Source organism: Macaca thibetana, chromosome 4, assembly GCF_024542745.1.
Source record: "Macaca thibetana thibetana isolate TM-01 chromosome 4, ASM2454274v1, whole genome shotgun sequence".
NCBI lineage: Eukaryota > Metazoa > Chordata > Mammalia > Primates > Cercopithecidae > Macaca > Macaca thibetana.
This window is the reverse complement of record NC_065581.1, coordinates 158,003,504-158,072,362: the sequence shown is the minus strand read 5'-3', so window position 1 is coordinate 158,072,362 and position 68,859 is coordinate 158,003,504. Positions and strand designations below refer to the sequence as shown.

At 46.2% G+C, this 68,859-nt stretch overlaps 4 protein-coding genes and 2 non-coding genes across 9 annotated transcripts; 3 read left to right on the top strand and 3 right to left on the bottom strand.

Moving 5' to 3' along the window:
• Positions 1-13,418: 13,418 nt before the first annotated feature.
• On the bottom strand, positions 13,419-34,408 carry PNLDC1 (PARN like ribonuclease domain containing exonuclease 1). Of its 3 annotated transcripts, XM_050789217.1 has the most exons (20): positions 34,277-34,408; positions 33,816-33,873; positions 33,464-33,537; positions 31,277-31,316; positions 30,497-30,620; positions 29,947-30,035; positions 28,501-28,601; positions 25,760-25,836; positions 25,419-25,562; positions 24,480-24,549; positions 22,442-22,527; positions 20,467-20,522; positions 18,107-18,171; positions 17,588-17,641; positions 17,076-17,118; positions 16,245-16,358; positions 15,447-15,546; positions 14,980-15,155; positions 14,749-14,847; positions 13,419-13,666 (listed from the first exon to the last, which is right to left on the bottom strand). In XM_050789217.1, exons 1-20 carry the CDS (start codon positions 34,350-34,352, stop codon positions 13,603-13,605), a joined length of 1,710 nt encoding a protein of 569 aa, XP_050645174.1. In that variant the 5' UTR covers positions 34,353-34,408; the 3' UTR covers positions 13,419-13,602. The 3 variants fall into 3 exon arrangements, with proteins under 3 accessions (XP_050645174.1, XP_050645175.1, XP_050645176.1); XM_050789218.1 differs by lacking the exon at positions 16,245-16,358 and having other exon boundaries at positions 34,277-34,387; XM_050789219.1 differs by lacking the exons at positions 33,464-33,537; positions 33,816-33,873; positions 34,277-34,408 and having other exon boundaries at positions 31,198-31,310.
• Positions 34,409-36,221: 1,813 nt separating this feature from the next.
• Positions 36,222-41,362, bottom strand: MRPL18 (mitochondrial ribosomal protein L18). 2 transcript variants are annotated; one of them, XM_050789239.1, is made up of 4 exons: positions 41,238-41,362; positions 40,750-40,936; positions 37,145-37,376; positions 36,222-36,607 (listed from the first exon to the last, which is right to left on the bottom strand). In XM_050789239.1, the coding sequence occupies exons 1-4, from the start codon at positions 41,284-41,286 to the stop codon at positions 36,536-36,538; spliced, it is 540 nt and encodes a 179-aa protein (XP_050645196.1). In that variant the 5' UTR covers positions 41,287-41,362; the 3' UTR covers positions 36,222-36,535. The 2 variants fall into 2 exon arrangements, with proteins under 2 accessions (XP_050645196.1, XP_050645197.1); XM_050789240.1 differs by having other exon boundaries at positions 36,540-36,607; positions 37,294-37,376.
• Positions 41,363-42,198: 836 nt separating this feature from the next.
• On the top strand, positions 42,199-52,960 carry TCP1 (t-complex 1). Its single transcript, XM_050789220.1, has 12 exons — positions 42,199-42,463; positions 43,700-43,785; positions 43,973-44,101; positions 45,857-45,954; positions 46,356-46,466; positions 46,989-47,170; positions 47,756-47,882; positions 50,784-50,959; positions 51,332-51,455; positions 51,809-52,001; positions 52,104-52,267; positions 52,658-52,960. Exons 1-12 carry the CDS (start codon positions 42,400-42,402, stop codon positions 52,872-52,874), a joined length of 1,671 nt encoding a protein of 556 aa, XP_050645177.1. The 5' UTR covers positions 42,199-42,399; the 3' UTR covers positions 52,875-52,960.
• Positions 46,122-46,261, top strand: LOC126954072 (small nucleolar RNA SNORA29). The gene has a single exon (XR_007725521.1). It is a non-coding gene; the product is annotated as a small nucleolar RNA SNORA29 (small nucleolar RNA).
• LOC126954067 (small nucleolar RNA SNORA20) lies at positions 51,517-51,648 on the top strand. The gene has a single exon (XR_007725516.1). It is a non-coding gene; the product is annotated as a small nucleolar RNA SNORA20 (small nucleolar RNA).
• ACAT2 (acetyl-CoA acetyltransferase 2) lies at positions 52,868-67,059 on the bottom strand. The gene is made up of 9 exons (XM_050789228.1): positions 66,818-67,059; positions 65,907-66,041; positions 62,293-62,474; positions 60,925-61,042; positions 56,637-56,780; positions 55,677-55,799; positions 54,458-54,612; positions 53,625-53,735; positions 52,868-53,253 (listed from the first exon to the last, which is right to left on the bottom strand). Exons 1-9 carry the CDS (start codon positions 66,870-66,872, stop codon positions 53,083-53,085), a joined length of 1,194 nt encoding a protein of 397 aa, XP_050645185.1. The 5' UTR covers positions 66,873-67,059; the 3' UTR covers positions 52,868-53,082.
• Between the last annotated feature and the right edge of the window lie 1,800 nt (positions 67,060-68,859).

Sequence of the window (68,859 nt, the reverse complement as noted above, 5' to 3'; positions counted from 1 at the left end):
AGTAATGGCATTTAACCAAGGCTCCCAGGAACACTCAGACACTCCTTGCCTGTGACCCTTCTTCATAGGCTGCCGTGGGAGCCACACAGAGCAGGAAAGGAGCCCTGGATGAGCTGTGCAGAGCTGTCCTCTGCTGGGAAGGCCTTGGTCACAGCCTCCCACAAACTATACAGTCCTTTGTGTGGATTAGGAAGCGGTTTCTCTTCCTCCAGAGGGATGCAGCCCCACATCGGGGTGCTGGATTCTGGGCCCACTCTTTCCTGCCAGGCAGTCCCGTGCAGAGCACAATATGCAGAGCCTTTCTTGCAAGGACCTGGCCTCAGGAACCTGGACCTAAGTGGCCAGGGAACCTGGCTTTATTTCCAAGCCCAGAGCCCAAGCTGATGTTGATGCTGTGACCAACAGCTATTCCCATCAGTGCCAGAAGAGAAGCAGAGACTGTTCATGTGAAATGGCCTCAGCGCTGTGTGGCTTTGCTGCTCATACCACTCTCCAAAGACATGAAGCCCAGCCAGTGGGCTGCAGTCACACCCATCCAGAGTCTCCTAGAGGCAGGCAGGGCATGAGACATTTCTTCCCCTAAGGACAACAGCCTTTTGCTTTTCTTCCCCTGAAACCCTCTTGAAGCTAAACCATTTCTTGGATGACATGCTAACCACATAATAACCTGTACATGGTGGGAGGAGTGTGCATTGTTAGGGAACCCAGGCACCCTGACCCTCAGCCTGGCCCTGCGGCTCTGGATGAGGCTCTCATCTCCTTCTTCCACCTTTCTGCTTTCCCTAATCCCCAATAAAGGAGAAACAACAGCATTGTGTCATTCACAGGCACAGAGATAAAACAATTTAGACACAACCAGATGGCAACTCTGATGTAGGACAGGTGAAGCCCAAAACTGGGGCTTAGCCCGGGAGGGTTCTTGGCTTCCCCCAGCAAAGAATTCAAGAGCTCCCCAGTGGTGTTCAACAGCAACTTGTATTGAAGCCACAGTGTCCAGGAGCAGCAGAGGCACTGCTCTGTGCGGTACAGGGCACTCTCCAGGAAGTGTGTCCAGAGGAGCAGCTCAGATTTAGGGCTGCACTCATATTTATACCCACTTTTAATTATATGTGAATTAAGGGGCAGTTTATGCAGAAATTTCTAGAATGAGGGTGGTAACTTCCTGATCACTGGGTCATTGCCATGGAAAGGGGCAATAATTTTTGGGTGTCACCATGGCAATGGTAAACTGACATGGCACACTGATGGGTGTGTCTTCTGGAAAACTGCTTCCCCTATAACCTATTTTAGCTAGTCCTCAGTTTGGCCCAGTGTCTGAGCCCTGCCTCCAGAGTTAAGTCCCACCTCCTACCTCAACTTCACACCTTGGTTCAGGCCAAAACTTTATCATTCTTGACCCCTCTTTCTCTTAACTCCACATTCACTCTGTTAGGACATCATAGCGGCTCCACTGTCAAAATACACCCAGATCTAGAGCCCCCGCATGCCTCCCTGCTAGGCCACAGCCACCTCCTCTGCCTTCCTCCTTCCCTAGTCAGCCAGACCCTGTCACTCCGAGCTGGCAGCCCCTCAGTGGCTCATACCTCTGTTGAGAAGTCAAAGCAATCACCAGTGCCTTCTGTGCCCCACCTGACCAGCCCTCCACTTCTTCCCTGGTCTTGGCTCCTGCCTCACCCACCTGAGTTCTCTCAGCCATCCTGGTGGCTGGAACCTCTTTGCAGGGCCAGGTGCTCCCACTGGGCCCTGGGCCAGGCAGTGCCGGGAGCTCTGTCCACAGCTGCACAGGTGTCTCTGCCAGGTCTCTGCTCAGGCAGTCCCTTCTCTGTGTGCCCTGCCTGAGCACTGGAAGGCAGCACCCAACCTCTCCTCCAAGTTTCTCCGTAACCAGCACTTGATCACCTCACAGGCACTCTCATCTCATTTCTTGTCTAACGACTCCACACGAATGCAAATTCTTGAATCTTTGCTTTAGTTGGCTGCAGCCGGGGCATCCGGAACAGTGCCTGGTGTAGAGCAGGTGCATTTGCATGGAATGAAAGCCTGCTCTCCAGGGTATTCCAGTGTAAAACATATGCAGATTTTAGAGACAGGAACAAGCCCAAATTGATCAATAAGGGAATGAGAGAATGAGTGCTTCCCTTCCTTTTCTGTTTTACACAATACAATATTCCTCTTTTAATCTTTAAAAAACTGTAACCTCTGGCTTCCAAGAGTTCAGAACATCCCATCTAACCACGAGCACAGGTCTCAGCAGGGTCATGCAGGCAGTGGCCACTGCTGCTGCTCCACTGGGCTGAGAACAGGGCGTCGGCAGCCAGGAGCGGTCAGGCAGCTCCCTGGGATAGGAAAGAAAGCATCTTTACAAGTTCACATGTCAAAACCTCCATGCCCTCCACAGGCCAGCCAGAGCCAACTTGAGAACAACTTTATTTGGCTTGTGCTGCCCAGAGAATACTTATTTTTGGATCTCCCCTTTCTCACAATCTTTGGCAGAGCCACAGCACACACTGGAGAAGCTCTTCTGAGGATTGGGACTAAGTCTACACCGGGGATTCTCTCCCAGGGGAGAGTAGGGACATAGTGGGCAGCTGTGTGTGAGAGAGCTCTCCTACCATCTTGTGCTCAGAGCACACATGGCCTGCGGTTCCCCTCGCAGTATCCTCCTCAAAAATGCTATTACCAGCAGGCAAATGTTTTAATCTGGTTCTTCTTGTAGGGAAAAGGGATAAAGACAAACAACAGCAAGAGCTGGGGCAGGGATGGGGAAGAATGAGGGACCTCTGGGGGAGCTTCCAAGTGCTGAAATCGGGCTGAAGCCATCCAGCACCACGGCAGAGCTTCCAGAACAGTGTTGCAGGAGATTGTGTGGATGGTGGGTGCTGGGTCACTGCGGTGGCCGTGCAGTCTGCAAGGACTGTAACCAGCTCAGCCACATCAGACCTTGCTTCCTGGGCAGGGCTAACCCTACTCACTGGGGAGTATGAGGTAGGCATAGCACTTACCTGGGCAGGTGCTTCATCATGTGTCACTGGAGAACGTGGCAGGCAGAATAATGCCTCCCCAAAGACGCCCAATGCCCACAGCCTAACCCCAGAACCTGTGAATATGGCACCTGATGTGGCAAGAGGGACTCTGCAGACATAATTAAGGGCTTTGAGACGGGGAGATTATCCAGGGTCATCCCGGGAGGAGGATCCACTTAATCACATGGGTCCTAAAGCATGGCAAAGCATTCCCTGCTGTGGTCAGAGGAGATGAAGCTACAGAAAGATTGATCAGAGAGATTCCACATCGCTGCTGCTGAAGATGGAGGAATAGGGCCACAATCCTGGGAATGTAGGTGACTTCTAGGAGCCAGAAAAGGGGATGAAGCAGCTTCTCCCTGAGGCCTCTGGAAAGGCGCCAGCCCTTCACCCCAACATCTTGATTTTAGCCCTGAGACCTGTGTTGGACTTCTAACCTCCAGAAATGCAAAATGGTAATTTTGTGCTATTTTAAGCCACTACATTTGTGATGACTTGTTACAGCAGGAAATAGGAAACTAATGTAAAGAAGTAGGCATGACTAAAATGCACTTAAATAAAAACTAAAAATATTTCATAGGGCTGTCCCTGCAAGCAGGACAAGACAGCTCTCTTCTTTTTTTTTTTTTTTGAGACGGAGTCTCGCTCTGTCCCCCAGGCTGGAGTGCAGTGGCTGGATCTCAGCTCACTGCAAGCTCTGCCTCCTGGGTTCACACCATTCTCCTGCCTCAGCCTCCCAAGTAGCTGGGACTACAGGAGCCCGCCACCTCGCCCGGCTAGTTTTTTGTATTTTTAGTAGAGATGGGGTTTCACCATGTTAGCCAGGATGGTCTTGATCTCCTGACCTCGTGATCCGCCCGTCTCGGCCTCCCAAAGTGCTGGGATTACAGGCTTGAGCCACCATGTCCGGCCGAGAGTTCTATTTTCAACAGAAAAATTTTAATGCATTTTCATGATTAACATGATAGAAATACATGCTTATTGTAAAAAAATAAATAAATAAAAAATAAAAAGGTAAAAAGGTCCGTAAAACTACAGAAAATAAAACCATATGGTCCACCTGTTCTGGGGCAGCCCCCACCGAGACTTCTGTGCATTTTCTTTCAGTTTTAAGTTCACTTTTTTTTGAGATAGGGTCTCTGTCAGGTTAGAGTAGAGTTGTGCACGATCTCAGCTCACTGCAACCTCTACCTCCCAGGCTCAAGTAATCCTCCCATCTCATCCTCCCGAGTAGCTGGGACCACAGGTAGGCACCATGCCTGGCTAACTTTTTGTATTTTTGGTAGAGACGAGGTTTTGCCATGTTGCCCAGCCTGGGGTGGAACTCCTGAGCTCAGGCAATCCACCTGCCTCAGCCTCCCTAAGTGCTGGGATTACATGTGTGAGCCACTGCGCCCAGCCTTTAAGTTCACTTTCATTTTTTTTTTTTTGAGATGGAGTTTTGCTCATCGCACAGGTTGGAGTGCAGTGGCGCGATCTCGGTTCACTACAGCCTCCACCTCCTGAATTCAGGTGATTCTCCTGCTTCAGCCTCCCGAGTAGCTGGGATGACAGGTACCCACCACCATACCCAGCTAATTTTTGTTTTTTTGGTTTTTTTAGTAGAGATGGGGTTTCACCATGTTGGCCAAGCTGGTCTTGAACTCCTGACCTCAGGGGATCTACCCACCACGGCCTCCCAAAGTGCTGAGATTACAGGCGAGAGCTACCATGCATGGCTGAGTTCACTTTTAAAATATAACTGTCATCACTCAGATGCTAAGTTATACGTACTAATTTTTTAAAAATAGCACATTTCTGGTTTTGAAGGGATGCACACTCACGAAAATTTTTAGAGTACAGAAAAATACATGCCAGAGAAATGAGAAACCACCAGGAGCCCCTCGAGAGATAACACTTTAACATATTTTATTAGTCTTTTTAAAGGATAACGGAGAATAGCTTATACAGTATACCTTTTCTTGCCTACACAGGAATAATCACAGGTGTTAGAAGAGGGAGGAGATGATTGATGATAGGTTATTAGTGTTTCCTGCCAACCACCACTATCCCCCCCAGATTCCATCACAAAACAACAGTCCAAGTTATTTAAAGGTCAGCGATCCAAAGATTCAGATCACTCAAGTTCTTTGGCCATAGAAACAGGCAGCAGATGACCGACCCTTGATATGGTTTGGCTCTGTGCCCCGCCCAAATCTCATGTGGAATTGGAATCCCCAGTGTTGGGGGAGGGGCCAGGTGGGAGGTGACTGGATCCTGGGGGTGAACGTCCCCCATGCTGTTCTCGTGATAGTGAGTTCTCTGGTTGTTTAAAAGCGTGTAGCGGCCGGGCGCAGTGGCTCACGCCTGTAATCCCAGCACTTTGGGAGGCCGAGGCGGGCGGATCATGAGGTCAGGAGATGGAGACCATCCTGGCTAACACGGTGAAACCCCGTCTCTACTAAAAATACAAAAAATGAGCCAGGCGTGGTGGTGGGCGCCTGTAGTCCCAGCTACTCGGGAGGCTGAGGCAGGAGAATGGTGTAAACCTGGGAGGTGGAGCTTGCAGTGAGCCGAGATCTCGCCACTGCACTCCAGCCTGGGCGACAGAGACTTGTCTCAAAAAAAAAAAAAAAGTGTGTAGCACCTCCCCCTTCTCTCTTCCTCCAGCTCTAGCCATGTAGGATGTGCTGGCTTCCCTTTTGCCTTCTGCCATGATTTTGTTTCCTGAGTCCTCCCCAGCCATGTTACCTGTACAGTCTGTGGAACAATGAGTCAATTAAACCTCTTTTCTTTAGAAATTACCCAATCTCGGCTGGGCGCGGTGGCTCAAGCCTGTAATCCCAGCACTTTGGGAGGCCGAGACGGGCGGATCACGAGGTCAGGAGATCGAGACCATCCTGGCTAACACGGTGAAACCCCGTCTCTACTAAAAAATACAAAAAATTAGCCGGGCGAGGTGGCGGGCGCCTGTAGTCCCAGCTACTCGGGAGGCTGAGGCAGGAGAATGGCCTAAACCCGGGAGGCGGAGCTTGCAGTGAGCTGAGATCCGGCCACTGCACTCCAGCCTGGGGACAGAGCAAGACTCCGTCTCAAAAAAAAAAAAAAAAAAAAAAAAAAGAAATTACCCAATCTCAGATTTTTTTTTTTTTTTTTTGAGACAGAATCTTGCTCTGTTACCCAGACTGGAGTATAGTGGCGTGATCACAGCTCACTGCAACCTCTGCCTCCTGGGTTCAAGTGATTCTCCTGCCTCAGCCTCCCGAGTAGCTGGGATTACAGGCACATGCCACCATACCTGGATAATTTTTATATTTTTAGTAGAGACAGGGTTTCACCATGTTGGCCAGGCTGGTCTCGAACTCCTGACTTCAAGTGATCTGCATGCCTCAGCCTCCCAAAGTGCTGGGATTACAGGTGCGAGCCACTGCGCCCAGCAGGCATTTCTTGATAGCAGGACAAGAATGGACAAATACTCTATAGCTCTGTTCCTATGGAGAAGAGAAGCAGTCTTGAGAACCACTTCTCCCTCCATACCTGGACTGAGTGCTGGAGCAGCTCAGCACCAACGGTGGTTTCAAGAGCTGGATTGAGTCTCAAGATGACAGGTAGGACACAAGAGCCATATGGCTGCAGCTGGAACAGAAGCTGCAGTCGAAGAGCAGCCCGGGAGAGCCCCAGGGCCACACTCTGCCAGGAGGCGCCGGGGCTGAGCTTGAGCCTGAGCCTGAGGCGTGAGCTGCAATCCTGTGGATGCTGCCTGACTTGCCTTGTTTTTTTAAACCAGTTTGAAATTACACCATATATATTCACGATAGACAACTCCAATATAAAACAACAACAAAAAAAATAAGGAAATTGAAATAACTCACGACCCCGCAGGCAGTGTGGCACCAAGAGAAGCTGCCCACCTCCGGCCGGGGCATGCCGAGGCCAAGCACCCGCCCTGTGGGTGTCAAGTGTCTCCGTCCTATGCGGGCACAGTGACAGTACTTACTTGGAAGGTCACTGGGCAGTTACCGTATTTACTTGGAAGGTTACTGTGAGGAACACATGAATTAATAACCACAGAGTACTTTATTCAGCATCTGGTGTGCAGTGATTGCTCAGCAATGTCATCCCCTAACGTTTTGGGGTGAACCTTCTCAGGTTTTTCCAGTGTACTCATGATCACACTGTATATGGTTGATACAGTTTGAATATTTGTCCCCCCTCAAATTTCACGTTGAACTGTAATCCCCAATGCTGAAGGAAGGTGGGGTCTAGTGGGAGGTGTCCGGCTCATGGGGCAGAGTTCTCATGAACGGCCTGGGCCATCCCCTGGATGATGAGTGAGCTCTGGCTCCGAGTTCACCCAAGATCTGGTTGTTTAGAAGTAATATGGCGCTTTCCCCTCCCCACCCTTTCTTGCTCCTGCATCCACCATGTGAAGCCTGTTCCTGCTTCCCCTTCCGTCATGAGTAAAAGCTTCCTGAGGCCTCCCCAGCAGCAGATGCTGGCACCACACTTCCTGTACAGCCTGCAGAACTGTGAGCCAATCAAATCTCTTTTCCTACAAATTACCCAGTCTTGGGTATTTCTTTATAGCAGTGGGAGAACAGACTAATACAGTGGTTTTCCTGCGCTAATGACAAAAACACCCTCCCCGTCACTCATCCTTAGGAACTGTTCTGGATTAGACCCTTGGCAGGGACGCCCCAGCCCCTCCCTAGCCAGGATGTGCTGACTTTTATAGCCATTGCTTGTGCACTGTCGCCCCACTAGACAGTAGGCAGGGACTGGACCAGCCCCAGGCCCTCAATGATGCTGCCAGCCCACATGAGCAGGAGGCGCCCTGCTCTGGAGCGAAGCTGCATTGTAGAGAAGACACACAGTGTGGAGTTAGGGACACAAACCTACCACTCTGTGTTATAAGCACTCGAAAGTACAAGAGGACAGAGGAGAGCCGATTGGCTCTAACCGACGTGAGGAGGCACAGGAGAGGACAAGAGTCTGCAGACTGCCTGGCCCTGGCGCGGGCTCCTGCTTCTCGTCCATCACCACCAGCATCGTCCCCGCAACCCCCTCCTCAGGGTAAACCGCCAAAAACTAGACTAAGAGTTGCAGTGGCAGCAGAAAGGACACCCCAGTTTTGCCAAAACTGTCCTGCAACTTAACCCACCGTGACAATGCTTGCTTCCCATGTTCAAGTAGTTTTGGGTGGTTTTTAGTTTTTTAGTTGTAAGTAAGCTTATTTTTCTGTATTTCACCCATTCCAAGACGTACTTTCCCTCCATTTCAACATCTTTGAGATCAGGGTGTATCTTAGGATCAGGCAAAAATCTCCCCAGCAGCATTTTTCCCTTAGTGGAACACAAAACAGTGGTCCCTCTCCAGATATCTCAGACAACATGAGATTCGGTTGCACCAAATCAATCAACTATTTCATTACCACTTGAGGCTTTTGTTTTCTGCTTAGAAAGTGTTTCTTCATCCCAAGATTAAATCGTTTCATTTCATTTTATATGATTTGCCTTTTTTAACCTTAAGTATATGACATGTCTAATTTATTCTGGTGTAAGGACTAAAGAATTGGCTTTTTTTCTAAATGCCTCTTTGTCCCAGATTTCATGTCACCTTTATCACAGCAAAATTCCCAGACACAGTCTATTTCTTACCTATATTCTATTACTATGCCAATCTCACAATGTATTAATTATAACTTTCTGCCAGTTTCATCAACATGTAATCACAGAGGCACCAGTTTGTGCACATTAAGAAAACACCAATTAAATTAACACACACCATTGACTGTAAGAAATAACCCAATTCAGTGATGTGAAAATGGTAGAAAATGCACAGCTTTGATCAATGTACTGCCATACGGCAGGTGGGACAAGTCATCTTCATCACTTTTCTTTTTCAGAAGTTTCCCGATTGTTATGTTTATTTTTCCCAAATAATTTTTTTTTTTTAAATGGAGTCTCACTCTGTTGCCCAGGCTGGAATGCAGTGGCATGATCTCAGCTCACTGCAACCTTTGCCTCCCGGGTTCAAGCGATTCTCTGGCCTCAGCCTCCCGAGTAGCTGGGAGCACAGGCATGCACACGTCTGGGTAATTTTTATTTTTATATTTATTTTTGAGACGGAGTTTCCCTCTTGTTGCCCAGGCTGGAGTGGAATGGCGTGATCTCGGCTCACTGCAAGCCCTGCCTCTTGGGTTCACGTGATTCTCCTGCCTCGGCTCCCTGAGTAGTTGGGATTACAGGTGCCCGCCACCATGCCTGGCTAATTTTTTGTATTTTTGTAGAGATAGGGTTTTACCATGTTGCCCAGGCTGGTTTCAAACTCCTGACCTCAGGTGATCCACCCGCCTCAGCTTCCCAAAGTGCTGGGATTACAGGTGTGAGCCACTCTACCTTGCTTCCAGCTAATTTTTGTAGTTTTTGGCAGTGACAGGGGTTCAACATGTTGCCCAGGCTGGTCTCAAACTCCTGACCTCATGTGATCCACCTGCCTTGGCCTACCAGAGTGCTGGGATTACAAACGTGAGCCACCATGCCTGGCCCCAGATAATTTTTAATTTGGCAAGTCACCACCACACAAAAAAATGAGGTTTTAATTAGTATTACCGTGGATTTTCAGACAAACTTATAGAAAATTACACCAAGGATTTTCGTGGTTAGAAAGTAACAGCCTTTTTTCCCCCTTAGTCAGAAAGTATCTCAAAATTTACAACCTCTACCACATATTTCATGCCAAGAAAATTAGTATTGCTGTCTCATGAGCTAAAAAGACCACAGAGAAAGAGAAAAGGTTTCTGTAGTAACAATAAGTGGCATGAACCTCTGTATCTTTCAGAGAAAAGGAAAGATACTTGCTATGGACTGAATGTTTGTGTTTTCCCCAAATTCCTAGGTTGAAATCCTAACCCCTAAGGGGATGGCCTTAGGACGTGAGGCCTTTGGGAGGTGATGAGGTGATGAGGGTGGGGCCCTCTTATTGGATTAGTGCCCTTATAAGAAGAGACGTGAGACAGATGTTTGCTGTCTCTGCCACGTCAGGACGCAGCAAGAAGGCCACCCTCTGCAAGCCCAGGAAGAGAGCTCTCTCCAGGAGCCGGATCAGCTGGTGCCGGATCTCAGAGTTCCCAGCCTCCAGAACTGTGAGAAATAAGATTCTGTTTTTAAAGCCACCCTGTCTATGGTTATTTTTGTTACAGCAGCCCGAACTTAGTACTTGAAGGATGTAAAGAGAAAGATTAGCTAATTTTAAGATCATTTAAGGCTATTTCTAGTCACTTCTTTCTCATACCAAAAAACCTCATGGAAATAATTTAAACCACAAACAAGAACTAAAATTATAAGAACAAGGACATGAAATCACATCACTTCTAAGTGATCAGGCTGTGTGGGTCAGTGAGAACACCGTGGGCTGGGGAGATTTGGAGGCTGTCATTTGTCTTTTCCCTCTGCCGCAGAAGCAGAAGCACATCAGTTACTCAATGCCATTTTCAAAGCACCTCACCTGAGCAGCAGCAACAAACTCAAATCCCTGTCGAAAAACGCAGCAGAGGCTCCAGCCACGGGGAGCACTGTTTTGTGAGGATACTGAGAGCCCCTGCAGGTTCCAGGACTCCAGTGCCCGCCTGTGCAGGGCCAGGCCAGGGGACATTGCCACACAGCACCAAGTGCTCCAGCAGGGACAGGCAAGAGGCGCTCAGAGGCAGGGTGAGCCCCCAACACCTGACAGGTACAGCAGGCGACAGTGGCCTAGAACCTAGAGGAGATGTCTGCTGAGCTGGGTCTTGAGCAGTGGGTGACTCAGGGAAGAGGAAGAGAAATAAACAGTGAGCCCAAGGACAGACACTCGTGGGGGACCAGAGAGACAGCAGGACCCCAAATGCAGACAGAAAGGGCTTGTGGACTTGGTGCAGAATCCACAGAAGGACCTTGGGCAGGAGAGATGACCAGATTTGCCTTCCAGAGCCCACTTATGTCCGTGAGGGCCACAGCAGGAAAGGGAGACGAGGAGCCAGGCAGGGCTCTCCCAGAGAGGACAGCCCTGAAACTGTCTAGGTAATGTGAAGGGGGTCTGGACAGCCAGGAGGACTGCAGGAAGACAGAAGCTGCCAGTGAGTGGCTGCTTAGAGGAGGGGCGGGGATGGGGGGAGAGTCTAGGAGCTACAGGTGGGTGGCTGCTCAGAAGCGGGGCAGGGAGGTGGGGAGAATTTAGGAGCTGGAGGCTACAGCTGGGGAGATGCTCACAACCTCCATCAAGGCAGGTGACTTGGAAGGACAGTGATCCATCCTGCCTGTGTGGAGCTTGGCATGTCTGGGAAAATCCAGAGGCTCAGTAGGTGAACTGGGACCCAGGAGACAGACGTTAGCTGAGAACAAACTTCAGAGTCATGCTAGGGCCTGGCACTGTCACGGCAGACAGTGCCAGTTCCTTGAATATCAACATCTAAAGGGCCGGGGAAGAGCTGAGGGCAACCGAGAAGAGAGTGACCAGAGACTCGGGGAGAACGTCCAGAGCAGCTGCACCACCCAGGGCCGTAGAGGAGTGAGAAGGAAGCCAGGGGGTCCTAATGACTGGCATGGGCCACCGGGCACGCAGGGGCGGGAAAGATGGAAAGCACATGCTCAAAAGCCTGAACGGAAAGGGAAGAGCAGCTGGGCCACAGGGAGAGGGGACAGAGTTAGGGAAGGAGAGAAGAACGGCTGGCTTTTTGCCTTGTTTTGGTTTTATTCATTTAATGATGGGAGAGAGACCTGCAGGTAAAACACAGCCTTGAAGAGCTACGGGAGCAGGGAGAACACCTTGGGAGAGATTCAGAGCCTGCCTTGTCCCCCTACCACCACCTAGGCAAGGCAAGAGCTGCTAAGGGCAGGAGGCCCCAAACCACTCAGCAATTCTGAGCAGTGCCCTGGTCAGCAGTAAACTCAGAAAGTAAACTTGATCAACAAAGCCTGGCTGTGGCACAGCTTCCAGCTCTTCCAGCTCAGGGGTGTCCTAGGGAGGGGAGCAGCAGGTGCGATGCAGGGCTGTGGGGTCAGCCAGGTCACCACAGACATGAGGACCCTGCCCACAGTGTGGTGCACGGAAGGGCATGCAACAGGTGTCCAGTGAAGACACGCTGGACAGAGAAGAGGTGAATGAACAAGGCCTTACAAAAGTGCTGAGTGCCTCCAACTCCAGAGCTCAGTGGAAAAGCTTAACGTGCCCAACCCTGCTCCACCGCTGGGATGCCAAACAGCCCTCAAGCCAGGCCTCTGAGAGGGACTTGCAAGATTACTTAATGCAGGGCTTACCCAAACAGTCAAGCCCAAAGTCCATGAAAGAAAAGTGGAATTATCTTCAGCAAAGCTACATTCAATCAGCCTGGCGTGGTGGCTCGCGCCTGTAATCCCAGCACTTTGGGAGGCTGAGGCGGGAGGATGGCTTGAAGCCAGAAGTTCAAGATCAGCCCGGGCAACATAGGGAGACCCCATCACTACGAAAACAATTGTTTTAGATGAGTCATGTGTGGTGGCATGTACCTGTGGTCCCAGCTACTCTGGAGGCTGAGGTGGGAGGACTGCTTGAGCCCTGGAGGTAGAAGCTGCAGTGAGCCACAATCGTGCCACTGCACTGCAACCTGGGTGACAGAGACCCTGTCTCAAAACAAGCTACATTCAGTGAAAAAAAAACCCAAAAAACAAAAACACCAACACCCTGACACTGCCCCGACGATTCGGGTTGAGCAGGTGAGGAAACAGCTGCTGTTTGGGGTGTGGCATGGCTGGTTGGACAATGAGCTGCAGAGGATCCTGTGGGGCCACTGGGCCCTTCATCCCTCAGGAAAGGGGTGTGAACTCTGGAAAAGCAGTTCCCACACCCTCCTGTGGACAGCTACTACCACTAATGCTTGTTTTTCTAGAGGAAAAATGTCTCCCAGGCTGAATTTAAATCAGCTTTGCAGAGCCCTCAAAAGTGAAGCTCCAGGTTGAGCAAAGAGCCCAGCCGAGTGTAGATCCCCACAGAGAAAAGCTACCGAGAAAGCTGAGTGTAGTGCAGACCGCTGCGGAGGAGACACAGCGTCCGACGGTGCCGGCATCGAAGGCGCACACTGGGGCTGCCTGCGGGTCACTGTTTCTAAATGCATGTGAACGTTTTACAGTTTATAACGCTTATCAAAAATGTCCCCACTGCACACGACTTTCCCTCTTCCAAGCTTCACCTCCTTCCTTTACTAAACTTAGGAAGGCCCATTTCTCAGAACTAGGTCAACAACAGCCAGTAATAAGCCATTAGTTTTTCTCCCAGAAATAATGTCGCCTTTTCTTCATCTCCTAGCACAATGACCTGCTTGTGAGACATGAGCTTAAATCCCAAGGTGCTGACCGCTCTGCCTGCATTTACAGAAAGAAAAGTTCTAGCCACACATACAGGTATGATACCCAACGGCTGATTTATCATTGAGAGTGCTGACAGAATTTCGTGTTCAGGACACAACAGAATTTCTAGAAACGACCAAACAGATCCATCTGCAAACAGAATCTGATTTACACAAACACACCCAGCACACCTTCCAGAGAGCACGGGGACCTGAGGGTGGCCGCAGGAGGCCTCGCTGCGCTCAGGGACCAGATCTTCCGAAGATGAACGCGAGAAGGGCCCAGGCAGTCACTATGCCACAGACTCTGCAAGACAACGACACGTATCAGTGGCTGGGGCACCCAGCAGGGCCAAGAGGCACCGACGCAGGCTCGCCCCTCTTCCTTCCCAGCCCTGTGCACTCAGATGTTCTTCCTCTTCGTCACTCTCCCGGTGCCAACGCTGAACTTCTGCCTCTCGAGGTTAGGCTGGCTCTGGGATGCAAACCGCAGGTTGAAAGAAAAAGGGTTTGCAGTGGAGCTCAGTGTGTTTCTTCAGCAATGTTGTTTTCTAACGGATGTGGCCCCTAACCCACGAGCCAGAACCTCACCAAGTTCAACTGACAGCAACTCTGCCTTTCCAGTTGTTCAGGACCCGAACCCTGGATTCCCACTTGATCCTTCTCTGGTCTGTCGCTGACTCCGCCCCGCTGCCCCCGGCTGCACTGAGCCGTGACCCAGCTGAAGCATCTCCTTCCTGACCGCTCTCACGGCGTTGCCTCTACGGTCTACCCCACACGGGAGACAACCTGAGTCGGGTCATCGACCTTCTTGCCGTAACTTCCGCAATTCCCTCTCTCCTGAGAGAAGCCCAGTCCTCCCTGGGTGGCCCCCACCTGGGGGGCCCCGGTTCCTTCTCCCGTGTCCCCTCCTTGCTGTTCTGCTCACAGCGGCCTCTCCCTGTGACTCTCCTGGCGCCTCCTGACTGGAAGGCCCCGCCCTGCTGTCCCCTCTGTCTGGCTCACTCCAAGTCTCTAATGGGGACCCCCATCAGCTCCTCTGAACTGCAGCCTGCCACCCACCCCTGACCCTTCTCTCATTTTTAATAAACACTTGTCACCCAATACGTTACAGGGTACACTTGTTTATCCTGTTTATCTCCCCCAGCACGTAAACTCCATGAGAGCGGGGATCTTCTGTTTCACTGACGAGGCCCCAGAACTACGATGGTGCCCAGCACACCGGTGCTCCACAGACAAGCGGTGAGTATCACTGAATGACGCTCAGGGCACCACACTCGTCAACAACCCCCTTGGCAACACACACCAGTGAGCGAGCTGTGCTTGAGTCAGACCACGCTGGGATGCTGGGACCCCGGGACAGGCAGGCGGCCTCAGCCCAGCACTTACTGGAGCACGCAGTTGACGTCTGGGGAGTGCCTCCAGTAGCGGTACAGGGAGATGCACAGGGTCGGGTGGCCCCGGTACTCCTTCAGGACGTTCCGCGCGCTGCCAAAACAAGTTTGCCGTGGTCAGCCAGGCAACAGGATCACGCCGCCTGCTGTGATCAGGCGGGTGGAGTCAGAGACATACAGGGATGAATGCAGGAGGCATGGGGGACGCGGACTTAGAGGCACCTACTCCTTAAACTTATTGGTCAGGAGTAAGAACTGGCTTCTTGTGAGTCGCCTGACATCAAACTTGCAGAGATTCTGAAACTTATGGTAGACTTGCTGCTCGCTGACCCCGGGCCACCTTTTGATGCTGAGGATGAGGATGGGAGGTCGGATACTGGGATAATCTGGACCAGAAAAATTCTAGAAAACATGCAGAACACAAGAGATTTTCCACAGTGCTTCCTGACTTCTTATCCAGTCCGAAGATCTCAAGAGAAACTAGGAAAGGCTCTGCTTGGGGTGGGGAGGGGAAGAGAAGGGAGGATGAGTCCATGTTGGCCTTGGTGGAGAAACATGAGAGGAAAGGAAAAGCCAGCTCTTATTTCTTCAACCACTGAAATCCCTCTCACGAGTACCAGAGAGCACTGGCCGCTTCTCAGCGAAGGCTCTGAACTCTGAACAGGGCAAGGGGGCTAAATGAGACCAACTCACGATCTTTGGGACCCCCGCGCGGATGAGGTTCACTTGGTTCACGTAAGGAGCCAGCACGTCGAGGTACTGAGGAAAGGACGACTCAGGCACAGGGTCGATGCTGCAAGGACAGAAAACCCCAAAGCTGTTGGGCACATGGAAGTTCATCCATTTCCTCGGTCACAGCCAAGAATCCGGTGACAGAACAGGAGAAGGACACTGCCTCGGACGGCTCCCTGCCCCTCCCGCCCTCACAAGTCTTGGGGCTCTGGTTGGGTGCTTCCCCAGCTGGCCGACCTTAAAGCATTCTCAGTGGCCCACACGGAAACAGAGCTTCCGGACAGTCACCATCTGCTGGTGATGGCTTGGTGAGGGTCCCACTGCTGACAAACAGCAACAGGCTCAGAGAATCAGCGCGAGACCACGATTCAGAGAAAGCCCCATGCTGTCCCCACTTGGCATGACATCAACCTTGATTTCAAAAGGGCATCCCTCATCCCACAGCCTCCTCCCACTGCCAGCGCCCCCTCTGTTCAGGCAGCACACACACCCGAGCCCAGGCCCCAGCAAAACCACGGGCCACGCAGTGTCCAGGGAGCACACATACCCAAGCACAGGCCCTAGCAAAACCACGGGCCATGCAGTGTCCAGGGAGCACACACACCCGAGCACAGGCCCCAGCAAAACCACGGGCCACACAGACAGGCAGGGAGGGCTTTTAGGCCACGGGGATTAAAATAAATAGAAGATGTGTGACCCGGGGCACTGAGGTGCTCCACTACTGCCAGCGCCTTCCCTGTCCAGCACACACATACTCACCAGGGGCCCATAAACAGCCAAACCACAAGAAAGAGGGTGAGGCTGGTGCATTTCTTATTTAAGAAATAAGCTTCCCATCCATGTGTCACAGAACGTTTGTATTTATAACATCCACTGCCAAAATGGACAAATATAGGCAAGACCCAAGTTAATAGATTATAATCCAAAAAGATGTTTCTACATCAATCCCAAAGCACACATTAGAATTCTGACTGGCTCCTTCACCTGGCCGGCTAAGTCCTACATAAAAAATGTGCATGCCAAGGACGGTGCTGTAGCGTGTACACTGCAAATGTGTTTCTGGTGCCTATGTGCCCAGGGCTGCAGGCATCAAGGATGGTATTGCCATGGGGAAATGCACAGAAGATTCCAATGTGGGGTTCCATTCATCTCTCCCCAGCCTATGTGCCCCCCAACAATGGATATGTCATTCATTGACCTGAACACTTTCTCCTCGTACCTCATTGTTGCTTACGTGGCTATAAGAAAACAAGTCAGAAACAGATAAAGCACACACACCAGGCTGGGAAGGACTGAGACAGGTGTCAGAACCTAAGCCTAACCCCACTGCCTTGGCCTCCTGACATCTGTGGGGATGAGGGGCCACGACTCATACAGGCAGGTGCAGGGGTGATAGGAAGGGCTACTCCTGTGGCACAGGGCCATTTGTGGGCTGTTGCCCAGTCAGGGACAAGATTTCTATACCAGCGACACTTCACATTCTCCATTCTTTGGCAGGACCCTGGGACTGGGGAGGTGCTGGCTTCCAGCAAAGGCTCAATAAATCCTGACCACTGATTGAATAGCAGGATGAAAAGAAAGAACACTTACCCATGTATCTTCTGTAGAAGCAAGTGTGCCACTTTCAAAAGAACTAGGACGGAAAAAAGAAGTGCAACAGAGCTTATCAAAATGTGCATGCTCATGCTTTCTCTCATTATGTGCAAGCCAATCTGAAATAAACGCAGAATCTAGGGACAGCAGGGGTATAGTGCCAACAAAAAGTAAGTTTCCAGCTGGGTGTAGTGGCTCATGTCTGTAACCCCAGGACATTGGGAGGCCGAGGCAGGCAGATTGCTCAAACCCGGGAGTCTGAGACCAGCCTGGGCAGCATGGTGAAACCATCTCTACAAAAAATACAAAAATTAGCCAGGTGTAGTGGCATGCACCTGTAGTCCCAGCTACTCGGGAGGATCACTTGAGCCCAGGAGGTAGAGGCTGCAGTGAGCCGAGATCCTCATCACAGAACTCTAGCCTGGGCAACAAAGTGAGACCGCCTCACAAAAAAAAAAAAAAAAAAAAAAAAAAAGACAGTTTCCTTTTAAAGGAACCACAATCCTTACCTGACCCACAGAGGAAGGCATCGTACGCAGCTTCGTGGGGGCACTTTGTCTTAACTGAGGCATTTTCCACCAGGAGGAGAGAGAGTTGAGCAGTCATGAGAAACCCGCCCCATCCTAGCTCACTATCCACGGCAGCAGCAGCTCATACAACCTCCCCATGGTCCTGCACACCCTTCTGCGGGCCCACACACTAAATTCACCTTGGTCCTCCCCGTGGTGGAGAAAGCCCCAAGCTCAGAGTTGCCTTATAGACTAAAGACCATGTTAAGGAGGAAACGGACAACTCCCAGGGCTCTTGGATGCGTTCTGGGCTCGCTCATTTGGGGCAGGAGTTACGTGGAGTAAGCAAAGGAAAACCCCACACAAACCTCCCGCTCCATTGCTGTCCGGGCCGGGGATGGGGTGGGGGTGGGGGGCAAGGGGGTGGGTGGGGCGGGGGAACCAGGGTCAAGGACAAGCTCAGCTGAGCACCTCAGCACTCTGCCGACTGTGCAAGGAGTGTGGCTCATGGGAACGTACCGTATTTCTCACACCTGCTTGCGTGAACAATCTCTGGTCCAGAATTCTTGGTGGGATTCAAGTCACTATTAGAAAAGAAAAATAGAATAAAAAACAATTTGCTGAAAGTAATCCCTTGTTTTCTCCTCAGTCCCTTAAGTTAATAAAAATTTTTTTCAATGTACTGGGGACATATCTTCAAGGTGCGCATCTAGGCATGGACAGGTAACGTCTTGGTAACTGGGCAACAGGACAGGGGAAAGAACAATGGTGCAGGAGGGGCATTTATCAAATGCTTCCCTTGAGCCCAGGCACCAAGACAGACAAGACACGGTCCCTGTCCTCCGGAGCTGTCCAGTGGCCTGTCCAGTGGCAACTACAGAGACAATTACGCCTGTCTCTTGTAAACGCCAGGCCTGAGGTATGACAGCCATGCCAGGACCCTGCAGGCTTCTGGAAGCAGACAGCACTCATGGAGAGTCCCAAACCACAGGAACCAACGGGGTTCAAGGAATGGGAAGATGGCAGGCATTTCGAGCAGGCAAAGGCAGTGAGGAAAAGAAGGACGTCTGACCCCAGGAGCTATGAGGTGAGAAGTGGGGCTGAAGCTTGTGTGTGAAGGGAGGGCCAGAGGGTAGGGAAGAGCCCCTACCACAGACAGGGACTTCAGAAGCCACAGAAAGACTCTGACCAGAAAAAACAGCTCATTCAAATTCACATTCTAGGTCATCATTCAAGAGTGGTGTGGGGTATGAAGAGGGCAGGCCACAAGGCTGGGACACCACTCCGGGGCTGCTACCACAGTTCCATGGTTGGAATGAAAAGATAATAATCCTGAGAATGCAGAGAAAGGAGAGGTTTGAGAGATTTACGGGGTCCAGTCCATAAAGCTCGACTCAATAGACGTGAGCAACTCAGCTCTGTGACCCCTTCTAGGTCTTGGCTCCGGGACCTGGGTGAATGGAGATGGCGTATGACAAGCAAACCTTCATTTCACTGGTTTTCAATAAGATGTTCTGGAACCTCATGTGCTTAGCCTCCCTGAGCCCTAATGTCCCCATCTGTCAAACAGGCATTGTCGCCGTGGGTGTGGCCTGAGCTGTCCGTTAGGATCGGGATAGTTGTCAACAGCGGTAGCTAAGATTCAACAGACCTGGACTCCATGCCAGGGGCTAAGTCCTTCCACATCTACGAACTCATTTAATCCTCACGACAACCTTGGAGTGACACACGATTTTCTCATCTCACAGATGGTTAAACTGAGGCACGGAGAGATTGAGTAATTCTCTCAAGGTCACTCACAAAACCAGTGAGTGGCAAAGCTGTGATTTAAACCTAGGAAGTCTGGAATCAGAGCCTGTGCATTTACAACAAAACTCCCTCTGCCCTTCACCCTCTCATGCACACACAGCCCCCAGTATCACGCCTGGTACCATCAAGACTTCCAAGTTTCCAGGCACTGGAGTGTGCCTGAGGGACAGACAGGAGTGTCAGGTTGAAGATGCCTGTAAGTCATGCAGGGTGGGAACATCAACAAGACACTGTAAACGCAGCGTCCTAGATGCTGAGGTCTGGACTGCAGCCACACACAGGTGCTGGGAGTTGAAGCCCAGCGGGTGGACGAGGCCACACGGGAGCCTGGGAATGAGCAGGAAGAGGGCTGAGGAGGGGCCCTTGAGGGAAAACTTAGGAGACAGGTAGAGAACACGAACCACAAGGAATGGGTTTTAAAAAATCGCACACGCACATCCAGAACAGGGTGCCACCCCTGTTCCAAACGCCTCTTGTGCCGCGTCCTGCTGAGTGGGGACAGACCCGTGGCTCTGGGTGCCCCTGCAGAGAGCAGAAGTGAAGGAGACAAGGCCCTGCCTGCCACAGGCCGTGGGGAAGAAGAGCACGAAGAGTTCAAGGCATTTTGTTGTTAAGTTAGGAGAACACTTGTTGATGTGGAAGGAAATGAGAGGGAGACAAAAAGAGGTGGAGACACCCCAGGAAGGGGCAGGTAGGTGTGGGGAGCCACCCAGCAAGGGTGAAGGTGACGAGTAGGTGGCAGCTCCTCCTGCCTGGCCTCAGACAGGGAAGGTGCCCCACTTGCTGGTGACAGGGGCGAGACAATGAAACAGGGGCGCGTACAACTGTTTGAGAGGCAGGGGTTGAGAGATTTCCTGTCTCTGGCTTCTCTCTCTTTGGAAACTGAGGCAAGAGGGTCATCGGAGGAAGAGGGCCACGAAGCAGGAGGAGCTGGAGGAGACCAAGTCCCAACCAGGCATCACTGTGAAGGGTGAGCGTGCCTAGAGAGCCCAAAGCCCTGCGGGGCACAGGGAGGCCGCCACAGCTGCAGACCCTGCTCCAGCAGCAGCTCCAGGAATGGCTGTCCTCACCTGTTCAGGACTTCATAGACTTCGGAAAGATTCGACACCCTCGGGAAATTCATCTCCTACAATGATGGAAAACAAACCAGAGGAAAACATCTGCGCTTTTGTTATTCTCTATTTCAGGCAGGACCAAATGGTCATTAAAACAGCCTGGAAAATGCTCGCTCCTACAACCTCCTCTTTCTCTTCAAATAGTGCAATTATCCTTATTCCTTAGTTAAGAGGTCCGGGTACCCCAGTATCCCTGGGTTTCCTAGAAGGGCTCCCAAAAACCCAGGCTAGGAAAAAACTCTACACACACCATCTCCCTCAGAAGATGTGTTCAAGAGATTATCTATAAACAAAGGAAAGCAAGGCACTAGGACAAAGGCCAGGGACATACATGTAGAATACAGTCATTCTAAGGCCTCGAGGGCCTAGGGGCAATGTCTAGTTACTAAACCCTAAAAGTTCATAGTAGCTGGAAATATGCCAAGTACAAATAATAACAGCCTCTGGGCAGACACAGACTACATACCCCACTCCCATCTGTGTGGCTCCCTTCCTGGATAATTCACTCTAAGGGATCACCCTAAGGCTTCACAACATTGATCTGATGCTCCCTTCTCTGTTCCTCAGTTGTTGTTTTTTTTTCCCCCTTGAAACAGGGTCTCCCTGTTGCCCAGGCTGGAGGACAGTGGTGCAATCTCAGCTCACTGCAACCTCCGCCTCCCGGGCTTTAAGCGATCCTCCCACTTACGCCTCCCAAGTAGCCAGGACTACAGGCGTGCACCGACATGCCCCGCTAATTTTTGTACTTTTTGTAGAGATGGAGTTTCATCCACATTGCTCAGACTGGTCTCAAAACTCCTGGGCTCAAGCCACTCACCCACCTCCGCCTCCCAAAATGCTGGGATTACAGGTGTGAGCCACTGTGCCTGGCTATTCTGTTTCATTTCTAAGCAGTATGTAAACCAGTTGGGTCTATTTTCTCTACACATGGTGCATAGCCTCAACCCCACAACAGAATCACTGGGGGAGCTTTAGAAATATCACCTGGCCTCACTCTAGGTCAGACAAGAAGCTGCCAGTGCAGCCTGGCCATCAGCATTTTCAACTTCCCATGTGATTCTAACATGTCGTTGGGGCTGAGAACCCGTGGCTGGGGGGCTCAAGAAAGAAGAGGTTTTCTCAAGATTCTTCAGGAGGGAACCTCCTCCCCCTGTGCTCTGTACACATGTTGCAAATATTCCCAAGGCATGCATCAGGTTCTAAAATAAGTTGTTCTGTTGTCTGATCTAAACACAGAAACTCTATACAAATAAGTCAAAATGTTTCCACATTCCACAAAATGTTTCCACTGGAATGAGAGGAAGGGAATAAAAGTCATACATAAGCTAATACAATGACCCACAGGTGCCAAAATACAAAAGGCAACTGATACTGGTTTGAAGACAGAAAAGCATCAAGGAACAACTTTAAAAAACACAAGTGGCTGGCCGGGCGCGGTGGCTCACCCCTGTAATCCCAGCACTGTGAGAGGACAGGCGCGGTGGCTCACCCCTGTAATCCCAGCACTGTGGGAGGCCGGGCGTGGTGGCTCACCCCTGTAATCCCTGCACTGTGGGAGGCCAAGGCGGGCAGATCATGAGGTCAGGAGATCGAGACCATCCTGGCTAACACGGTGAAACCCCGTCTTTACTAAAAATACAAAAAATTAGCAGGGCATGGTGGTGCGCACCTGTAATCCCAGCTACTCAGGAGGCTGAGGCAGGAGAATCGCTTGAACAAGGGAGGCGGAGGTTGCAGTGAGCCAAGATCGCACCATTGCACTCCAGCCTGGGTGACAGAGAAAGACTCCCTCTCAAAAAAAAAAAAAAAAAAAAAAAAAAACCAGGAAACAAAATAAAACAAAAACAAGAAAAAAAAACCCAAAAGAGAAAGCCAAGTGTCACTGGTATGGAAAAAACAGTCCTTAACCCGAAGCAATTCTATTCATTACCTTCCAGATATCCTTTGTTACATTCTTGGTATCAATGAGAACAGGAAATAGGCTGTGGATATTCTGCTTAAATTGATCGTAGCTTTCTGAGGGGAAAAACCCAGGTAGTCAACAGTGAATTTGTTTGTTGGCAAAAATGGGAAGGAACGTCTTGAACCTAGCTTGCCACCGGCACTGATTAATAAAGCAAACTGAAACAAAACAGGAATTGAAAACACCATTAATCCTAGCCACTAAGGATTTCTAAACTCAGATCAACCTGCCATCACCACTTTTATAGTAAAGGCCGAATGGTTTTCTTTTAAATTCAGGATGCATTCTATTGCCAACCTTAGTTAACGTAGTTTGTGAAGTTCTAGCCGATGGGGTAAGACTTAAAAATAGAAGTATTATCAGAAAGACAGACATGAAATCCTTTATAAATAACTGCTCAGAGAAAAATCCAAGAAAAAAAATCAACTAAAAATTATAACTAGCAAAGTGTCCTGGTAAAAGAAAATTTATGTAAGAACTCAGTTGGTAAAATTATACCTGCATCTAAAGAGGGTTATTGCAAAACACACACTAAAAAACAAAACCCTGTGTTCTCTTCCCACTACTCTCCCATTTCCTACTCCCCAAAGGCAACCACTTGCCGTTCCTTTTTTTGGTATTTACTCTCATCTCTCTAGCACATGCGCGGTGCAGTGTTAGACACCTCACTCCTGACCTCCCACCAGCTGACAGGGTAATGACCCCTCTCATTCCACCTCCAACCACGTGCTCATCTCTGTCGCCCCCACGCACGTCATTCACAAAAGGCTCTGTGGTGGCTACAATGACTTCTCCTTTCTTGCACAGCTTTTGTTCTCCAGCGATTATTTTGTCATACTTAGTTTTTTGGTGAATACATATTATTAATTTCACCACTAATTCTCCTCCAACTCTCTCAATATGCCTAAACTCAGGTGTTTTCTTGTTTCTTGGGGAAATGTCTTCTAAAACTTTCTTACCCCTTTTAATCTAGATTAGTGTTCTTTGTACATTAATCCATTTAATCTCACAACCACTCTGATATTGGCACTATTATCCCAATCTTACAACTAAGGTAATGTCAACTCGCTGGTGACTACACACGTCGTGAGTGTGGGACGGAGGAGATTACCAAGGTTCGAGTCCCCACTTTTACCCACTAGGCTGCACCACTGCGTGTCCAATAATGGAATCAACCATGGAAGAGCAGGGGACAGCCAGAAGACAGTGTCACATGACACTGAAGCAGCACTTATTAGGTTTTTCTTTTTCTTTATTTTTTGAGACGGAGTCTCGCTCTGTCACCCAGGCTGGAGTGCAGTGGCCGGATCTCAGCTCACTGCAAGCTCCGCCTCCCGGGTTCATGCCATTCTCCTGCCTCAGCCTCCCGAGTAGCTGGGACTACAGGCGCCCGCGCCCGGCTAGTTTTTGTATTTCTTGGTAGAGACGGGGTTTCACCGTGTTAGCCAGGATGGTCTCGATCTCCTGACCTCGTGATCCGCCCGTCTCGGCCTCCCAAAGTGCTGGGATTACAGGCTTGAGCCACCGCGCCCGGCCTATTAGGTTTCTAACAATATAAAATAATGCTTTGGGTAAGTGAAAAAAAGTCAAACAAAAATCAAATCTTTACATACATATTTACATTTTTACATATATTTACATATTTACAGTGTAATCAGATATGTAAAAAATTCAGGCTACTAGCTGATTAAAGGTGACTTCTGACTTCACGCATTTCGGATTTTGTCAAGTTTTATACAGTAACTCTGAAGAGCTCCACTAATGGGGAGAGAGGTGTCAATTCAAATTGAATTTTTTTTCCCCTTGACAAAGTCTCTTGGTTTTCCACTCTGTGGAGACAGTAACAGATCAGAGTACAGGCCTCTGCCCGAACTCTCCGGAAACCTGCAGACACTGGGGAGGAATGTGCATTTTAGGGGCTGCCTCAGGAGTACGATCCTGGACCCGTCCCTCTGCCAGATGGCAAACTAGCATGAAGGAAGAGAAATGACAGGTTTGCCCCTACCTGGGAGGGGTCTGAAGAACTTCTCATGGAGGTGCAGCAGGTCCATCATCATATTATGTCCCACTAAGGGCTACTTGGGAGTAAATCAACAAGTGAGAGAAAATAAAAAATGTAATACAGACACTACAGACTAACAGTTTCTTGCAAAAGATGTAGCATTAGAACCCACTGCAATTCTGATCACTTGACAGTTCCATCCTAACCTTCCTTTGCCTCCATGAAAGGTAGTTCAACCGCTTAAATGCCAACAAAAAGAAAAAAGAAAATAATCGCAAGTAGGAGGCACGTAAGGCAGGGTCTGCGCTGGAAATCTATACTGTGAGGCAGGCGCTTGCAGTTTCCCAAGTAGTTTTAGATCAGTTAGTACTGAAATTCCTGCGTTACGGAAAGGAGCAAAGAAGTAGTACTGTTTCTTATGGATACTCTTGCCCCAAATTAACCTATCATGATTTGGTGAAAGCAAGGTTAGATCCACGAAGCTAGTTATAAATGAGAAGGAAGGCCAGGTGCAGTGGCTCACGCCTGTAATCCCACCATTCTGGGAGGCCAACGCAGGTAGATTACTTGATCCCAGGGGTTCGAGACCACCCTGGGCAACACTGCAAGATTCCGTCTCTACAAAAAAAAACAAAAACAAAAACAGAACAAAAATTAGCCAGGTATAGTGGCATGTGCCTGTAGTCCCAGCTACTCGGGAAGCTGAGGTGTGAGTCTCACTTAAGCCTGGGAGCTCAAGGCTGCAGTGAGCCGTGTTCGTGCCACCGCACTCCGTCCTGCCTGGGTGACAGGTGAGACCCTGTCTGAAAGAAAAACATTAATGAGAAGGAATCACTTATCTTAAGGAATTTTATCTTGTTGTTGAAGGAGCTTTCAGTATCTCTGACCAGAAATACAAAAGATATTTGCCTTTAGGCCGAGAAGAGAGACATGTTTTCCTACCTTCTGGGCTTTCACCAGCATTTGGAAAAAGACAGAAAAACCCCTTGCAGAGAGAAGAATCTTTTCCTTCCAACAGCTCTCTCGGTCACAAGAGGTGTTCTGAAGATACCAACGATGTTGTTTACTCACTTTCTTCACTACCACCTGAAAAGCAGGGACAAATGCCCTGAATCCTGGGTTACTGGGAATGAGGCCTAAAGAAACGGATCTGCATCTCAAAACAAAAGGAAAGCGGGAAAAACTAACAGCGTGCAAGAGAAAAGCTTTTCAGAGGCCAGATTTGGCCAAATGAGAGAGAAACGATGGAGCCACTGACGCCCTGGTCTCAGGTGAAAACTCACCCCCTCATCTTTCAGCACCGTCCAGATGTCGGGGAGGGCCTGCCTCAGCACCAGTTGGACCTCAAAGGCCTGGAAGCCTGCAGCAGGGAAACACAGGGGCACACAGTACCTGGAACCTTATGGCATGTTCCCAAGAGAAGCCCCGGAGGAGGAGAAGCTGAGAGATGGAGAGGTCAGGTGGAAAGGCAGCTTGAAGGGTGTCTAAGCCCACGAGCCATGTGGCAGGGCCTGGCCTGTCATGATGGGATCTGGAGCAGCATTCTAAGAGTTTTTTATCTCAGGGCCACTCTTAAGTAGGGGATGCCACAGAGTCTGTGTTTATGTGAGTCACAGCTATTGATATTAAGCCTGTTAGAAATTAAAACTCTTACATTTAAAAAATGTTTTTTAAATAACAAAAACCCAGTATACAAGAACAAAAGTAACACTTATGAAAAATAACTATTTTCTAAAACAAAAACTTTAGAGAGAAAAGTGACACTGTTTTACATTTTTGCAAATCTCTAACATTTGGCTGGAATGTGATCGTTGAAACAGAAGAAAATCCAGCCTCAAGGCTGGGCGTGGTGGCTCATGCCTGTAATCCCAGCACTTTCAGAGGCTAAGGAGGACAGATCACCTGAGGCAGGAGTTCGAGACCAACATGGCCAACGTGGTGAAACCCTGACTCTACTAAAAATACAAAAATTAGCCAGGCATGGTGGCGGGTGCCTGTAATCCCAGCACTCAGGAGGCTGAGGCAGGAGAATCCCTTGAACCTGGGAGGCGGAGGTTGCAGTGAGCCGAGATGGTGCCACTGCACTCCAGCTTGGGCAACAAGAGTAAGACTCCGTCTCAAAAAAAAAAAAAAAAAAAAAAAAAAAAAGAAAAAGAAAAAGAAAATCCAGCCTCAAGCAGATATGTAGGTGGAAAAGGGAGCAGAATTACCAGCCTTATTAAATGACTTTGGATATTCTTTAAAACTGTACCAAATTCAACAAGTGGTAGTTTCTTAAAGATTAATTGCAATGTGGAATCTGAAACCATCATTAAAGAGTTTTCTTGTACTGCTACATTACAATCCACTGGCCTATCTCATACCTAGAATAGATCTCTTATCCATGAGAAAAGATAGTGCACAATAGTAACATCATGTGCTAGTAGTTTGGAAAATACTGGTTGGCAGGGTTATGTAGGTCTCTCGAATGTTTGCACATGTTATTGTGTAATAATAGCTGGAACAACAGAAGACGCTGGAAAATATGATCACTGATCTCATCAGAAAGGCTGTGGCACTGGGAAGCTATCAAGCTTATGGAGGCACATGTAAATTCTTCAAAATTCCAGTTTTGGATTGAAAGCTGTGATTTTATCACTAGGAAATACTGCGAGTTATCTTCCTTGAAGTGACAGGCTTTTTTTTTTTTTTTTCTTTGAAACAGAGTCTTGTTGTGTTGCTCAGGCTGGAGTGCAGTGGCATCATCTCAATGGCTCACTGCCTCGGCCTCCCAGAATGCTGGGATTACAAGCATGAGCCACTGTGCCCGGCCAACAAGCTTTTTTCATTGAGAAAATGATTGTGAAACCTTCAAGTCTGAGCAACCAATCAGTTTTTTCCAGTAAAAATGATATTTCATGGGGCCGGGTGCGGTGACTCATGCCTGTTATCCCAGCACTTTGGGAGGATCATCTGAGGTCAAGAGTTCGAGACCAACCTGGCCACCATGGTTAAACCCCGTCTCTACTAAAAATGCAAAAATTAGCCGGGCATGGTGGCGGGCACCTGTAATCCCAGCCACTCAGGAGGCTGAGGCAGGAGAATCACTTGAACCTGGGAGGCGGAGGTTGCAGTGAGCCAGGATCGTGCCATTGCACTCTATTCTGGGCAACAAGAGCAAAACTATATCAAAAAAAAAAAAAAAAAAAAAAAAAAAAAAGGCAGCGAATTCAGCTCTCAACTCTCAACTCAAAAGACTGCATGCACAAGCACTTTTCCTTGACACAATCACTGTATTTTGGCACACAGCCAAGCAATGTTTTATGCATACTTATTTTTTACATACCTATATTGACATATGATATTTAAAAGATGAGTAATCAAAAGATTGAGATTTAATACAACCAAGAATATTACTTTTTCACTAAGGAGGCTGCTAGTAAGATTGGCTTTTCCGTTTTTAACTGAGAGTAAGTGGTAACGAAGAACATGGTATGATGCTCCTGCCTTAATTTGTGCTGAGGTGCCAACAGCTTTGTCTGACATTGCTTGGGCACCAAAATGGCACAATGACAATAGCAAGTACAGCTGAGGGATGCTTGGAAAACTGTTCTGACCTCATAGACCCATTGGAAAAGGTCCCAGAGACTCTAGGATCCACAGACCAGCCTCTGAGAGCTGCTAAGCTACGGCACATTCACTGTGGCTCCACACCACATGGTGGGGGAAAAGTTTAGAGATTAACAAAAGTCAAAATAATACAGGGTATGCAGGACTGAGATAAAAGGGATGGCTCAGGAATGGAACTTGACCTTCTCAGTCTTGAAACCCAAAGTATGTTGAAAGCCTTCAACATGTGAATGCAGGTCAGAGCTTTAACCACAAAGACTATGTATCTCCCGAACAAATGCTGGCTGGCATCAGACTCAGTCATGAGGCATTTGGGACCAGGATCCCAAGAAAGGGTGTGTTTCCCCCCAACTCCTGGCAGGTGACAGTGACCTGTCCCAATGCTCCTGCGCTGGGAGGAACAGCCCCTGCCTACCAGCGATCCCAGGAAGAGTCATCCAGTCACCTTCCTTGGCCAGGTCCAGCCACCGTGTCACTTTGTCAATCACCGCCTTGATTTGGTCTTTATCCGGAGAGCTGAAAATGGGCGCATGAAAAGTGAAAATGTCAGAGAAAAACACATCAGAAACCCAAGACTATGTTAATATGAGAGCAGTTTCTGAGCCCTCTGGTTTTCATGTTGCAATCTACAAAGAAAATGAACCCAAAGAAGACAATTTCTTCTCTGATGGTCTTATGCAATAGGAAGCCAAACAATCAGAAGAATAGCCCACACCCTTCCATAGGATCCAGGCATATATTCAATCCCCTCCTGCTTCAGTAGGATGTGTGGAGGAAAAGCTATTGGGATCCAGCCAATACCAAGCATTGCTATCAGGACCGTCTTCTTTATTCAGCTTTCAGGGGTGATAAAGTCCCTATCTGGGTCAATCAGGAAAAGACAAGGACTTTGGTAAACACATCGTCTCTTGCGTCAGACACAGAACCTAATGTCATTTTGAGATAAGGAAAAGGCTTTCTCTAACTCTTGACAATAAAAGAAGGTTAAAAATTCAACTTGTTTTTCCCTTACAAAAAGCTACATTTTTATATGAAACCCAGCAGGAAAAATACAAAGAGACAAAAATTCCTCCAACATAACAGAATTATCTGGAAGAGATCATCACTCATCTCATTTCAGTTGTTCATTTAATCTCCCCTTTCCTGATAAAGGCAAAGAGCTTCCATGCCTTGTTCAAACCCACACCTAGCTGACAGCACTTGGCTCCAGGTGAGGGTGCCAGCCCCAAGGCCCCTGGCCCGTCTACCCACAATGCTGTTGCTCTCACTGTGGTCACTCCTGACCCCAGCTCTACAGGAATACGAGGTTTCAGAGACTGGGCCGGCACAGATAGCCAAAGTAAAAAGGCAGAGTTCCCGGCCTCCGGCCTAGGGCAGCAGGGTCAGGCACGGTGGGGCAGACACAGCCTAACTAAGGCACACATCTGAAGTCAGTGCCCAGTATGACTGGTACAGTCAAGATTGCCCGTGAGATATCCTTGAAAAATCCCTCAGAAGATCACGTGGGGGATCAACATAACATCTCACAGCAAGTCCAACAGAGCTATTTCTTCCCCTCTAGCACTGGAATGGAATTCTTGTTTCTTTGAGTTCCAGATTAGGAGTCAGTTTCTTTTTCAACACGGAAACTCACACTCGACGCAGTAAGAGGTTCATGAGGGAGTGGCACATGATGGAGACAGGTGAAAGCCGTTCTCAGCTCAGCCACACGGAGAGCAGCACCAGTCGCACTGGCGACTGAAGCCATCCCCGCCGGGTATGGAAGGAGGTCGCCACGCTCCTGGAAACAGCATGCCTGCCCACGGGAAATGCAGACAACAGCAACAAGGAAACAAAAGGCACCTGGAGAAACAGGCCATACCTGCGGACTCTCCAGTTCCCAGTCAGGATATCGTGTCGAATTTTCTTCTCCTGTTCTTCATTCATATATGGGATTCCGTTTTTGAGAAACTTAAGACAGAAACAGAACAAGGAGACAAGTCAGAGGGATCCTCTGTGCCTGATCTCACGAGGACAGATAGAAAGGGGAAAGGAGACGGGCTGTATAGGCCAGTTAGTCTAGATCACTTTTAAGACATTCCCAAGCCGGGTGCGGTGGCTCATGCCTATAATCCCAGCACTTTGGGAGGCCGAGGCAGGTAGATTGCTTGATGTTAGGAGTTCAAGACCAGCCTGACCAACATGGGGAAACCCCGTCTCTACTAAAAATACAAAAAGAATTAGCTGGGCATGGTGGCGGATGCCTGTAATCCCAGCTACTCAGGAGGCTGAAGCAGGAAAATCACTTGAACCTGGGAGGCGAAGATTGTACCACTGCACTCCAGCCTGGACAACAGAGCAAGACTCTATCTCAAAAAACAAACAAACAAACAAACAAAAGACATTCCCGTTCCCCTCCTCCAATGCCATACCTTGTTATAGTTGAAGCCATACTGATTCAAAAACTGAACACTGGAAGCCTGGAAAGAGAATTCTGAGTCCAAAATCCCAAACGTTGTGGGGAAGAGAAAAAAGTTACACGAATGGGCTATATACCTATAATAAAAGAAACATACAGAAAAAAAGTCACAACCATCTAAAAAAACTCTGGTTCCCAGGGCAGGCTTCAGGGTGGGCGCTTTCTTTTAGGTAAGAAGAATCGGAGTGTGCCTGAGTGTCTGCTGTGTTTCAGGAGCTATGATTGGCACTGGGGGTGCTAAATGAAAAAGGCAGAGAGCCTGCCTTCAGGGCCAGGGCCTACCACAGAGACAGCCCCTCCACAAGTCGCCCAGGGATGCCAGGTTAGGGCATGCAGGCTGGCACCCTCAACTACTCATGGGGGGTGAGCAGACATCCTGATAGTTGGGGCATTCTTTCTGCCTACTGTGTCAGGCAGTTCAAACATCCCTTTCATTATACAACACTGTGTCAGGTGCTTTTATTAATATAGGTGCACACTGGAAACGATAGAAATGGGGACAGGAGCACTTAAGGTACGCAGCGAATCTGGCGCGAAAGGTACTGCTTCCAGAGAGACGTCAAAGACAACATGGAATCCACAGAGGGCAGAGCGAGCGGAGAAACAGACCCAGGAGAGAAGACAGAACATCCAGGGCAAAAGTGATCGGGGCACCTGAGGCCGAATTTGAAGGGGGCAGCTGTGGAATGTAAGTGGGCAAGCAACATCCTTTGCAGAAGCTCTTAATACGTACTTGTTTGCTTCTCCTTCAATAGCGGAAAACACAGACAATCCTGAAAGAATGACCGTAGAGGGAATGAATGCCAAGGAAAAGCGCCCTGAATTTCACTACAAAGACAAAACAATTCAAACGGTACTTTGGGCCCACAGATACTAGGTGGGCTCTACAACAGGATAACATCTTTAATGACAAACAAACAAGAAAAGACAGACTAGAAGCATGAGAAATGTCAAATTGTAATTCACACTGAATTTGCTAAAATCTAATCGTGGCCTGTTCTTCAAATACAGAAGTAAATATTAAAGTGACATTCTCATAGTTTTAAAACTAACCACAGAAAATACCAAAAACCATTAAGATGTATATATTTAACTCATTTAAAATGTCTATTCCTCCCCTCTCAAAGAAAACCATACGCAAAGTAAAAAAAGACTTCAGGCTGGGCACGGTGGTTCACGCCTGTAATCCTGACACTTTGGGAGACTAGGCAGGTGGATCACTTGAGGTCAGGAGTTCGAGACCAGCCTGACCAACATGGTGAAACCCTGTCTCTACTAAAAACACAAAAGTTAGCTAGGTGTGTTGGTGCACGCCTGTAATCCCAGCTACTCAGGAGGCTGAGGCAGGAGAATCGCTTGGGCCTGGGGGGTGGGGGTACTGCAGTGAGCCCAGATTGAGCTATTGCACTCCAGCCTGGGCAACAGAGCAAGACTCTGTCTTCTCCCACCACCCTCCAAAAAAGGACCTGCAATTTGGGTACCACAATGGAAACATAACTACAACTGTTTCCCATACTTCTCAAAGAGGTCTTATAATTAAAAACAAACGAACAACAACAACAAAAAACTATAACAGAATAGTAGTAAAGGATCAGGATAGAGAGGAACACACACACATGTTCACCATCGTTCATAGTAAAAGCAGGGGTTGGGCATGGCAGCTCTCCCAGCTACTTGAGAAACTGAGACTGGAGGATATCCAGAGCCCAAAAGTTTGAGCCCAGCCTGGGCAACATAGCAAAATCCCATGGTGCCAGGGGAGGGCACAGACAAACCCAGAAAAGTAAAATCTGACCCAGGGTCTGTTTCTGTAAATATAACAACATTTTACTGGAATGGAGCCATGCTCACTTGTTCATGTATTATCTACAGCTAATTTCACATTACAAAAGCAGGATTGAATAGTTGTAAAAGAAACCACAATATGCAACTGTTAACAGCTCTGTCTTGACCAGCCTGGCCAACAATGGTGAAACCCCACGGCTACTAAAAATACAAGAATTAGCTGGGCCTGGTGGCTGATGCCTGTAATCCCAGCTGCTCGGGAGGCTGAGCGGGAGAATTGCCTGAACCTGGGAGGTGGAGGTTGCAGTGAGCCCACATCACGCTACTGCACTCCAGCCTGGGCAACAGAGCGAGACTCCATCTCAGAAAATAAATAAATAAATCAACAAACAGACCTGTATGAGCTGATATAGAAAGATCTCCAAACCCCATCAAGGAAAAAACAAAAAGTTTCTGAAGCTGGGATGACCTTAAAAAAATTATTTTTGTGTGTAAATTTTCTTAAAAGAAAAAAATCACAGGCTACGTGTGGTTGCTCATGCTTATAATTCCACCACTTTGAGAGGCAGAGGCAGAAAGACTGCTTGAGCCCAGGAAGTCAAGACCAGCCTGGGCAACATGGCAAAAACCTACCTGAAAAATTTTAAAAATTAGCTGGGGGTGGTGGTGAGCCTGTAGTCTCAATTTACTCAGGAGGCTGACATGCTAGGATCACTTGAGCCCAGGAGGTCTAGGCTGCAGTGAGCTGAGACCATGCTACTGCACTCCAGCCTTGGTGACAGAGCAAGACCCTGTCTCAAAAAAATAAAATAAAATAAAAATCGCACACACACAGTTTTACTAGAAAGAGTAACAGTGATTGTTCCTTAACACTGACTTATTTAAGCATGGAAACAATGCCGCTAAAGTTTGTTTGCTCCGAAGTGTTGATTCCATATGTATAAAATGGCCCAAAACAAAACAAGCATACAAAATGATACTCAATATCCTTGAAAAATCTCAGAGCTGTTTTTACAGTAGGAAACGCAAAGTCAATATATTCTTGAAAAATCTCAGAGCTGTTTTTACAGTAGGAAACACAAAGACAATAAAAATACCTTCTTGAAAAACTCTAACAGCTGGATATTAAACTCACCAATCTGACAGATTGTAAATTGCTGAACGCTCTGACGGGTCTTTAGGTACCACTCCGATGGCAAATCAAAAAGACTGTGAACAAACAGGCATCTCATTCCACGAGCAATGACATCCCATCCCGGCACTATGGCCTCCGCGGCAGGATCACCACTCTCAACCGGGGAGGATTTTTTCCTTGTTACAACAACTAGGGAACACTACTATCATTGAGTGGAAAAAGCAAGGTTCCCCAACACGTAGGAGCAAGCCACACAAAACTTCCTGCCCCCCAAATGCCAACAGGCTGCTGGCCAGAAACAATGCTGGTCTGGCCAGGATCTTATACAGAGGGGACACAGTTTTAGTTTTACCTGATCTGCTGGGGTCCAGACAGGTTGGATCGAAGGCCCGTGAACTCTATGTCCAGACCTGCCGGGAAGGCAAAAAATACCAGCTCTCGGGTGCAGAACATGGCCAGCACTCCACACACTGTAGATCTGCAGGCGGCCGAGGCACCTGGGCTCACCCCTGTGCTCAAGAAGCCAGGGGAGGTCAGGAAGGGAAAATGGAGGAACCGAGGCAAGGAGCAGCCAGGCACCCCCGCCCCGGGTTGCACCTGGGCGCACCGGGCTCTGGCCAAAAGACACGTGGGGCTCGGAGTGTACTTGCTGCTCAAAGTCCCACCGCCCCGGGGCTGGAGAAGGAAACCCCCGTCCTTCCTGAGGCCCTCTCTGAGCCCCTGTGGCCTGGCAACCGTCCCGCCACCCCCTCCCCAAGCTCGCCCGGAGCAAGGGGCTCTGTCCGCAACAGCCGCGAATCCCAGGCACCTCACCCACGAAGTCCGCCTCCTGGACGAGCTCCTGCAGCAGAGGAAGGCTCTCCTCGAACTCGTCGGCGCCCAAGTCCATGGCCGCGCAGCTCTGCCGAGTCGCGCAGGGCTATCACGTGCTGCCCACGCGCTGCCGTCGCGCAGCCGGGTCTTAAAGGGCGCGCGCGTGGAAACCAGGCAGGCGCCTCCGCCCCACGTGCATAGCTTCCCGGTTTGCGGCTGGCGTCGCGCACACCTGCTTGCGGGTGTTTTAATTGTACGGTTTGCTACAGAGGTTTGATTGCAATTGCAATCAATGCCTGTTTATCTGGCTCCTCAGCAATTTCTTTGCAGCCCTTAACGTGAAAATGTCATTTACATGGACTTAGAATGTTAAGAGGCGTGGCAGGAGAGGAAGACAGAGTCCCCAGAAAGGGTGAAAGCAGAAAAGCGGAGCAGGAACAACCCCGAACGCAACTGCAACAAGCAGATTCTTTGCTGCAGCTCACGGTCTTCTAAATCACCTCTTCCCAACTTCTCCATCACTTCCAATATTAGTCTGTCCCCATTCCCTCTCCCACGCCCCTGGACATCTTTTTCCTCATTCTGCTGTCCACCTTACCACTGTCTTAACACCTACAATCAAACTTTGCAAAGCCTCAAGAACTGCCCATTAAATTGAAGGAATCCTTGGTCCCCAGGGATTATCTCGTGCACTCACTCCTTGCAGAAATCCCTACCTACACCTTCACTTACATGTGAACTTAATTTTTACTTTTGTTACTGTTTCCAGTGCAACTAGTCTATGGTCTTCCTTACAGTGTCCTGCCTTGAATTCTAGGCTTCTATTATTTTGGAACTATGGTCCTCAAAGTGAGGTGCTCAAATCAATCTTTAAGGTTAGGGGAGAAAACATTACCATTATACTTTTTTATTTTTTCCTTTTGAGACAGTCTCCCTCTGTCATCCAGGCCGGAGTCCAGTGGTGCCATCTTGTCTCACTGCAACCTCCACCTCCTGAGTTCAAGCGATTCTTTCAGCTAAGCCTCCGGAACATCTGAGATTATAGGCATGCACCACCACGCCCAACTCATTTTTGTTTTTAGTAGAGATACGGTTAAACCATATTGGCCAGGCTGGTCTCGAACTCCTGGCCTCAAGTGATTCAACTGCCTCAGCCTCCTAAAGTGCTGGGATTACAGGTGTGAGGCACTGCATCCGATCTTCAGTTATACTTTTAAATGCCTCCCCGGGACATTAAGTAAGCAAAAGGGGAGTATTAAGCCATATGATTCTGAGGCCTCTCAGAACCAATCCTACTTCATAGAGATTTGTATTCTATTTAAAATAACACAATGAATACTCAAATTGGCAGAAGTAACATATTTCACTTCTAAACAAACGTGTAATTGGGGTATACATTTAAAAAATTGGAAAATAATGCTCTAGAAGCCACCTTAACTGCCTACAGGTTTTTTCCTCACATTTATCAAATAGCCAAAAATTAACACCTTCATCAGCTCCTTTCAGAGAACTGCCATGATTCCCATCGACCCAAGCTCAAAGTTTAGATTAACTTGCATGCATTTCAAGTTTCATCTCCTAATAAAATGTTCACTTCATGGCAAATTGAGCGCCCACTAACCCCATCCATTCCACCTCTGCTTTCAGTTCCTCATGCCACCTCCTTCCACTTTCAAATTTGTTTCTCTTACTGTTGGGAACCAAGAGTCCAAGTGAGGTTGGCATTTGGTCCTTTCATCTTCACATACTGCCTGTTCTATAAGCTTAGACTGATGTTGACATTTCCTATTTTAAAAAACACCCCACACTCTGAGCAGCAAACAACTATCATTCACTGAGATCACTCGCCATGAACTAGACACGGTAATAAGTACTTTACATAAAACCTCGTATATGCTCCACTGCCACAGTGAGCTCAGACACAAAATGTCATATAACCAGAAAATAAGAGTTCATAAGATGCCTTTATTTTGTAATTTATAAACAACTTCTGACTTGCCCTTTGAAAGTTAATTATAATTCATGACTGCTTTTCTTAGATGCTTCTGAAGCCCAAGACAGGGGCAGAATGTAGTTCTTGATTTAAAAAAACAGAAAGGGGAGGAGGATGACCTTAACTACAAATAATATTCCACTGCAACATTATTGCTGTAAAACTTCCAAGCTGGCTGTTCTTCCAGATGCTCTCTTTTGATGGCTGTAGTGGCTGACAGTTTTATATTTACATGTTCAAAACAATTAATGCTTCCATTTATTCATTTATTCATAGATTCTCTGAGGTTCCCGTAGAACCACACCACCTTCTGTCATGGCACTTTGTAGTCGTTTCATCTGGTTTTGAAGATCAGAAAAAAAAAGAAAAGATTAAGTCAGCAGCACCAGTAGGCTGAAAATACTTTCACTTTCCAAAAGACAGAAATAAATTGATTTGTTCTTGCTAACTTCCCAGCCTACAATGGTTTTTCAGAAAGTAATCTTAATAATGACATAATTAAGTAAAAAGGAAATGTAGAGATGTCAAGGTTCAGTAGCATTTCAAAATATCGTATGGACAAGATGTCAATATATGAACAGGAAATATAGTGGCTGACATCATGGACTACAGATTCAGTCACCCTGGGTTTGAAATCCACCATACATTGACTCTGGGCAAGTAAGCCTCAGTTTATTTCTGTATAGAATGAGAATACTAGTCCCTACCCCATGGACTGATGTGAGGATTAAATTAAGTAGCACTGTTGAGTACTCACCAAAGGGTCTGACACATGGAAAGTATTTGCTAAGTAAAAACTGTTATTATTATGTAAGTTATCTAATGCCAAGAATTAACACAATACCTTTTCAATAAGTACATGAAAACAAAAATACCGAGTCTGAGGCTGCCTCCCATGGGGTTGGTTGGTAGACCATGAAGTTGATTCCCGCCTCTAAGCATCTCTGTGCCAGTACTCGTCCTATACTCTCACAAGCCACCACATTTCTGGTACTATAAAGGTGCTTTTTAATAGCCCATTCACGAGTGGATGCCGAAACCACAACCTTGCCATTTTGATGCTCCACAAGTGCTTCTACATGACGCTGAGTCCTTATAACTCGCAACCTAAATGGGGTGAGAAGATAAAAAAATCACAGAAGAATCTGTATCCTAAAGTTACATTAATTCAGGTGAATAAATGACTAAATATTTTTCAACAATCCAGCGTTTGGTTAATTTACTTCAACATATTTAACTTGGATTTTGCTTGGGAAGTGTTTTTCCTCTGCCTTTATGAGAATATACTCAATAATAACAAACTAAATAGTTCAATTATCATGAAGAAATTTGTTTCTGAAGAGCTGAGTTTTTACTTACAGATCTACTTCAAAAAGAGATTTGAAGAGGCAGACCTAAGTTACTGAACCTACGCATGATGTGGATATACTTACTCCTTGCTTTTATTTTACAGCTAGTACCAAAATAAATATAAGACAGAGCAAAAATTTAAATGTAAAAACTGAAATCATAACAGTACTAGCAGAAAACATTAGATTTTTTAAAATAATCTCAGGTATGCATATTTAAATATGACATCAAACCATGTCATATGGCTTTATTTTTCAGAGACAGGGTCTCTCACTGTCACCCAGTTTGGAATACAGTAGTGCAACCACAGCTCACTGTAGCCTCAAACTCCTAGGCTCAAGCAACTCTCCTTCCTTAGTCTCCCAAGTAGTTGGCATTACAGGTGCATGCCACTGCACCAAGCTAATTTTTATTTTGAAGAGACAAGGTCTCACTATGTTACCCAGGCTGGTATCAAACTCCTGGCCTCAAGCAACCCACCCTTCTCAACTTCCCAAAGCACCGGGATTACAGGCATGAGCCACTGTGTCCAGCTTCATATGGTCTTTTTTTTTTTTTTTGAGACAGGGTCTGTCTGTGTCTTAGGGTAGAGAAAAATCACAATCTCTTAAACCAGGAGTCAATGATCTTTTTCCACAAAGTGCCAAATAGCAAATATTTTAGGCTTTCTAGGCCACACAGCTTCTGTTGAAACTGTTCAACTCAGCCACTGTAGTGCTAGAACAGCCAAGTGATGTGTAAACAAATGAGAATGGGTACAGCTATGTCCTAACTGTGTTCTAAGAACTTGTGGGCAATGAAATTTGGTTTTCATTTAATTTTCACAAGTCAAAAAATATTATTTTGATTTTTTTTTAACTTAAAGTAAAAACTATTTTTTAGCTCACAAGCTATCTTTGGCCCATGGGCCATAGTCTGCTGACCCATCTTAAACCATTTGTTCAATGAAGGGCCTGATTCATTATGTCAAAGGTCATTTCCTACTATAACATTCTGAAATTCTCTGCTTTTAATATTGCGAGTAGGGCAGACAGAGAAAAAAAAGAAAATATATCTCTAGTTATCTAAATGATCCAAATATTAAGTGAAAGTAATACGTTGGGCCTGGGCGCAGTGGTTCATGCCTGTAATCACAGCACTTTGGGAGGCTGAGCCACGCAGATCTCTTGAGCTCACAAGTTCGAGACCAGCCTGGGCAGTGGTGAAACCCCATCTCTACAAAAAATAGCAAAATAATAATAATAATAAATAAATAAATGAATTAGCCGGCCATGGTGGTGCGTGCCTGCAGTTCCAGATGCTCAGGAGGCTGAGATGGGAGAATTGCTTGAGCCTGGGAGGCGGAGGTCACAGTGAGCTGATACCGCACCGCTGCACTCCAGCCTGGGTGACACAGCCAGACCTTGTCTCAAACAAAATAAAACAAATTAGCATGCGCCTGTAGTCCCAGTCACTCAGGAGGCTGAGGTGGGAGGATTGCTTGAGCCCAGGGAAGTCAAGGATGCAGTAAGCAGGTTATCATACCACTGCATTCTAGCCTGGGCAACAGACCCAGACCCTGTCTCAAAAACAAACAAAAAAGAAAGTAATAGGTTGGGTGTTTCAAAAGATCTTTAGCCTTAAGATCCAGATTATTTAAAAATTGAACTGCCTATCCCTTTCTTGAAAGACTCCCTCCTCTATGAGTAAAAATGTATCACAGCAACTGTAACACATCATTATCCCCATTCCACTTTCCACTATGAAACTTAAGACTTTTGGTGACAGGGATAACTTCTACTTTATCTTTGTGCCTCCTGAATCTAACACAATGCCCAGCAAGTGATATAGGTACAATGTTCGGTCAATAAATAAATAATACATCACATAGTTATGATTTCCAACTTACTCTTATACCTTTATATAGCCCTTAAAGTCCTTAAGAAATTCTAACAAATCCTCACCAAGGAGATCAGCAGCAGAGAAACCTGATAAACACCTACATGCTGTAGTATAGTCGTAATAACTTAACGTCCTGGCTCTGAGGTCAGTCAGAACATACATGAATCTTAGCTCTGGCACTTATTAATCATGTCTCCCTAAACCTCAATTTCTTTGCTCCTGTAAAATGGGGGAAATAACTGCTTCATGATGTAATTTTAAGGATTAAATGAGAAAATATAAAGCAAGTAGCATAATTCCTGGCAAATATAAGTGTTCATTAAACAACCACCTTTATAACAAAGTATCTCATGTCATGCTAGATTCCTAGCTGGTCTTTCTTCTATTCCTGTTACCTTAAAAATTTAGTCTTCCAAAAACCAGCCAGAATGATTTTTATTTATTTATTTATTTTTTAAAGACAGAATCTTGCCGTGTCGCCCAGGCTGGAGTGCACTGGTGCAATCTCAGATCTCTGCAACCTCCACCTCCTGGGTTCAAGTGATTCTCGTGCCTCAGCCACTGGAGTAGCTGGGATTACAGCGTGCACCACTATGCCCGTCTAATTTTTGTATTTTTAGTAGAGACGGGGTTTCACCATGTTGGCCAGGCTGGTCTCAAACTCCTGACCTCAGATGATTCGCCTTCCCTGGCTGGCTTCCTAAAGTGCTGGGATTACAGGCATGAGACACCGCGCCCAGTCAGAAAGATCTTGCAAAACTAGTTCGGGGTCAAGCTTTAAATCCTCTCATCGTTTCCCACTACAATGAAAATAAAGTCTAAAGTGCTCATCCTGACTTACAAAGTTAATGATCTGTCGCCTCCTTACCCCTCCATGTTCATTTCAGGCCATTCACCCTCTGCCCATTGAGCTTCACATCCACAAGTCCTTCAGTTCCTCAAACACCCCAGCAGTTTCCTCTGCTAGGAATGCTCTTTCTGGCAGATGACTCGGCTTCTTCCTTTCAGATCTCAGCTTCTTAAATGTCACCTCCTCAGACAGGCCTTAGTAGGTATCCTGTCCGCTACTCTAACATCCTCTTTAAATATCCGCCATCACACCTATTTGCTGTTTGTTCCAGCCCCTCCGCGAACCCTGCCTCTACCCGCCGCATGGCAGCTACCTGGGAGACAGCCTGGCGTTGAACGAATTAAAATAGTCCGTAGGGTGCAGTGTCCTTCTCTGTCAATCACAAGCAGATTTAATTACCTGTGCCAGAACTCACGGGAGGGCCACACCGTCCGCCAGCCCCGCTCTTTCCTGGCTACAGATAGAAGCTCCAGGTTCCGGGGGTTCCGATTGGTGAACTCTGGGGCGACAGCTTCATTTTCCACAGGGTGCACTTCAGGCTTCGCCGCCGGCTTGGAGCTGGTTGAGAGGGCTGCGAACCTGCACCCTGGGCAACGGAAACAACCGCACGGGGCTTAAAAATGACGGATACGGACAGCGCACGAACTCGCTCTAACGTCTATCCCCTTTCACACCCCCAGTCTTCAGGCCCAGGGGACGAAAAATACGTGTGCCCACAGGGTGGAATCAGCACTGACCCCGTCCTTAACTTCCTACTGAGGTGTTCGCAGTGCTGCGAACTCTTATTTCGACGTGGCACGTCGAATATACCAATAGAATCCGCACGTTCCAAAGTACTGTGCAGACCCTGGCCAATCAGCTGGGCGAAGGGGGCCAAGACTAATTACCAGGGTTCCTGCAAACGGAGAACCCCCAGAACCGCGACCGAAGCGCCATCGCTGAGACGATCTCGGAAAAGCCTTGCCTCTTTTTCCTCACGCACGACTCACTCGCTCGCCTGCCGCAATCATACGAAGTCAGAGCCTTTGGTTGCCCTAGATCCCCAAACTCTCCACGCCAGACGCCCCCGACCCGGAAGTAGAAAGTCCTCCGCCACTGAGTGGCCAGGAGGAGGCTCTGTTATCCGGCAACGCCAATCACCGCTCACGTGGAGGGGCACGCAGGCCCTGGAACCCACCAATCACCTCGTGGCTACGCCCACGACCACGCTTTTTGCTGAAGTCCAGGGTCAAAAGCACCCACAACTTCAACTAACCGTATTTGAGTTGTCTACTAAGAGATCTTGGGCGGTCATTGACTGGTCCATACACACCCCTACTGGGCACCGCGTAGAAATGAGGCAGGGCACGGTGCAGTTTTCGCTTTAAAAAGGGTAGTTGTCTTCCTCGAACCAAAAATTTTCCCGTATGGCCCGCTGGAAAAACTGCCCCGTCCCACCCAGGTTCGCGCCCCTAAACTTATACTCCTGAGGCCTGGAGCAAAGCCGGCCGATTTGCCTTACGCTCCCCGAGCAGGGACGAGGAAAAGACATTAAAGCTAAAACGCAAGACTCGCTCAAAACCTCAACTCTACCTTGGAGAAGGGCCCGCCCCTCCAGTTACACCCCAGCTCCAAGCTCCACCCGCCTACAACCTTTCTAGAAGGCACTAGAATGGCCCACTGCGTCTGCGCAAGGTTGTTTGCACCGAAGGTTCCGCCTCTTTCCAGCGGTCCAAGATCCGACTTCCGTTCTCCGCTTTCGCGCCCTTCCCATCGGCTATCTAATTGGATAAAAATGCCGATCCCGCCCCTTCCCTAGAGCCTCACTTCCGGCACGCTCCCGTTTCTCTTCCTGTTGCCTCCGCCTCTTTTTCCTTCCCGCCGTGCCCCGCGGCCGGGCCGGGGCAGCCGGGAAGCGGGTAGGGCGGTGTTACCCAGCAGCTCCTGGGGCATCGCTCGGGTACCCTCCACGCCGTCGCAGCCACTGCTGTGGTCGCCAGTCAGCCGAGGGACCGCGATACTGGTTGCCCGCGTTGTGAGCAGAATTCAACGTGTATCGCTGCCGCGAAGATGGAGGGGCCTTTGTCCGTGTTCGGTGACCGCAGCACTGGGGAAGCGATCCGCTCCCAGAACGGTAAGGGAGGGCCGGGCCTGGGTCGGGCTGGCGGGCTGGGAGGGCCGAGTCCCATCGCGACCGGACCCAGGCTGACCGCTTCGTGCCTCTTCTCCTTTACCTCTGCAGAAAGGGCCTCGAGGCCCCGCAGCCGGACCCGGCCCACCCGCCGTTCTCTGGGGCAGGGCGCTGTCGACCCCTCTCCCCACAGCGGGGAGGAGCCCCGGAGCGCGCAGCAGGTTTTGAGACCGGCACCGCGTGGATGTGGTGTCCGGGGCGGCGCTGGAAACGCGCCCCTCCGCGGGCCTCCCGGACTTGCACGTGCGGGCCACGCCTCGCATCCTCTTTTGTTTCAGGGCGGCCCCCTGAGCGTCCATGTTAAACGCCGGGTTTCGTTTCAGGACCATTTACCAGAAAAAGTAGGTTCATCCGCGCTCCTGCGGATGAGCCCGGTGCCCTTTCCGCCCGTAGCTGCAGTCGGGGTCGGGCGCCCGGCGTCCGGCTCTCTCTCGGTTGATAGCATCTTAAAGTAGAGTTAGCACAGGAAACGCCACTGGAGTGCAGTTGACCCCAGGAGACGGCAGCGCCAACTTAGCAGAGCGTTTGCTGTCGGGCCTTTGTATACCTACAGAGCGCACTGTTTTTTGATAGATTCGTAATTTTTTTTCGTAAACAAATCAAAGTACCTTCCCCGTTGGCTACCGATTTCTCTCCTCACAGATAAAAAGAGTTTTAATGAGCAAAAAACTTGCAGGATCTGAAGGAAAAGGCTGGCATAGCTGTACGAAGTGGCAGAACATGAAATTGTGGTTATTTTTTTCTCCCGCCATCAGATTCCACCCCCTCATCAAAGCTGTGCCAAATAGGCTCGCTTTATTTAGGGACAGGGTCCCACTTGTCGCCCAGACGGGAGTGCCAGCATAGCTCACTGCAGTCTCCAAGCACAGGCCCGCGCCACCACATCGGCTTTGTTTTTATTTTTTGTAGAAATGGGTTTCGCTGTGTTGCCCAAGGGGGTCTCGAACTCCTGGCATCAAGCTGTCCTCCTGCCTCAGCATCTCAGTGTTGGGATTACAGTTGTGAGCCACAGTGTCCGCCCCATTTAGGTTCCTAGTAGGTGGTTTTTAAATAACGCAGATCTGTACATTTGGGAAATACAGGGGCTGTTGGATGTCATTTACCTTTAGGCTGAAATTACTGTCTTTCAGAGTTGTGGATTCTTATTTCTTTTTTATTTGTGTTTTTAATTGTCTACAGTTATGGCTGCAGCTTCGATTGCCAATATTGTAAAAAGTTCTCTTGGTCCTGTTGGCTTGGATAAAATGCTGGTGGATGATATCGGTGTAAGTACACGTTAACTGTTGTGTTAGTTGCCTTAAAGTAAAACTATTTTCAGTGTTTTGCTGTGTTCATTCTTTGATTTTATCAGAATCCAGGTACTGGAAGGTGATATTAAAGGTGAATGTGTATTATAATGGGGCTGTGTTGATTTCTATGAGTGGTTCATATTTTTTCCTGCTAATTTCTTAGGATGTGACCATTACTAACGATGGTGCAACCATCCTCAAGTTACTGGAAGTTGAACATCCTGCAGCTAAAGTTCTTTGTGAGCTGGCTGATCTGCAAGACAAAGAAGTTGGAGATGGAACTACATCAGTGGTAGGTAGACTGGCTAAAGAATGATCATTTTTCTAAAAACAACCGACTTTCAGAAAGTTGAAGCCATAAGTGGGTCATTTGTGCTGGGTCAGAAATAAGTTATATATTCTGAATGCCCAGATGATTGAGCAAAGAGAAAAAACAAAAGAAGTTACACATTTAAGAGGGAAAATAAGCTTCTTAGGTACAGATTCAGAAACACAATTTGTAAGTTGGTAGTTATAGCTTGTTTGTACAGTTTAAGTAGGAAAGAATTTGAGTTCATTTAACATAGCCCCATTGTTTTAAATGTTGGTATTCACAAGTTTTGAGGGCTTATTTTTCCCTTTATGGCAGTGTTCAGACATCACACAGATTTTTTTATGGTCTCTCAAAAAATCTTGTTTCCTCCCGCATCACCCCTTGAGACTTGGAAAGCTCTAAAGTATAATTATTTAGAGAACAAAATGTTACCAGTTTGGGGGAGAAACAATGTTTTTGTGTTATTTTTTTAAGAGACCATGTGTAGCACAGGCTGAAGTGCTGCAGTGCTGTCATATCTCACTGCAGCCTGGAACACCTGGGCTCAAGTAATCCTCCCGCCTTAGCCTCCCAGAGTGCTTGGGATTGCCGGCATATGCCACCACAACCAAATAATTAAAAATCTTTTTTTTTTCTTTTCTTTTTTTTCGGTAGAGACAGGGTCTCACTATGTTGCCCAGGCTGGTCTTGAGCTCCTGGCCTCACGTGATCCTCCCGGCCTCATGTGATCCTCCCTTCTCAGCCTCTGTAGTGCTGGGATTACAAGCATGAGCTGCTGCACTAAGCCTGTTTTATTTTTTAAATCCTGACAGGTAATCTCAGGAATTCAAAATAGGAGTGTGAGAAATTAATAAATACATCATGATAGGACAGTGTGATCTTTTCGAGTCAGTAAACGTGATATACAGTATAAACTTCATAGATCATCCAGCATGCTGGTATAGTAGAAACACTTGTTTGGTGAGAAAGATGTTAATTCTGGAGAAATGAGAAAGTTTGTGGGGAATATGTATTTCTAGATTAAAGTTCAGCCATGAAAGAATGGAATGTACTCCTAAAATATGAATATGATCTTTGTCTAACTTATGATAATGTGATTTAACAAGTGTAGTTTTCTTCCCATAAGAAGCTGACAAGATTTTAAGTCTTCTTAGTTTAAAAGTATTTGTTACTGTTTCATATCAACTTATAAGAACTGTTTTTAATAATATAATAGCCTAATATAGGTCGTATGAATAGTCACACACGGTTTAGCTTCTATTGAGCACTCCCTCTAAAGGTAATAGGTGTGTTGTCTTTCACGATTGTATTGGGTGTACTAGTTTCTTAGAATGTTTTTCTGGCTCCTACCCAGTTTTGGCCATTTGCATTTATAATACAGTAAGACCTCACTCCACAATGGATTCGTGGAAACTGACTTTAAGAGGAAAAACGATGTATAAAAAAATAAATTTTCCTCCCCCCATCAGCGTTAACAATAAACAACTGTATTTGAGAAATTGCTGTCCGTTGTTTTGCTTGAAGTGGCAGTTTCCAAGAATTTATGAGTAACATTGAGGACTTCAAGTGTTTTGTAGCGTTCTTCTCCCTTCACCCCCCCAGGTTTCTAATAACCAGTTAATTCATTTCACCACCACCATTTTGGCTAATAGATGGCCATTTTAGTGTCATTTCATGTGTATTGCGCATGTTGAATATCTGGCATACTCAGATCAGTGAATGTTTTCTCAACAGGTTATTATTGCCGCAGAACTCCTAAAAAATGCAGATGAATTAGTCAAACAGAAAATTCATCCCACATCAGTTATTAGTGGCTATCGACTTGCTTGCAAGTAAGATTGTTTGCATAGAGAGAAAATTTTTTTTGATGTAATAGTTGTAAAGTGTGTTGTCTTAATGTTTTGATTAATAACTAAATTTTAATTTGAAAACATTCTATTTAAATGTTTTAGCATTTAAGTAGTAATATTTGAAGTTAAAAACTTGGACCGGTATCTTTTTTCCCATTTGACTACCACATTTTCTCCTAATCATAGATTTTAGTGGTTATGCTTATGGGATAGATTAAACTTGCCATGATCTGAAGAGGGAGGGTTTTCTCATGTCCTCCTCCTATATGAAATGGCTGAACAGATATTACTTACGACATTTTGGCTCTGTGTTAAGCATGATGATTGCAAAGAGTTTGAGTAGTGACTTTGTAAACGTTTTTCTCCCCCATACTTTTAAACAGGGAAGCAGTGCGTTATATCAATGAAAACCTAATTGTTAACACAGATGAACTGGGAAGAGATTGCCTGATTAATGCTGCTAAGACATCCATGTCTTCCAAAATCATTGGAATGTATCCTTGTGGTTGTCAGATAAAATTTAGGCTTTTTAAAACATAAGACTTTGAGATGGGCATGGTGGTGTGTGCCTGTAGTCCCAGCTACTATGGAGGCTGAGGCAGGAGGATTAATTGAACCCAGGAGTTTCAGTCCAATGTGGGCAACATAGCAAGACCCTGTCTCGGGAGTGGGGGTGTGTGCATAAGCGCGCGCCTGTAGTAGCAGCAGCAATCAATTTTGTGCAGTAAAATTTTAAATACCAATTTTATGCAAATTGATATCAATAGGGAGGAGTAATGCTGTATTGAAATTGCCTGTTGCTTTCCCTGCTTTTTTAGGGTGAAAAGGTAATGAAAAGCATGTCTAAAAGTGATAAGAATTGCAGATAGTGATAATGTAATATTTTGGTGACGTAATGCTTGCTTCTTTAATAGGTTAGGTTACTAAAAGGAAGTCCTTTCAAATTATCCTTGATTTTTCACTTGTGTACCCTTTGTCCATTCCAAGCCTGTTACCGTCCTTAACTTTTGGCTTAGAAATGGTGATTTCTTTGCTAACATGGTAGTAGATGCTGTACTTGCTATTAAATACACAGACACAAGAGGCCAGCCACGCTATCCAGTCAATTCTGTTAATATTTTGAAAGCCCATGGGAGAAGTCAAATGGAGAGTATGCTCATCAGTGGCTATGCACTCAACTGTGTGGTGGGATCCCAGGGTAAGGTTTGGGATTTGGTTTATACAATGAGATTGCTACAGATTAAAACTAGCTTTTTTTTTTCTTCAGCGGGACGCAGTGCTTCGTGCCTGTAATCCCAGCACTTTGGGAGGCCGAGGCAGGTGGATCATGAGGTCGGGAGTTTGAGACCAGCCTGTCCGATGCGGTGAAACCCCATCTCTAGTAAAAAATACAAAAATCAGCTAGGCATAGTGGCGCGTGTCTGTAGTCCCAGCTACTCCAGAGACTGAGGCAGGAAAATCACTTGAACCTGGGAGGCAGAGATTGCAGTGAGCCAAGATCACACCACTGCACTCTAGCCTGGGCCACAGAGTGAGACTCCGTCTCAAAAAAAAACTAACTTGTGGATTATGTGCAGTACATCTTTTTGTAATTTAAAGCACATACAACATGTTAGAAGGAATGTGAATTAAAAGAAATTACGTGCATGTAATGCCATAAAGTTTTTCTAAGAGAAAATGTAATGAATTACAGTCTAAATTTGTGTATTTACATACAATCAATTATGGGTACTCTTTATTATGCTTTTAAGGATAGACGTATTAATCTTATGTTCTATTGTAGGCATGCCCAAGAGAATCGTAAATGCAAAAATTGCTTGCCTTGACTTTAGCCTGCAAAAAACAAAAATGAAGCTTGGTGTACAGGTGGTCATTACAGACCCTGAAAAACTGGACCAAATTAGACAGAGGTATGTTGAGAGATTATTTTTGGGCTTTTAAGTGTGAGTGTCTTGGAGGACTTTAACATTTTTAGCCAAGTCAAACTATTTTACTTAAACTTCCAGAAAAATTAGCCTGGTGGTGTTTTTAGAGGGATTTGGGGTTATACAACCTATATGAAAATTGTCTTTTTGTGAAATTTTGATTGTATGAGTCTGTTAATATTAAAGATATAAAAGACAGGAATCTAATTTCCTCAGCAGTACAGAACTCAGCAGTGTGGTATTGACTGTAGCCTACTGTTTGCTAGATACTGGAGGTACAGGTGATATTAGTGGTTGAAGAGCTAATGGTGGAGGTAGTGTGACCACTGCTATAGATTTGACTGCCTAATAGTCACTTAAAACAATAAATGGTTTAGGCTGGGCACAGTGGCTCATGCCTGTAATCGCAACACTTTGAGAGGCTGAGGTGGTAAGAATCTGAAGCCCAGGAGGTCGAGGCTGCAGTGAGCTGTGATTGGACCACTGCACTCCATCCTGGGTGACAGCGAGAACCTGTCTAAAAAAACAAACAAAACCACAATGAATAGTTTAAACAGTAGTTAAACCAAACCTACAAGAAAGCTTTGCCGAGGGTAAGAAATGTGCTCTCATCTTTTAAATCAATCTGCATGCGTATTCTTTTTTCCTTCCTTCCTGATACAACAAAGTGTCCTTTCTTCCATCAAAGCCAGTCGCTCTACAGTAAGTGTTCCAGAATCTGTTTCCTTCTGCTCTAGAGCCTTGTCTTTGATTCTTCTTTCATACCTACTAATTATGCTCTTTCCTGGAATCTTCATGTGGCTCTTTTGTCCCTTCAGGCTTCTTTGTACATCCTCCTGCTGTAGGTACTCCCTATCCTACATCCTTACAGCCAGATGTCATGAGTGATTTACTACACAAAACTTTTCTGGTGCTTTTCTTCTCATCCCTTTTCAGCCCTGTTCTCCATTTGAGGGACTGCATGTTAAGGTCTCTAGTGTGAAATTCGGAAGACATTTTCAGCCTTCCTCTTACTTGACCTTTAGCAACCCTTTGATTACGTCCTTCTTGAAATGCTTTGTGATACTGCTTTGTCTGGGCCACCATCTCACAATATTCTCCAGAATAGCCCCTTGTTCCCATGACTTCATGTATTATGTCTCTATGCCAGAGACTGTTTAAGCTGTTTCTCTGAGCTCCAAAGTCACACACCTCTATCTAATAGAATGCTTTTCAAGCATCTCAAAGTAAACATGTCTCTGAACTTGTGATAATACCGCAAATCTGCTCTTGACCATTTTAGTGATGGGGACTTCTCCACACAGGCAGAAAACTAGGAAATGTCCTTAACTCCTCCTTTTTACCAACACCTTTTCTCCTAATCTGTCACCAACACCACTTGATTTCTACCTCCAAATTAAATTTGCCTACATTTCATTTTCTTGCCTAGACTGTTGTAGAAACACACCCAAGCTAGTCTCTTAGAGAAACTTTTCTTTCTTCTGCAATCTAAATTATATTCTTTTGTAACTTCCTGTATTTTATCTTCCTGGGGCTTACTATAGTTTTTACTGTGAGTTTATACAACTCATGAATTGTAAGCTCTAATGGTAGAGACAGAATGATTCCATTGGCATCGTAGCCCCATCCTTAGTACAGTGTATAGCACACAGTACTTGTTCAGTAGATAAGCTGCCTTTGAGGTTGATCTGTAATTCATTTTACTTTAAAAATTATTCGAATGATCTATTCACATGGCTTCACTCATATTGTCTCTTCAAATCTGTATCTCCCATAGTTTGTGGTTTCCATGATGTTAAGTGACTACCTTCTGGGAGCTTCATCTGAGTAACAACAGAGACTTCAAACTTAATCTTGTCCCAAACTGAACTCTGATTTCCCATCCTGCCCCCCAAACTGTTGCTATTTATTTTACTCCAGGAGTCACCCAAGCCATTAAGTTTGACTTCTGTTTAGGTTGTCTGTCAGCTTATATCTGATGTTACTATCTCCTTGTCTTAAGCCATTCAGTGCAATTTCCACATTGATACCAGGGAATCCTTTTGAAAACGCAGATAACATTGTACTAGTCTTGCTTAAAAATGTTAACCTTCTTAGTATCTAGACTGTTTGGTGTAACCTACAAGGTTTTTCACTTTTCTGGTTCTGTCTTCTTTTGCGCTTCCAACTCTGGACTCCTGGTGTTTTTTTTTGTTTGTTTTTGTTTTTTTGAGAAGGAGTTTTGTGCTTGTTGCCCAGGCTGGAGTATAGTGGCACGATCTCAGCTCACTGCGACCTCCGCCTCCTGGGTTTAAGTGATTATCCTGCCTCAGTCTCCTGAGTATCTGGGATTACAGGGGCCCACCACCAGGCCCAACTAATTTTTTGTATTTTTAGTAGAGTGTTTAATCGTGTTGGCCAGGCTAGTCTCGAACTCCTGACCTCAGGTGATCTGCCCACTTCAGCCTCCCAAAGTGCTGGGATTACAGGTGTGAGCCACTGCACTCGGCCTGGACTCCTCTTGACTTCATTATCTGCCTCCTAGGCTAAATTTATGTCTTTTATGTGCTTGTAGTCTCTGCATACCACTTTAGTGACGCTTGCCCTGGAGTGTGATTGGTAATCCCTCTCCCCACTGGATCCTTGAAGGCAGGCAGGACCTATGTTCCCTGTTTTACCATAGTTCTCGATTAGTAATTCAAATTCAGGTTGGGGAGAGCTAAGTGGTAATTTTTAATTCCTTCTAATATTCCATGAATTGGACTAATGTAAATTCTGGTCAGAGATAACAAAGGTTAATACAATTTAGTCTATGATTATCTTGTGATAAATACTTAATGGAAGTTAAAGCTAAATTATTTTTAAAAATCACAGAAGGTAACTCTGGGTTACAAAAATACTTTGCAGAGAATCAGATATCACCAAGGAGAGAATTCAGAAGATCCTGGCGACTGGTGCCAATGTTATTCTAACCACTGGTGGAATTGATGATATGTGTCTGAAGTATTTTGTGGAGGCTGGTGCTATGGCAGTTAGAAGAGTTTTAAAAAGGGACCTTAAACGCATTGCGAAAGCTTCTGGAGGTATGTCTTGTGCTGGCTGTCACGTAAAAGACTTTCATTATACCTGACCCCATCAAAGGTCTTTTTACATTGGAATATTGGTAAGAAACAGCTTCAAAAACGTTTATATCCTCTTAATGCTTTGTGCTGCCAACACATTTATAGAGCCATTTTTCATGTAACTGGAGAAATTCATTAAGTTTGTTGGAAATTCTGAATTTGTTCACTTCAAAAATGATGTAGTTCTATCTTAGGATAAAAGGAGTTAGTGTGTGCTGCCTAACTAAATTCTAAACTTGTAACATAGCACTTCTATCACAAATGCTACTGAGTCTAAAGGATATTAAAATCACGAAAGAGCGATACTTACAGATCCCTTGTAACTCTTAATAGCAACTATTCTGTCAACCCTGGCCAATTTGGAAGGTGAAGAAACTTTTGAAGCTGCAATGTTGGGACAGGCAGAAGAAGTGGTACAGGAGAGAATTTGTGATGATGAGCTGATCTTAATCAAAAAGTAAGAGCTACTTTCTAAAATTGTAAAGTTATACAGATTTTGTTAAGTAAAAGTAGGTTTTCTTCCCATTTATTTGCTGCTTATAGTCTCACAGTGATATGAGCAGTTATACGCGTGGGATAAAATAACATTGGGTCACTGTGAATTGAGATGAAGTAACCATTTTCATCTCTTCTGCATAGACTAGACATTGTTTCTGTATAGTGTATCTAAATATCCTGTGTAGGCAGGACTTAAGGGCACTTTATGTAGACTTATTAAAATGCCATTTTTTGGAGAAATTGATGGTGTTGGAAAAAAAAAAACATTTAAAAAATGCTATTACAAGAATTTCACTTTTTTTTTTTGAACAGCACTAAGGCTCGTACATCTGCATCGATTATCTTACGTGGGGCAAATGATTTCATGTGTGATGAGATGGAGCGCTCGTTACATGATGCACTTTGTGTAGTGAAGAGAGTTTTGGAGTCAAAATCCGTGGTTCCCGGTGGAGGTGCTGTAGAAGCAGCCCTTTCCATATACCTTGAAAACTATGCAACCAGCATGGTAAGAACAGTTATTCCTTGTCTTAGAGGCCTGAGAGCAGTAGCTGTGGGCTTTAATTTTTTTTCCCTTTTGTGAAGTCACCTAACTGTCCTTTTTTCCTAGGGGTCTCGGGAACAGCTTGCTATTGCAGAGTTTGCAAGATCACTTCTTGTTATTCCCAATACACTAGCAGTTAATGCTGCCCAGGACTCCACAGATCTGGTTGCAAAATTAAGAGCTTTTCATAATGAGGCTCAGGTTAACCCAGAACGTAAAAATCTAAAATGGTAAGCATACAATTTCCCTCTTTTTAGACATCTTCTTAGCCCTTTGTTAACCTCTGCAAAACAGTTTCCATTAAAAAGGATAGTAGTCAGTTACATGTCAGCAAACATAAATAACAGACTTGTCAACTACTTAACATGAAAAACTTCACAGCAAGCATTTGTTGTTAGTCACTGTAATTCAAGGGATAATGACTAATTATTAGCACTGGTATGCCTTAGTTAACAACTCTGATTGCTAATCTCTCCCTGCTGCTTTGGGTAGAAAGACAACCTACAAGATCTCTAGTCTGACTTAAAAATCAAGCTTAATACTTGAATGAAATGCTGGAGTTAATGGGTCACCTAATTAAGTTGTAAGCGGCCATTTTAATAGTTCTTTCTTAATTGCAGGATTGGTCTTGATTTGAGCAATGGTAAACCTCGAGACAACAAACAAGCAGGGGTGTTTGAACCAACCATAGTTAAAGTTAAGAGTTTGAAATTTGCAACAGAAGCTGCAATTACCATTCTTCGAATTGATGATCTTATTAAATTACATCCAGAAAGTAAAGATGATAAACATGGAAGTTATGAAGATGCTGTTCACTCTGGAGCCCTTAATGATTGATCTGATGTCTCTTTTATTTATAACAATGTTAAATGGAATTGTACCTTGACTTAAGTGTTACACATTAAAGTACAACAAGCTGTAAACTTGGGTTTTTGTGATACAGGAAATGGTTTCCATCTGTGTTTTGGTCCTCTGATTTCACATATAACAACCTAGTACTTTATTAGTTTAAAAAGAAATTGAGGTTGTTCAAAGTTTAAGCAATTCATCCTCTCTGAACACACATTGCTATTCCCATCCCACCACCAATGCACAGGGCCGCAACACCACGAATTCCGCCCGTTCTCTCCAGTGTGTGTAACAGGGTCACAAGAATTCGACAGCCAGATGCTCCAAGAGGGTGGCCCAAGGCTATAGCCCCTCCTTCAATGTTGACCTAAGGGGAAGAAAAGATTTAGATTGTTTGTTCTTCTGTGGGCACAGTTTAAAATCCTAAACTTGTCTTTTTTCTCTTAATGTATCAGCATGCTACCCTTTCAAACTCAAATTTTCATTTTAACTGTTTAGGAATAAATTTACACCTTTGTGAAAATTCATCCCTGCCTATGTTACCTTATTCTTTTTATGCCAAGTAAGTTTTTTTTTTTTTTTTTTTTTTTAACCATGGGAAGTAACAAAATACGTGAACTCAGTCCTAGTAACTAGTATTTCTTTATTACCCACGTGGCCAACACCTGGAAGATAGTATCTTAAAATAGCATTGTGAAATTCACTGGTAAGCACTCAGGGTTACTTGTGCATCTTTACCTTCTGTGGGTTTAATCCAAGTTCTTTAACTATTGCAACAGAGAGGGCTGCAAAGGCTTCATTGATTTCAAATACATCAACATCCTCCAGTGACCAACCTGCTTTTGTAACCTAGAAGACAGATTCATAGAAAAGATGTCTAAACTTGGGTGGAAAGGCCAAAACATCCTTTGTCAACATAAATATGAAATATGCTGCATGATACTGATCTCTTAATTGCTACTTTCGTTTGTTCTTAGGTTAATACAGTGACATTCTCACACATTTTTGCCTTAGTGACACCCATTCCATCCAAAAGGTTAAGGATGTGATCTAAAAGATCCCTTAGAAATTCTAAATTGTCTTAAATTTTGAACCAATAGCATCTGTTATATGTATTTAAGGGTAATGTAACAGAATCAGTTCCCCTAAAAAGCATATGATCTAAATGCTTTCAGTGGCTGGAGGTAGTGGCTCACACCTGAAATCTCAACACTTGGGGAGCCTAAGGCCAGAGGATCACTTGAACTGAGAAGTTCAAAACTAGCCTGGGCAACATAGTGAGACCTTGTCTCTACAAAATTAAGAAGTTAGGCATGGTGGTGCACCTGTAGTTCAAGGTAACTTGGGGAGCTGAGGCAGGAGGAATATTTGAGCCCAGGAGTTTTGAGTCTGCAGTGAGCTGTGATGATGCCACTGCACTCCAGCCTGGACAACAGAGCAAGACCTTGTGTCAAAAATAGAAATAAATGCTCTTGGTTACTCTTCTGGTAGGGAAAGGTAACTACATGAATAAGCTCATTTAAGGCTAACAGGAAGACAAATTTCATAAAGGGGAACAGGGTTATACTCACAGCTTGCTTTATGGCTGGAATTGGTCCTATTCCCATAATGGAAGGCTCCACACCCACTTGGGACCAGGAAACTATTTGTGCTAAAGGTGTAAGCCCACGTTTATCAGCTTCTGACTTCTTCATAAGAACCACAGCTGCAGCACCATCATTTATTCCTGTAAAATATGAGTGACTTGATTTCTACAGTGCTTATTAACTTCAGTTACATATCTGTGTCTTTACCACCTGAAGACATGAGCTAAATGGTTTTTACCTGTTGGCTAAGGCATTTACTGTAACTGAACAGACTTTATACACAGAAATCATGTTTGGCAATTAGAGTGACCACAAAACTTTCCAACTAGAGAAAGTGATAGGATTATAGTAGTCAGGGCTGGGCGTGGTGGCTCACGCCTGTTATCCCAGCACTTTGGGAGGTGGAGAAGAATGGATCACCCAAGGTCAGGAGTTTGAGACCAGCCTGGCCAATATGGTGAAACCTGTCTCTACTGAAAATAGAAAAATTAGCCAGCGTGGTGGCGTGCGCCTGTAGTCCCAGCCACTCAGGAGGCTGAGACAGGAGAATTGCTTGATGCTGGGAGGCTGATGTTGCAGTGAGCCAAGATTGCGCAACTGCACTCCAGCCTGGGCGACAGAGCAAGACTCCGTCTCCAAAAAAAAAAAAGAAAAAAAAATTATATATATAAAAAAAAAAATTACAGCAGTTGGGGAGGAGAGATCTCTGACAGGAAATGGAAGAATAAGCCCGGGCCTCACAAGGAAGTATTGGGAGTTTCTGGTACTGGAAAAATACAAAGGTAGATAAACAAGTTCCCTAATTTACTTCTTCATTTGCAAGTCTAGTTGGGATGTCAAGAAACCAAATTAATTCTTTCAGTATAGGTTAAGTCAATGATCAAATACAGAGAAATGATATGTTTCCTTAAACTGTTTTAAGAATAATTTTGTATATAAATATGAGTTGGGTGTGGTGGCTCATGCCTGTAGTCCCCCAGCTACTTGGGAGGTTAAGGCAGGGGCTCACTTGAGCCCAGCCAGGAGTTTGAGACTGCAAGTGAGCAAAGATCATATTGCTGCACTCCAGCCTGGCTGGCAGAGTGAGTCCCTGTCTCAAAAAAACAGTACTTTTGTATATAAATAAAGAGAAAAATATTCACTTGGTAGACCTTATAGAACGTAGTATTCCCCCAGATGAAGTATTTCCTTCAGAAAATCTAACCTGAAGCATTGGCTGGGGTGACGGTTCCCGTTCCATCGGTAAGAAAGTAAGGCTTTAGCTTGGACATGTCTTCTATGTTGCTCCCGTGGCGAGGAAACTCATCTGTTTTAACTTCAATAAGACCTAAACAAAGGAAAACCAATTACTCAAGATTAGTCCAGGGACAGAAGTGTGCTGGGAATGGTGGGTTTCTCTGACATGAAACATGAGGATTCATATTTAGCAGAAAAGTTTTAATATATAACCACTTTGATTACAACAGGAGGAAAGTACACACAAGAATTATTGTACATGAAAACAATGTATGAGTATGTCCTTATAAGACACCTGTGTTTTCCAAATCCATAGGCCTTCCTGAGGAAAGTAGCTACCAGGGACCTGTTTGTGCCAAATTCTGCTATGGTTTGGGTCATAGTACTTGACTGGTTACAAGTGAGTGGATCAGGGAGTCTCAAAGTCAATCCTGCACTGCTGGCTGGCCATAAGAGATGTCAGTTATCAATAAGGGAGCTTGATGGAAGCACTCTGTATTAGAAAATAGCAAGTGACCCCAAAAGATCCACCCTTTAGAAATGGGAAAGGGAGATCACACAGAAGCAGCGAGAAGTAATGGGTGTCCACTTCTGAGGAGGTTGAGCCTATACAGGAAACAGGTCAGCTGGTGCCTCCTAACAACCATGAGCCAGTGCTCCAGTGTCTCATGAAACCTGCTGTATGTGCACAGCAGTCATGGACACTCTGGAACCAAGGGTGCCTGAGCGCTGACACAGTTCCCATGTTACCGTGTCCTGTAAACCCAGCATACCCCCTCCCTACCTTCATGTATCCAGGACATATCTTTGCAACCTGAAAAATATAACTAAGATATAATTTCTAAAGATTCCTACGTATTACTCTTTTAGATGTTACTCTTACCTATAAATAGGTTGATGTTTAATTAAACCATTATGATATACTCACCTTTTCTAGATGACACCAAAACTGGTACAATCTCTTTGTCAAAATGGCCAGCTTTCTGTGCATTCTCTGTCCTATTCTGAGACAGAACTGCAACCTTGTCCTGATCTTCTCTACTCACTTGCCATTTTTTGGCTACATTTTCAGCTGGGAAAGGAGAAAAAGAGCAAAAAACCAACATTTTCATGAACTGGCATTTGATAGATCAAGTTGCCCATATTTGACCAAGCGCTGACTGACCACACATGCTAGCAGGCTCATGGTGGCCTGTGCAATGCTCTGTGTGGGGTGGCCCTGCCTGCCACCGACAGTGGGTCTAGAAGTGTTGCAGAGACTCTCAGGAGTCATACTTCTCTCCTTCCCTTTCTATATAATTGTAAACTTAACAGACATTTCCTTCACCTAGAGTCACCAGGTATATTTCCCCTCCATTTGCTTTAACATTTTCTTTCTGAACCATTTGAGAGAAAGTTGGAGATACAATGCCTTTTTACTCTTAAATTTTAATTTCAGTGTATACTTCCCCAAAACAAGGCCACTTTTTTACATAAGCACAGTTATAAAACTCAGGAAATTGGGCGAAGTGTGGTGGGTCACACCTGTAATCCCAGCACTTTGGGAGGCTGAGGCAGTAGGATCACTTGAGCCCAGGAGTTTGAGACCAGCCTGGGCACGGTGAGACTCTGTCTCCATTAAAAATAAACTTATCTGGGCACGGTGTGTGTGCCATGTAGCTAGCCGTCCTAGCTGCTTGGGAGGCTAAGGCAGGAGGATCACTTGGGCCTAGGAGTTCAAAGCTGCAGCAAGCCATGATCGCACCTCTGTACTCCAGCCTGGGTGACCCCGTCTCACAAAACAAAACAAAAATCAGGAAATTTAACATGAATCAAACACTATTATCTAATCTTTGGTCCACATTCAAATTTCACCTATTATCCCAGTAATGTCCTTCTAGCTCCTTTATTTGTTCAGTCCAGGAGCCAATAAAGAAGCATGCATTGTACTCAACTACCAATCTCTCTAGTTTGCTTTTATCTGTAACAGTTCTTCAGACTATGCTTCCTAAGATTGATATTTTTGAAGAACATGGACCGGTTCTTTTGTTAAGGATATCAATTTTGATTTGTCTGATGTTTCCTCAGGATTAGATTAAGATTCTGCCAAAAGGGAGGTATACCACTGAATGATAGTATGCTTTTTCTCAGTGAATCTTTTTTTTTTTTTTTTTTTTTTTTGAGACAGAGTCTGGCTCTGTCACCCAGGCTGGAGTGCAGTGGCGCGATCTCCACTCACTGCAAGCTCCACCTCCCGGGTTCACACCATTCTCCTGCCTCAGCCTCCTGAGTAGCTGGGACTACAGGCGCCCGCCACCAGGCCTGGCTAATTTTTTTATTTTTAGTCGAGACAGGGTTTCACCGCGTTAGCCAGGATGGTCTCGATCTCCTGACCTCGTGATCTGCCCGTCTCGGCCTCCCAAAGTGCTGGGATTACAGGCTTAAGCCACCGCGCCTGGCCTTCTCAGTGAATCTTATTAGGACATAAATGACAATCAGTTTATCCCAGGTGATGTCATCTTTGATCACTTGGTTAAAACAGTTTGGTATTCACCAGGTTTCTAGCTTTTAAAGGTACCATTTTTTCATTTATAAGTAATCAATAATTTATGGGAGGCTCTTTTTAGATTATCAAAATATATTCTTCCCCATCATATTTTCACCCACTAGTTTTAGCATTCATTCATGATTTTCTAACTCCAACATTCCTTCTATTGGTAAGGTATTAATTGCATTTTACCATAAAAAAAAGCTGTTCCTTTTCTCCCATTTATTCAGTTATTTATATCAGGATGGACTCATACATTTTCATTTTATTGAACAAGTTATAACTCATTACTATCATTACTTACTTTGATGCTGAAATTGTTCAAAACTTGGGCAGTTATAACCCATTAGTATCATTACTTACTTGCATGCTCAAATTGTTCAAAATTTGGGCAGTTATAACCCATTACTATCATTACTGACTTTGATGCTCACATTGTTCAAAATTCCACTACAGGAAAGTGGAAGCCCTGTAGGCCACCTCCTGTGTACTTTCGACATGTCCCCGAGCATGTCCTTAATTTTTTAGCATTTTTTCCCCAGCCTTGGAAAATTTGGTCATTTCTCCAAACAACCTTAGTTCCTTTTAGTGGAGAAATGTTTTTAGAAGATCTGGGTGTCAGGACCGCTTGTTGTGAATGGTTTGTCATTGTTTCTAGGTCTCTTCAGTAGAAACTTCCATATGTGTAATTTATAATTTTACATATGCACACACACTCACCTTGAGTTCATACTGCATTTTGAGTTCTCCAAAATGCAACCTCACACCACAAGCTACATTCTTCTCTCTTTCCATATTTGTAACTCTCTTCTACAAATGTGAGAATTGGTCAGGTGTGGTGGGTCACACCTGTAATCCTAGCACTTTGGGAGCCTGAGGCAGGAGGATCCCTTGAGCTCAGGAGTTTGAGGCCAGCCTGGGCAGCATGGTGAAACCCTATTTCTACAAAAAGTACAAAAAATTAGCCAGGCATGGTGGTGTGCACCTGTGGTCCCAGCTACTCAGGAGGCTGAGGTGGCTCAGGGGGTTGCAGTGAGCCAACATTGAGCAACTGCACTTCAATCTGGGTGACAGAGTGAGACCCCTGTCTCCACCAAAAAATAAAAAAGTTATTGCTTTGCGTTCCATGTCTTGTCTTTACTTACCAAGCTATTCTTCCTCTTTTTTTTTTTTTTTTTGGATGAGGACTCACTATGTTGACCAGGCTGGAGTGTAGCAGCTACTAACAGGCAAAATCATAGTATACTACACAACCTCAAACTGCTGGCCTCAAGTGATCCTCCCACCACAGCCTCCCTAGTAGCTGGGACTATAGGCACCTGCCACTGCACCCTATAAAAGCTATCATCTATAAAATCTCCAGTTCACCTCTCCCTTGTAGCTCTTTTCTACTAGGCCTTATAAGCTGTTATCTACAAGTTTAGTATTTGATCAAAGGCTTAAGGGGACCCTTCTGCAGATTTCTGGGGTTCTTTTTTTCTTCTCCCCCTTATTCTGCCCCACAAACTCCAGCCATCTCAGAAGCCTCAAATTCTCTGCCTCTTCAGATCACGGAGACCACTGTTCCCAGCTCCGGCTCTGCCTCTCCATGAGTTTGGGAATTGTCCCAGGTAGAGACAGTGGCCGTGGGGTTTTCCTTTCTCTCAAGATCTCGGTCTTACATGAGTATTAGTCAACACCTGAAAGCAGTGGCTTCATATAGTTTCACAAATTTTATGCTTGTTTATAGTAGGAAGTCTAATCTTTGTCAATTACTCCATCATGACCTGAGCTTTTTTTTTTTTTTTTTTTTTTTTTTTTTTTCTCTAAACGAGCAATTTATTTTCTCACAGTTCTGGAGGCTGGAAGAGTACAATTCAATCCACAGTACACCTTGGAAAGGGCTCGGGATCAGCATTTTTAATGACCACCTCTAGTTATGGTTGAGGCAGTTGGTCACACAGTATCTTCCATGGTCTGCTTGTGTTCTTATAGCCTTCTCTGTTGTGGCTCTAAACTGAGAAGTGGCCAAGATGCCTTGAGCTTCTCACTGCTTCCCATATCTCTAAGCCCTTCCTTCCTTCCTTGCATTCATGCACACAGTTCCCTCTTCTTGGAATCTTGTACTTTTCCCCATTACCTTTTTCACGTATTTATATGTTACATGGAACCAGAACCACTGCTGCAAGCATTGGAGCAAGGTGCTTAAGTTCTCAGGGTTTGATTCTTTAACTCTAAAATGTCTATTCTGTTTCCTAACTTTTACATGTATACTAAAGAAATGAGTTCCTTTGATTTCCCAGTTGCTTTGCCTTAAACCTAGACCACAGGACCCTTCAACATGAATGACCAATAACCCAACTGTATAGTACAAAAAATACAGTTAGGTATCAAAAAAACAAAAACAAAAACAAAAACTGGTTTATCTCTGTTACTACCTCTCACTATTTGTGGGCCCTGTTCCTTCATTTGGTAAAATGACGGGGTGATCCAGAAGAACTCTGAGGTACTTCCCACTTCTAACATTCTCTGATAATCAAGGGTTCACAAAGAAGAGAATACTCACTTCACTTCAGTTAATCAAAGAAGAGATACAAAAATCCTTAAGACAGTCTCTGGCGATAAGGATGAAAGCACCTAAGAAGCAGATTATTATATGGTCTCTTTAACCTTTTCAAAGTGAATAAAGTTTCAGCTATGTCTGCCTTACCTGTAATACCCATATGATAGTTGTGAAATGCATCTGTAAGACCATCACAGAGTATACTGTCAGTCAGCGGCATCTCACCTATCTTTACTCCTGTTCTCAAGTGAGCCAAGTGAGGAGCCTAGAAGTCAGAAATAAAAATGGATTTAGGCTTAGTTGTAATTAGTCTTTTCCCCAGAACACAACTCAAAACTATCTAATATTTCCTAAGTCTTCATCTAGGCCCCTTTGCAGCGCTTCTCCCCAGTTCCAGGTTCTCAGCCAGGCCAGGGTCTAAAGACCCCTGGAATTAGCAGACTTCATCTTTCCTGTTGTTGGGAACCATTAGTCTCCTACCTACCCATTTCCAATTCTCCCTCAAAACTACCCATTCTGTGTCCTGTTTCCTTAAGAGTCCCATTTATTCTTTCCATCGAGGCAATTAATTATCTGTTAAATGAAGAAACCTTCTAAGGGCTTAAGTAAAGCCAGCAATGTGTTACCCATTTTAATGGATGATATGATATCTACAGTGAGAATAATCAGGCTGCCTAACTAAATGATGGGGAGGGATTTCTGAGTAGCGGCCAGTCTTAACTCTCACCAACTCAATCGCAGGTATATTAGAATGGAAAGAGTTACTGATGGGACTTACAGTTGGAAGAGTTGTATTTGAATGCTGGCTCTGGGCCTCAGTCTCCTAACCTGTAAACTGGGAATGATACCATGTACCCTATGTGGGGCTGTTGTGGATACATGTACAAGAGCACCTGGTAAAGTGCTACACAGATGCCAGTGTCATTCCATCAAAATCATTCCGGTGATTTTTGCTACCATTAGCCTGCCTCCTCCTGAACCTCAGCAATGGCTGGGCTGAATCAGCTTCTATCTAGGGAATGTGCTGCTCAGCCCCTGAGCTGCCTCAGTAGGACGGAGGGAATATACTTTTTCTTTCAACCGCTATGCCAGTTTGAGGTATGGAACTTGGTGAAACAAATCGTGCCTGGCAAACCTACTGGAGAAGGGCACCAAGAAGGTAAGTGGCAACATTTGTGTTTTGCCTTTTACTCACAATGGGAAAGACATTTAAAACCAAGGACCATCAAGCAACTAATATTATGAATTTAATTCAGAAAATATTATATGCTTCATTAATAGTTTAGAAAAAGTATATTGGGTTCCAATCACACTGGTTGATAAACTTTTTCATTAACCTAGACTTCCCACCCAAACTGAAGAATAATTCACATTCAAGTAGGGATCAAGGTTGTCATTTCTGTGCATTTGTTCACTGGTTCCAGCTTTGATATGCATCAGTTTACTCTGTTCTGGCACAGACATGAGTTTCTTGGTGTGAGGTCAGTGAAAGCCATCTCATCAGAGAGGCCTTACCTTGCTCATATTTTCCATGCCTCCGGCAACCACAATGCTGGAGTCTCCTATCCCTATTGACTGGGCTGCAAGGCACACAGCTTTTAGGCCTGACCCACAGATCATCTGGCAGCTCCATGCTGGCACAGAGTAGGGGATTCCTGCACCCACACTGGCTTGTCTAACAGGATTCTGCCCACAGCCTGGAAAGAGGAACACAGAGAACTCTTAGCAATCAGGGAGAAAGACAAAATGTCACAGTGAAAGTGTGTGTAAAATTACCAGCTGGGTTACCTGCCACTTCTGAAAGCCTACAGGTCAGGTAAGTGCCCACTGGAGGCAAAAAGGCCTGTCTACAATCTCCACCTGTCATACTCTAGCCCTTGAATATATACTGTCTTGTGCTGCTCTGTAGGTATTTCATAGATATAGGCTTTCTCCTCCATAAAGAAGTCATTAATACCTTAAGAAAGAGGTGTCATCCTCATCTTTTGATAGGGTTTAAACAGCCAGGCGCGGTGGCTCACGCCTGTAATCCCAGCACTTTGGGAGGCCAAGGAGGGCAGATCACCTGAGGTCGGGAGTTCGAGACCAGCCTGACCAACATGGAGAAACTCTGTTTCTACTAAAAATACAAAATTAGCCAGGCGTGGTGGCGCATGCCTGTAATCTCAGTTACTTGGGAGGCTGAGGCAGGAGAATTGCTTGAACCCGGTAGGCGGAGGTTGTGGTGAGCCGAGACTGCGCCACTGCACTCCAACCTGGGCAACAAGAGTGAAACTCCGTCTTAAAAAAAGGAAAAAAAAAAAAGATAGGGCTTAAATAAGCATTATCAAACCTATGTCTAATAAACACAGGATATAACCTAGGCATTATCAGTGTTTCTAACTAGCGCCATTTGCTCCCAGGATCATGGCTTAAGACACTTGAGAAGAAAAGAGGTTACTTAAAAAGGAAAACCTTTGACAATAAGCAGTTCTGTTCTTGCTTAGTATCCATCACACTATGCTTAAATGGTTATATAACAAGATATATACAAACTCAGAATTCACAAATACCTTTTTTTTCTTATTCTGAGTACTGAAACACAAATACCTTTTTATAATTCAACTACGGGACTTCATTTAGTTGGGAAAAAATACATAATTTACTTAAAGTAGCACAGAATAGAATGGAGTTAAAAGTTTCAAATATTCTCAATCACCATTGTCTGTTATCAGAGTCAACGGTAAATGTCTATACAGTGATTACTCTATTCCAAGTTTCAGATATATTCATACCTACCACCCTTCCTTAGTGAGTTTGTGGGGAAGAACTAGCAAATAAGTTACTGACAAAAACTTAGAGATTATATTCATCACAATGTTATCAATCTGGGATTAGGCTGGAAACTAAAAACAGGTAAGGTTACTTGAGACTGAAAATATATGCGGGATCACATACATATTAAAAAGACAGGCCGGGCGCAGCGCCTTAGGCTGGGAGCAGTGGCTCACGCCTGTAATCCCGGCACGTTGGGTGGCCAACCGGGGCAGATTACTTGAGGTCAGGAGTTCAAGACCAGCCTGGCCAACATGGTGAAACCCGTCTCTACTACAAATACAAAAATTAGCTGGGCATGGTGATAAGTGCCTGTAATCCCAGCTACTCAGGAGGCTGAGGCAGGAGAATTGTTTGAACCTGAGAGACGGAGGTTGCAGTGAGCTAAGATCGTACGGCTACACTCCACCAGCTTAGGCGACAGAGCGTGACTCCATCTCAAAAAAAAAAAAAATGAGGTGCTAACATAATTAATAATGCTAACATTTAGCATACTATGAGCTTCATGAGAATGAGAATTTCTGTCTGATATGAGCACTGCTTATCTCCAGCTGCTAAAATAGTGCCTGGCACAAAGTAGGTGCTCAATAAACATTTGTTACATGATTGTAGAAGGTATCTGGCTTAAGGAATAAGACTGATCTAAGTTCAAGTGCTAGCTCCACTTCAAACTGCAACCCTGCTAAGTCATTTAACCTCTCAAACTCTCATTTATTCATTTGTAAAATGAAGATAATAGGATATAACAGACTTGTGGGGAAGATTAAATGAGGTAATGAAAGGAAAGCACTCAGCACAGTGCTTTAAAAGCCTTAAACTTAGTAGACATGCACCGGTAGTCCCAGTTAGCTCAGAAGTTCAAGGCCATGGTGCACCATGATTGTGCCTGTGAACAGCCACTGCACACGTGCCTTGGCAACAGACAGAGACTCCACTTCTACAAAATAATTTTAAAAATTAACCAGGTGTGGTGGCCTGCTCTTGTAATCCCAGCTATTCCAGAGGCTCAGGTGGGAGGATACCTTGAGTCCAGGAGTTTGAGGTTATAGTGGGTTTGATTTATTACACCACTGCATTCCAGCCTGAATGACAGAGTAAGACCCTGTCTCTTTAAATAATAATAATAATTAATTAATTAGGAGTGTTGAAACCCAAAGAATCAGAAGATGGGGGCACTCTCAGGACTCAGTTATATTCCTCTAGGGAGTATTATGCCCCATTTGCAAGGGGCATGATGTGGCACCTATTTTCCAAGCTCAGAACTGAGTCCTAAGAGGGGCAGGGAACTTACCTGTATTGTTGGAGCCATACTCCCAGCACTAAGCACAATATGGGGCACACAGGAGGAACTGAATAAGTTTTTGGTGAATGACTGACACTCTGAGGTAATAAGGAGGAGCACGCATACTTTCCAATGCATCAGGCTGGCCCTGCTTTTTTTTTTTTTTTTTTGATACGGAGTCTCACTGTGTCGCCCAGACTGGAGTGCAGGGGCACAATCTCAGCTCAGTGCAAGCTCTGCCTCCCGGGTTCACGCCATTCTCCTGTCTTAGCCTCCCGAGTAGCTGAGACTACAGGCACCCGCCACCACGCCCGGCCAATTTTTTGTATTTTTAGTAGACACAGGGTTTCACCGTGTTAGCCAGGATGGTCTTGATCTCCTGACCTCATGGTCCACCCGCCTTGGCCTCCCAAAGTGCTGGGATTACAGGCATGAGCCACCATGCCTGGCTGGCCCTGCGTCTTAAGAATGAAAAGGCAGTATAGGTCAGTGGTCTAAGTTCATTCACAAAAAGCATATTAATGAAGCGAAGTCTTTTTGTTTGTTTAGAGAAAGGGTCTCAGTCTGTCACCCAGGATGGAATGCAGTGAGTGACACAATCACTGCAGCTTCAAACTCCTGGGCTCAAGTGATCCTCCCACCTCAGCCTCTCCAGTAGTTGGGAGGCACAGACCATCATGCCTGGCTAATTATTTTATTTTTTGTAGAGACAGGGTCTTGCTTTGTTGCCCAGGCTGATCTCAAACTTCTGGCCTCAAGTGATCCTTCCTCCTCGGCCTCCCAAAGTGCTGGGATTACAGGTGGGAGCCACCCTGCCTGGCCAAGAAGCTGAGTCTCAAACTGGATAGAAGCTACTGACAGGGCTGGAAGAAGGGGCCACAAGAGGAATCTTAACAGAGGGAACTCTGAGCAAAAGCATGGAGGCAAGAACTTGAGTGAGAGTGTGTGTGTGTGTGTGTGTGTGTGTGTGCGTGTGCGCGTTTATGGGCTGTTTCTAATAAGCTTGACTTCTCCTGGAATCACTGAGAGTTACCTGCTGCCAAAACATGTCCAAAGATGACCTCAGACACATCTTCTGGAACCACAGTGGCCCTCTTCAAGACTTCTTTGATGACAGTTGCGCCCAGGTCCTGGACAGGAACAGTAGCTAAGGCACCATTGAAGGAACCTGCAGTAGAAAGGCGGAGAGCGCGGACATCACAAACCTGTGGGTAATGTAGAAACCACCGAGGAGCAGCGGGGCCTCATGACGCTGTTTGGCAAGGCCACCGCGAGGAGGCAGTGCCCCTCCTCCCACACGTTCCCACACCTGCTGGTCTCAGCAAAGGTCAAGGTGGGTGCCAGGACTTGCAGTGGCCGAGGGCCAGACAAGCGACCTTCGGAACGGCCTAGGGACGCCGCTGTACCCCTTCTATTTCCCCAAATCCGAAGGACTGGATGCGGCCCCATGGTTCCCAAACAAAAGGAACTGGCGGATCAAGGGCTTTGAAAACCATGTGGCACGAAGGAGACGAAGTCGCGACTTCCAGCCATTGTGTGACAGCCCGACCCCAGCCCAAAGCCCGGCTCAGACCACCTAGCAGTTCCGCCCCTGCCATAGGCATTACCGATGGCGCCTCCCGGAGTCGGCCAATCAGGGGACCCGCAGAAGAACGCCTTCCTACGCCAACCAATGGGAGACGCAGGCCACGCGATGGCTCTACCCTGGGAGCCAATCAGAGCACGAGGGACGGAGTGCGCACATCGGGAGAGGAGAAGGTGGGGCTGTCGCGCCAGGTCAGGGAACGCGGGAGGCCCGGGGTTCCAAGGATCCCGCAGGTCCTCCAGGCTTGGCCTGAGCGGCTTCCTCCACATACGCTCCTCTCCTACACAAGTCCGGCCCTCGGCGCTCCTGCCGAAGCAGCAGGCGCCTTGGACTCTGCGCGAGGCCCGCCGGCCGCTCACCTATGATGGTCCGCGCCGCCGAGACGATGACCACGGGATCTGAGCCTGCATTCATCCTGCCCACGACCGCTTCTCCTGCCGCCGTCTGCCCTGCGCTGCCTGCAAGTTAGGCAAGGCTCCTCCTCGCAGCCCACAGGCCGCGCCACGGGCGGGACCTGAGGTAGCCCCGCCCCCTGCCCCCCCACCTCCTCGCGCATCCCACTGTGCGCAGGCGCAAGGCCAGAGCCAGGGCGGGCCGAGGCTCGAGGGGCGCAGGGCGGAAGTGAGGTTGGGGTCTGGGGCTGCGGGCAGAACCGGGGACCTCGGACGCATGTGCAGAGCTTCTGAAGACCCCAGTGTTTCTAGACACCCCAGTGTTGGAGTCCCCCGTCTTGACGTTTTGGGCTTTTTTGTTTTAACCTTAGAGTTTTTCGAAACAGTAAAGAGTGGGGTGTGACAAAAGACTCACTCTCGTTCAGCCCAGGACTGGAATCCCACGGGCGAGAATCTCGAGTGAGAGCCCGGCCCGTGCGGGGCTTGCTGGGAGCGTCTCGGTGCGAGCCCCCGTGGGTCTGGCGCCCTCTGGCCTTCGAAGATCAGCTCTGGCGGTGAAGGGGTGAGGACGCCGGCAGCGTCTTAACGTCCCACAGTGAGAAGTTACCTTGGTTGACGTTTGGACAGTGAAAGGAGCATATAACAAGTGGGGTCAGTTTTGTTTAAAACCCTTGCTGACTTCCCAGCCTCTTACTGGGCAAAGTTCATAATTTTTCTGAGCTTTCTAGGGTTCTAGGCAAGCTTATCAGGGCCACCGTTACAGCAACTTGTTGGGAACACCTGGATAGTGGAACAAGAAACCTTGGTCACAAAGTCATGAAGGGGAAAACTGTTGACGGACCTGGAGAATCTTCCTGAAGAACTTTAAAGTAGATTGAAAGAATCATTAAATCCTGGAAACCTACATTAAGACTTTGCAGAGATATGTGGATGAGTCAGATAAATCAGAGAAGATAAACTAGAGTGTACGCCCCAGAGGTGGGGCAATAGAGAAGGAAAAAAGTTGCATAACAGTGCAATTTCAGGAGAAATCTTTAGGGTCTGGAATAGTGGTGAAATCAGCTGCCTCCCCTGCTAAGAACTCAGCAGCATACTTAAGTCTCTTCTTTTCAGTTATCTTGAATGTGTTTCCTGTCCCCTAACATATCTGAGTCCAAGGAATTCAAGGAATGCCTCCCGTGGCTTTTGCTCTATTCTATCCCATTTTCCCCTTACTCTCTGGCCACTTCTGAGGCTTTGTGGGGTTACTCTGACATCCCCTTAACATGTTCCCCAAGGCTCCTACTTTGCACCAGCTCCCTGGGTAATACCAGTCCTTCCCACAGCATCAGTCACCACCTGTATACTGACAAGTCTGAAATCTTTACATCTAACCTAGTCTCCTAAACTGACCCTCTTCATTTAAATTCTTACAAGCGCAGCAAGTCGGGCACCCTGGCTCACACCTGTAATCCCAGCACTTTGGGAGGCCGAGGAGGGCGGATCATTTGAGATCAGCAGTTTGAGACCAGCCTGGCGAACATGGTGATATCCCATTTCTACCATAAAATGCAAAAATTAGCCGGGCATGGTGGCGTGCGCCTGTAATCCCAGCTACTGGGGAGGCTGATATAGGAGAATCGCTTGAACCTGGGAGGCAGAGGTTTCAGTGAGCCGAGATCACACCACTGCACTCCAGCCTGGGCGACAGAGAGAAACGGTGTCTCATAAATAAACAAATAAAATTTCCTATAAGCACCTCAAATTTGACATTGAAACCAAACTCTTCCAGCCTGTTTCTTCTCTAATCTCAGTGAGCAGTGTAACTATTCTCTGTTAACCAAGCCAGAAATTTACCTCTGAAACTCCTCTTAAACATTACTTCTTCTAGAAAAACCTTCCAATCTCCTGGATTTGGTGCAGCATCTTACCCCTAACTTCCTCTTTCAACTTACCATATAATTCCTCGTTTATCTGTCTCCTCTACCAGACTATATAAGCTTTGCAAGATGATCCTGTTAAACTGCTTT

What these genes read in the sequence shown, in the direction of transcription:
- PNLDC1 (XM_050789217.1), bottom strand. Translation starts at nt 34,352, where the DNA reads ATGGACTTGGGCGCCGACGAGTTCGAGGAGAGCCTTCCTCTGCTGCAG. An exon ending in CGGTGCTGAAAGATGAGGGG is followed by an intron (nt 25,563 to 25,759) that starts GTGAGTTTTCAC and finishes CCTGCTTTTCAG; the next exon opens with GTGGTAGTGAAGAAAGTGAG. An exon ending in GACGTCAACTGCGTGCTCCA is followed by an intron (nt 13,667 to 14,748) that starts GTAAGTGCTGGG and finishes GTTGTCTTGCAG; the next exon opens with AGTCTGTGGCATAGTGACTG.
- MRPL18 (XM_050789239.1), bottom strand. Translation starts at nt 41,286, where the DNA reads ATGGCGCTTCGGTCGCGGTTCTGGGGGTTCTCCGTTTGCAGGAACCCT. An exon ending in CTCCGTTTGCAGGAACCCTG is followed by an intron (nt 40,937 to 41,237) that starts GTAATTAGTCTT and finishes TCCGTTGCCCAG; the next exon opens with GGTGCAGGTTCGCAGCCCTC. An exon ending in TCCCGTGAGTTCTGGCACAG is followed by an intron (nt 37,377 to 40,749) that starts GTAATTAAATCT and finishes CACCCCATTTAG; the next exon opens with GTTGCGAGTTATAAGGACTC.
- TCP1 (XM_050789220.1), top strand. Translation starts at nt 42,400, where the DNA reads ATGGAGGGGCCTTTGTCCGTGTTCGGTGACCGCAGCACTGGGGAAGCG. An exon ending in TGCTGGTGGATGATATCGGT is followed by an intron (nt 43,786 to 43,972) that starts GTAAGTACACGT and finishes CTAATTTCTTAG; the next exon opens with GATGTGACCATTACTAACGA. An exon ending in CATTGCGAAAGCTTCTGGAG is followed by an intron (nt 50,960 to 51,331) that starts GTATGTCTTGTG and finishes AACTCTTAATAG; the next exon opens with CAACTATTCTGTCAACCCTG.
- ACAT2 (XM_050789228.1), bottom strand. Translation starts at nt 66,872, where the DNA reads ATGAATGCAGGCTCAGATCCCGTGGTCATCGTCTCGGCGGCGCGGACC. An exon ending in GGCGGCGCGGACCATCATAG is followed by an intron (nt 66,042 to 66,817) that starts GTGAGCGGCCGG and finishes TTTCTACTGCAG; the next exon opens with GTTCCTTCAATGGTGCCTTA. An exon ending in CACCCCAGCCAATGCTTCAG is followed by an intron (nt 54,613 to 55,676) that starts GTTAGATTTTCT and finishes CATATTTTACAG; the next exon opens with GAATAAATGATGGTGCTGCA.